The 72,089-nt window shown below is 42.8% G+C and overlaps 2 protein-coding genes across 2 annotated transcripts; both read left to right on the top strand.

The window, feature by feature from the left end:
• The first annotated feature begins 33,491 nt into the window (after positions 1-33,491).
• On the top strand, positions 33,492-36,311 carry LOC147432366 (pentatricopeptide repeat-containing protein At3g28660-like). Its single transcript, XM_086492342.1, has one exon. The coding sequence runs from the start codon at positions 33,500-33,502 to the stop codon at positions 34,292-34,294; it is 795 nt and encodes a 264-aa protein (XP_086348468.1). The 5' UTR covers positions 33,492-33,499; the 3' UTR covers positions 34,295-36,311.
• A 24,190-nt stretch (positions 36,312-60,501) lies between these two features.
• On the top strand, positions 60,502-61,733 carry LOC147432367 (uncharacterized). The gene is made up of 3 exons (XM_086491915.1): positions 60,502-60,753; positions 60,838-60,921; positions 61,698-61,733. Exons 1-3 carry the CDS (start codon positions 60,502-60,504, stop codon positions 61,731-61,733), a joined length of 372 nt encoding a protein of 123 aa, XP_086348041.1.
• Positions 61,734-72,089: the final 10,356 nt, after the last annotated feature.

A 72,089-nucleotide genomic window follows, 5' to 3' on the forward strand; every position in this document is an offset into this window, starting at 1 on the left:
AAAGCGAGCGATTGGAAAAACATGTGGCTGGAGAGGGAAGATTTCATGCCACCTGGAATGAAAAGACTTTCTATTTTCCATGAACTCCCGTACTAGAGTGACCTGCTGATTAATCATCTGCTCGACCCAATGCACATCTTCAAGAATGTGGGGGAGATCATATGGAAAACCATCACTAGAAAAAGGGAGAGCAAGGCCCAAAGAGATGACCTGCAGGCTGTGGGTCGAATGCCAGAGATGTGTCCTCGACTTAAACCCAATGGAAATTTTGCTATACCAAAAGGACCATGGGTTTTGAGTCATGTAGAAGAGCAAGAAGTGAAGAAGATTATATCTTCATTCAAGACTCCCGGCTGGGTGCATGCGATGTTCGCAAATGGCTTTTACGAAAGATGACAACCTTACTGGTCTTAAGTCCCACGCAATTGGAACAAATCCTTACAGTTCATCTTACCAATTGCCATAAAGGATTGTTTGACAGATGAAATTAGAAGAACAATCTAAAAAATCAGTGAGTTGGTTCGCTGGATCAGATCAAAAGAGATAAGAGAAGACAACATCAATGCAGCACGCTTGAATGCTATTGAAGCAGTGTGCATGGTGGAGAAGTACTTTCCAACAAACATTCTTACCATCCAAATGCATGTACTTGTGCATCTGGTCAATGATGTTGCAATTGTTGCTGGGGTAGTCCATAGCAGGTGGATGTTCTTCTTGGAGAGATTTATGAAGACTTTAAAGGGGTTCGTTTGTCAAAGGATTTTTGGTCTCAATTGATCCAGAGATGCCCCAAATGTGGGCTACCGAGGTCAATGCAAAGGTGATAGGGGAGGAACCGCAGGAACAAGGCATCGTTAGGAATATGGACATCACAATGCGAGAAAAGGTTATGAGATTTTGCCTTCTCAACTCAGACATCATGCAAAAGTGGCTAGAGAGGTACGAAGGGGAAAAGCAACAAATCTTGACAAATTGCCTGCAATTCAAGCGCAACCGTGCCACTAGAAAACTTTCTTTTCCAGAAAATTGTGTGACTTTCCAACTTGGTGGTGGTTGGATGCAACAATCTTAGAGGCAAAGAGGAATGGAGTGTTGATATTGAGGAGGAAGAGGAGATCTCAAGGGGTTGCGATTGGCATGTATATTTTCACAACTTCCTTTTTGAGCTCCACATGATAACATTACTTTAATAACTTTAAGTCTGTTTCAATTTTGTGGCTGCAGTATCACAAATATGGAGCTTTGTGGTCGCATGGGAAACACTTCAGACTGCAACGGATCGACAAACAAAGGGTCATTTTTGACAGTGGTGTTAGGGCAAGCTTCATCCAAGAAAGTAGGAGTAGTGCTAGGGATGAGAACACAGAGACTAGCCAACTTGAATACTTTGGCTACATCCAAGACATCTTGAAGATTAGCTTTAGAAAGTTTGATATTTTATCTTTGATAACAAGTGGTTCAAAATTATTACCAGAGGCCCTAATGCAATTGTGTGCAAAGACAAGAGTGGATTGATTCAAGTGAACTCTAGGCGGATGTGGACAGATGCACGAGATACATTTGTACTTCCGGAGCATTGTGAATAAGTTGTGTTCACACTAGATCCACTATGGAGAGAAAACTGGAGGTCAGTGGTGAGCCCCTGAACCTAGAGATGAAGTGTCAAATACTGAAGTTGATGCGGAAAACGACGAAGAAGTAGGGTTCGATGACAAAGATGTAGGAGTACAAATTGAGATAAACATATTTGGTGCATCAGATCTCATAGAAGATGAGAGATTAACTGATAATTTTTGCTAGGAACTCTTTTGTAAAACTCTCTTTATTAGTCTACAATACACTTTAGATTCATTCATTTGTGTTGATTAAGCGTTTCTTCTATAAACTAACGTATTTTGTGGGTGTTATTTGTGTATCTGTAGCCATGGCCGATGACAATGAGCCATACTCTCCTAGTTTTAGTTTTCTTGTTACTCTGGCCGGCATGTCACCCGAGCAGATGGGTCTCTTTTTGACACAGTTCACACCAGAGCAGATCGCTATGGCACAGAACCTTTGGAAAGCAGGTTCCTCTAGGCCTACTATGACCAACCCTACGCCTAGAACTAGTGTGGTCCCGACCGGCCCCACACCTTAGTCGAGTGTGCCCCCTACACCTAGGACTAGTGTGCCCCCTACAGCGACGGGTGGTTCATCCTCAAGACGAGGTAGGCATCGTTCTAGAGGTGGTGGTTGCTATGGCAGTGGTTCTACCGATGCGTCCACACCAACGAGAGAGCGTACCCCACTCTCTTCAGTAGATAGTTCTGCAATTGGCACACTACATGCACCTTGGGGATCACACGAGCATGATCCTAACAAGGTGTACAAGAGCAGGGATGGAACTGTTGTGGCGGATAGGGTCGGAAAGGCCATGCGACAAAGGATTTGATAGCTCTATACAGTTTAGTTTGGTCTCTATGATGGAGATTTAGGATAATCTCGATGATGAAAGAAAGAGTTACATCGTCGAGGCCATTCACAGAGAGTACATGCCAATAGAGGGGTACGCTCAAGTCTTGAATGGTTGGATGTTGGGTGTGGCGAAGGCCACAATGTCACACCGTCGTTCAGAGGCAAGAGATAAGTATAATGTCGACAGTCCAAAGCCGGCATGGTTGGACGCAAAGGAGTGGACGGGGATTGCACGAGAGACACAAGACAATCTAGACAGATTTCAACAGCAGAGAGATGTAGCCAGAGCACGTTTGGAGTCTGTTGGAGCATCACATCTTGGGAGTGGAGGCTACGACACACTTCGACATGAGTTTGTAATTATTATATGTATGCTTTGCATTGTTGAAATTATATATGTTATTTGGAGATTTATCTCATGATTATACTATAATTTTGCAGGAAGTTGTCGTGAAGCACCTTCGGACACGCCAAGAGAAGAAGTATGGGTACAAGCATGGACTTGCGGCCCCTTTGACCTAGCTGTAGGAGGAGGGAGAGCACGTCAACTAGGAGGCATTACCATGAGGGTCTTTGCAAGCTATTCTTTGCATGTACAGTTTTGTAGTGCTTATGTTTATGGTTTTGCAATGATGGTATGGCAATCATCGTATGGTTAGGGTTTGGCAATCAAGTTATGGTTATGGTTTTCAGTGATGGTATGGCAATCATGTGATGGTTATGGTTTGGCAATTAGATTATGGTTATGGTTTTGCAATGATGGTATGGTTGTTTTGGTTATGGTATGAGAACCAAGTTATGGTAATGGTTATGGTATGGAAAGTGGGTTATGTTTATGTTTTGCAGTTTTTGAATCATGTTTTAATTATGGCTATAAAATCTTTATGCGGTTGTGCCTATGGTTTGGGAGTCGACGTTATGGTTATGCTTTTGAGAACTTGTCAAGATTAAGCTTTTGATTTTGTGGTTTTGTTCTTTTTACACTTTTCCTAATGTGTATACACTCTCTTTAGCGCCAGCTTGTAGGTGGAGTGCGGTTGCTTCTATACTCTTCCTTTGGAGAGAGAGAGAGAGAGAGAGAGAGAGAGGGTTGTTTTTTGTTGTTGTATTACATGCAGCATCAGTTCCCAGCCCTCTTTGCCCTTTTTTTTTGCAGGTTTGGTCATTGGAACAGAGTTCGGTACATGCACCGGTATGGATCTTGAAACACGCGTCGGTATAAGAAAATATTTTTGGCGCAGATAACTGCACTTATTTTGGTGTAAAACACAGCGTGTATTCTGGTGTATTTAACAACATACATTCCAACGGTCATTCAGTGCATATATCGATGCTACGATATCGGCGTTTATTACGATGCTTATTCCATGGCATTTTACTTTTAAAAGAAGCTTTGTCCCATCGATACCTGCGCCGATTTTTGCGTGACGTGTTATAGTGTATACTCTAAACTTAAAATTGTGTATTTTGGTTGCCTAGCTCTGGCAAGTGTATTGAGTTTGGCAAAAATTAAACTCTGGGCAATTTGACTCCTAGCCATATTTGTTATGGAAGAGATGTCATTGCATGCACCATACACAGTCTCTTGTGACACAAAAACTTGCTATTAACATATTCTAAACCTGTGGAAACCATTATCTCAAATGTTGTAAAAGAAGTCGTGCTTCACGTCAATGCTCATGGGGTGCTTGTGCTCATAGATAATATATGCTCCCGTTGACACACACATGTCCAAGTGGAGAGGAGTCGTTGACTGTGTCGAAATTGCTTAAAGAAAGAAAGCATTTTGTATTATATCTTGGTTGAATATGCTATACTAAGCAAGGTATTGTATCATATACAACTAACCAAAAGGGTTATCTGAAAGGGAAGATAACCACTAAAGAGCATGCAAGAAATTTATTGACTACTTAGCCTCAAAATCCATCAAAAAACCTAAGAATCCAATACTTGGGGACAATGTTTCCGTTGATGATGTCCCATACAATTGAAACATAACTTCTGTAATTTGGCTTTCTAAAAGTATAATGTGGAAAGTCTCCTCTTTGCTCATAGATAATATATGCTCCCGTTGACACACACATGTCCAAGTGGAGAGGAGTCGTTGACCGTGTCGAAATTGCTTAAAGAAAGAAAGCATTTTGTATTATATCTTAGTTGAATATGCTATACTAAGCAAGGTATTGTATCATATACAACTAACCAAAAGGGTTATTTGAAAGGGAAGATAACCACTAAAGAGCATGCAAGAAATTTATTGACTACTTAGCCTCAAAATCCATCAAAAAACCTAAGAATCCGGTACTTGGGGACAATGTTTCCGTTGATGATGTCCCATACAATTCAAACATAACTTCTGTAATTTGGCTTTCTAAAAGTATAATGTGGAAAGTCTCCTCTTTGCCACCTTGGCGGAGAACGGTTTGACGATTGCCACAGGTGTAGATACGGTGGCTTATGAGATGCAGGATATGACCAGCTCCGTAAGGTGATCCACCTGTGTAGCAAGCAATTGGATTCGAACCGCCAATTTACAAAACCGTCCTTCAAATGTTTGAAAGTCACATCGTGTAACGTACTCTTTTTCATTGATGAGATTTCTAGTATCCTCCAAAATTTCAAGCACACTTTGAGGAGGACTAGATGCGGTTGAAGGAAGTTCAAAGTCAAAAAGATGATTCTCAAAAAGTTTCGTATCCAAAAAATCGAACATGGTATCCATGACGATTGTGTGTGTTGCAAGAAAATAAGAATAAATCTCATAGCCATATGATGTATCGACGTCACCAATAACTAGCAGTGCTAATTAGGTTCGTTATCGTAAATGAAAAAGTAGAAAATTGCCTTCAAAGTCAAGTCATGCTTGAATTGGGAAAATTTTGAACCCGAATCCCTTGGATCCGTGGTTGTCCCGCTAGTAGGTCGTTATAATCGGGATGTGTTCTGACAAGATTCTCATATAACCCTTGCCAAGTAGCAATGTTTGAAGACTTTGAAAAGGTGAACCCAAATTTTGGTAATTGCAAAAAAACCCGGCTTGCTGACGATGTTCCCAAGGAGTAGCCAACAGCTTGTTTGCGGCACCTTGCCAAACCCCCCGAATCAACTCCGTCGAGTATGCAGTTCCAAAAACTTGTGGGCACTTGCCCTTAATGAAATTAAGTCTTAAGGCCAAGGGCCTTAGGCGTTTTGATGTGAACCCATAGCTTCAAAAGAAGCCATGGCGACAGCACAGGTAGCACGCAAGGAAGAAAGGGCGAGGCCGATCAGTGTGTTGCATGCCGGGCTCTGAGCCTGAGTCGAAAAACACTCCCACGGCCCCTGCGATCTTGTTGAGCCCGCCCTCCATGGCTTTCCTTCACCTCAACCCTACGAGCTTCTCCTTCTCAAGCCTCCCTACACACGAGTTACCCCTTTCTTCGTCTTCATCCCTGCCTAAGCGGTCATGCCTACCTCACGACCCCCTAGGTTGCTCTGATACCAGTATAATTCCCTTGGTGGGACTGCCTGGAATGAACCTCCCATTAGATAGCCCCCTTGGGCCTCATTCCCTATCCACACTTGTAGCCGGCCCCTTGGGCCTGATCTTTGACCACCGGGCATTGCCATTGGCATGAAAGGTAATAGCACCGGGAATAGCACGGTAATGGTTTTACGGTAATGTAAGCAATAATAGAAGAGAAAATATACCTATGACTATTACCCCGCCTATTACCACATCTACTATTGTTATTATTACCGCTAAACGGATTTTCAAAAATAAAGATGCTCATTTGGGCCTTCATAAAAGAAATTAATGATAGAATTTCAAATTACAACTCATACATTACCTTCATAAATCTAGGCGAAAAAGAGCAATACTTGAACAAATTACAAATAAAGAGCAAATTTTAAATGTGTTTTATATACAAAATATGAGTTTTTTTTTTGTGGTACATCTTCACTTGTAGAAGAGTACATAGAAAATTTTCATCTATCTTAATGCTCCTCGTACTCATCCTAAGCTACATGCCTTGACTCTATACTAAGCAAAATAGAAACATCAAGAATCCAAATTAACTTCTAATATAATATTCATTGTTTACACTTAGCACTTGTAGCATCCCCACTGTTGAGTCAAATTGCTCAGGAGAGATATGATGGTTTTCCAACAACCATTGCAAAGTATTGAACTCTGTGTGTCTCTCTCAATAATTGACCATCTCTCTAGTAGGACAAGTCATAGTGATATTTTTCGAAGTTAACGCCAACCAAAAATGTTTTATAAGCTAAAACACTTTTTTATCCAAACTTGATTTATAAAAAATAACTTACATATTTATCTTTCCAGGCCTCTTTGCCTCTCAAACCATAGTGCGTGGGAGTTTGCATGGCCCAAACTTTGCGTTGTTGACTCTGGGGTGAGCCTGTTGCATCTTGGTCGGCCTTTTCTTGCATTGTCCACTCCCACTCTACATCTGCCATGTTGCCTCCACGATAGATCTTATGTAGATTTGTGACTTGGTTGGCCGCTGCACGCCAAACACTTGATTGCTTATTTTTTTATAAATGTTTTGATATACCCCTCTAGCCATTGTGTTAAGAAACATTGGTCAGGGGCATTCAAAACTGGAGCATGTAGTGCTTCCTTGACATAACACGCATGATCGGGCACTTGGTATTTGAATCTTATAAAGAAATTCTTTTACGTTGAGTTTATAAGAATCTATAAATAGTGCCAAAATACTCTATCCTATGCATAACAGAGTCCACCTCGCCACCATACTTTATCCTCTAGTAGCATCCATGTGTATCTGACATGGGTGCATTAAGGTCCTCGTCCTCAACGATTTGGAGCAACATGATCCAAAATAAGTGAGCTGAGATGAACATTGTTGTGCATTGCTAGAAGATGCTCATCGACCACTTGTGGACTATCGACGAGGCCCGGACAAAGCAAGAGTCGAATGGACTAGTGTGGGGGCCATGTGATGCGAGGGGGATGGGACCCTATGACAAAAGGGGGGTGGGTTGGTAAGAAGGGAGGATAGAAGGAGGTGCTATCAGTAGGATGCTCTAGACATATAGAGTCCCTCTTTGGCTACCCCACAATGTGATCTCCTGAGAAAGACAATTGGCTATAAGCTGTTATGGAGTTTAGCAGCCAAACATTTCCTGCATCGAATGGGGGATTTAACATTTGCGAGTTTTTCATTTCAAGTTTTTTTGACAATTTTAGCAATCTTTAGAGTTTTTTTAACCAAATATGTGTCATAGCATAAAGTATCTATTTAATGTAATTTTCAATCGTCATAAGACTCCATATATGTGTGGTTGACAGAGAGAGAAAGTATAAATTCTAGAGAGATAGTATTTATGCGAGTTACCATTGGAAGAAGAGATCATAAATCCTTGAGAGAGAGAGAGTGACTTCTCTTCTAGAGAGAGAAAGTAAAATCATAGAGTTGTATATCACTACGCAGAGAAAGAGAGAGAGAGAGAGACCGAGAGGGCATAACGACGAAAAAAATGTAAACAAATAAAATCACCATTTCACAACTCATGCCATTAGAGTCAAATATGCTTGCAACGCATGTGATCAGAGTCAAATAATCCACAGCATATAAACATGCGATAAAGTAAAAAATCATGCAGAATAGAGACAACACTAATTTCAAAGTTAAATATAATCCACAGCATATATAAATGTGATGAAGTAAAAAATAATGCCAAATAGAGACAATACTATTTTTCCCAAGCAATTGCTTTTTGAAACAACATAAGTTTGAGGATGTAAGTACATTCGCAAAACTACCACAGGATAAGATCAAAATTAGAGTACAAAAAAGGATAGTCGCCATAAATGTAATGGTCACTCTAAAAGGCAAGTAATTTGCTCCCAAATAGCTTGCAAGATGCTTCATATCTTTTGCTTGAAATTTGAAATCCTTTGCTGCATAAACAATGTTTTTTCAAGATAAATAATCACAAGTATAATAAACCAAAATAAATACAGAAAAACACTTTCATATCATAGATCAATATTCTAGTTGAGTGAAAGAAGCATACCAAACCAGTTGTAATTAAATGGAGGGAGAAATCATCCTTGGTTGTCCAAGAATAAAAGCGATGTCCATTGGTGAGAGGGTTGGCTGATGAATAATAATGTGCTCCTTAGGTTCAAATCCGAGCACTTTTGTGTAGACATAGTACATACGTTTGCATGCCAAAAAGGATTTGTTGGTATTCTCTCGCTTCTGAAAATCCGGACACGTGCATGCTGGACTCTGTTTTATATGAATCTCATAACTATTTTCGGTGAGAACTCGGAAAATTACATGCTCTTGAGACCTTTTCACTTCATCCAAAAATATAATTGTCATACTATTACATGCTTCCAATTTCTTCATGGCCTCTTTAGAGATTCCATGCCTCCACTTTTTCTTCCTCGAGCTGCCACCACCTTCTTTGCAGTCGCCAGCAAGAGGTTGTGGATTTACCATTGAATTCTCTGTCCGAAATCCACTCTGATGCAGCGCGGCAAGTTCCTGTGTGGAGATATCTGTCCCTCTTGCTACTGGCCAAACATTTGGAGCAGGAGGTAAATCTTTGACTTGTCTTTTGATTGATTGGGTATGCAAAATATCATGATTACAAAACCATAACCATTGCTCGATTGTTTTACCCTTGAACATTCTTTCGGACCATATACATGGAGCAACAAGACCAATTGAGCGACTATGCAAGATATTGTCACAATTTTTTCTCCCTACTGTTCCAAAACATTTTCTTTGACTTTGAATGGGCATTCTCCTGAGGGCCCACTGAGCGCGTGGCACATCACTCTCAAACACATTGTTTGTTTTAGATGACAAAGGTGTGGTTGTTTCTTTTTGAGATCCAATATCATCATCACTGTCACTAATTTGCAGCGGAATGTTAGAAATACCTGGTCCTTGGGTATCAAACTTGATTTTTTTTGGTCGACCGCGATGGTTTCGTTGCTTAGATTCCATGACATATTCCGGCCGATGGGAGCTACTTGTTCCTGTTCTGCCCCTCTTTTTGCGTTGTACTGTTTCTTTGTCTCCATGCAAAATTGGTTGCGCATACATGGGAGTCCCTGCAACAGCCTCGTGTAATAGATGGGCCACGTTGGTTGGAGTTGGAGTTTGCTGAGATTCAACTCGAGAAAGCAAGGTCTCCATTGTGGGACCCGTTCCTATATAACGCCCAGTAGTATATCCCAAACGCTTTGCACATTGAATATATGAGTTTATAACATCTTTTACACATGCATCATACAAGGATATTTTTCCCTTTCCACCTTCACCTCCTAACCAACTGGCATGTACACTTTCTGATAAATTAACATTGGGAATTTGTGCCCGCTCCCACGGACTTAGACCACCCTATGAAATGCAAAAAAACATGAATTAAAAATTATAAATTTCATGTATGAAAAGAATTTTTTCTAAAAATATAGATTGTCATAAAGGTACTTACATCTGTTCCAATTCCTCCCCAGTGTGAAATTTGTTGCTCCCACCATTTAAACCATATGCTCACTCTTGTGATGCTCTCTGTAGATAGATGTTGTCTCCACCACTTTTGAATTGAAAGTGCCTTTTGAGATGCAAGCACAATGGTCTTACAAGCTCTCCAGTCCTCACACATATCAATGTGTTGATTTGTTAGATGTTGAGGTATCCACTTTTTAGCATATTTGTGGAGACTCTGCTCCCAATGAAATAGGCATGATCGTTCACGTCCCTCCATGATATTATCTGGCCCGCCATTGAAGACTGTTCGAATAGCATTCCAATTTGCACCAGCTTCATCAGACATAAAACCTGCAAAGTCAGCTGCACCATGTCCGTACTTTTCCATTGTTGAATTAAGGCTCTCCCAAAAAATAACTTGAGTCTTTGCATCCTCCTCTTTAGTTTCACATATAGCAATTATTTGTAGTGATCGTATGCTGCAAGATATTCAACATAAACATTTTCACACATCTTCTTTTATTTAATGATAAAAAAATACGAGATATTTAAATACTTAAAGATTACCTTGGATCATAAACTGAGCATGACATTGTTGCCCATCCATCTATTCTATGGGTAAAATTAAAATGTACCCACGCATTTCTCAAGTCACCAGTTTCAGTTCTTTTCATCCGATTTACTAGATCAATCCCAGAACCTGGTCCTTTAGTGGACATTTTAAATAGGAAGCACTTGTCATCCTCTTCACCCTGTCCAGGAAATCTACTCCCATGAAAAAAAGGAAACATGCACTTTTTTTGAAGCAATAAAATATTATCATATCCATCCCCAATAACAGCACCTTGACTCTTTCTCTCCTTTGAAACAATTGAAGAAAACCTACACGATGCATCACAAGAAGGCTAAATTTATAATAGTTAAAAAATTAACAAATTCAAGGAACCAAATTGAGTTTTCTTACCCTTTGGTTTGAACCAGTGGCATCATTTCTTCCAAAAAATCATTGAATTGTACATCGGATGTAGCTTCAGCTTCCTCACCAATCAAGGAGTGAAGAACAAGTTGTTGAGCCACCAACATTTGAATTTTTCTTGGGCCACCCTTTTCTATTTTTAGTACTGTACCTACCAGTTTCCGCACTCTTGAAATAGCAGCCCTAGAGGTACCTGCCTTAACATTATGACAATGTTTACCAACATGTATTGCCAATCGCGACATTGTACCATCTCTAGGCAAAACATAATAGATTTTGCAGGGACAAGCAGCAACACAAGTAACAACCTTCTGACAATAATGACAAGGTATTGTTGTATTCTCTTCCATTGCAAGGTAGTCCTTTTTCACCTGTCTGTCCAAATATCCATGAAAATATCTACTATTGAATTCTTGTTCCTTAATATAATGAGGACACGTTGAATAATTACACTGCATGAATCCCAAACAGTGGCTAAGACAAATTGTGCATGCTATTGCCATGGTTGTCACAGATGGGCGAGTCCACAAGTGACCATCAAAGCTTTGTTCCATCCCTGTCATTCGTTTTGTTTTATCCTAAGTCGCAGGTAACTCAAAACACAAATTTCCATCATAATGTTGTGGAAGTTCAGCAACTTGCAAAGGAGCTCCACATAATGTTAACAGATCATTTAACTTTTTTGCCCCTGGATTTTGTTGAATCCAAATGACGATTGAATGAGTTTTGAGCTGTCCTATATCGTCACCACTACTTTCAAGATGCATAATGCTTAAAACATCTTCAGATATCTCTTTGTCATTTCCTTTCTCATTGTCAGATACCTGTATAAATGTGTCTGAATGAAGCATCTCAAACAAGCTCGAAAAAGAACCATCTATTAAGAAATGCTGATGACCTTCTATATCCCACTGTGGTTGCAGCAAGACTTTTGTTAGGCCACAATCACTTTCAATAAGAGCAGATAGTGACTGAAAATGGCAAGATGGAGGCAGCAAACTCTGCAAATAGTAAGCACTAAGCAACAATGAGTTACCCTTCAATTGAATGTCGCGGTTGACTATTTGACCACCAACCTTCCAAGTTATTGTTACTTTCATGTTGGACATATTCTCTCAAGCAACAGATTACAGGGTGGAGATGCAAGAAAACTGTGGTGGATTAAGTGAAGGTGGTGAAGGTTAATGAAAGTTAAAGATAAAGTTAACGTTAATGAAACTGGTGAAAGTTAATGAAAGATGTGAAGGTTAATGAAAGTGAAAGATTGGTAGGTAGACGAAAAGACAGTTACGTAAGATCTTGTGACGACTCAAAGAATAATGAAAATCATAATTGAAGAAGTGCATTTAATATATGACGGTTCTGAATGTATGTGCAGTGGAATATGTCATCAAATTTGAGGGGCCATTTAATTTCTAAATGGTGGTTCAAGGACTGCATTTAATGCAGTCTAATAGTGTCTTCATCTTTTGTGTATGTGTGTGTGTGTGTGTGTGTATATATATATATATATATATATATGATTGTGGGAGTGTGTGTATAAAAAACGTAACATTCTATATGACTGACTTTGTATAAAAAACGTAGGAATTTTTTTAGTTAAGTTATATATATGATTCCATCTTGCCATTTTATATATATGTGTGTGTGTTTTTGGTAGTGTGTATATATAATTATTTTAGTTAAGTTATATACATTACTGTGCGTGTGTATAAATGATTTTGTGGGTGTGTGTAAACAACGTAGCATTTTATTAAGTTAAGATATTTAAGTTAAGTGTATGTGCACATAGTTTAAGTTAAGATATTTTTAAGTTGAGTGTATGTGCATTTTTTTAAGTTAAGATATTTAAGTTGAGTGTATGTGCACATAAGATATTTAACTGTGCACATAGTTTTTACATTTTGTGTGTGTGTGTGTGTGTGTGTGTGTGTGTGTGCATGACTTAACTTTAAGAATGCTACGTTTTTTATACACACAAACACATACAATCATTTTTTTAAATATATGGTTGTGTGTGTGTGTGTGTAAAAAACATAGTATTTTTTTAGTAAAACTATATATATGAATCCATTTTGTGTATATCTTTGTGTGTGTGTATACATATATATATATATATATATATATAAAAATGAATGTGTGTGTGTGAGTGTTTATACCACAATATCATTTTTGTAATATATTTCTCTCTATCTCTGTGTGTGTGCGTGCATTTTAAGAAATGTATGTCTATGTGTGTGCATTCTAAGCTATATGTGTATATGTGTGTGCGTATTTCAAACATGGGGGGTGGGGGGGGTCTGTTTGATTTTAAAAAAAACCTGATTCACTCCTTGTGGTTGAGCCTGCTCCCTCGTCCTCCCACCATTGTGCTTTGGCTCCAATGAATGGCCATCAAATGCTCCCTCTCCAAAGTAGGGTTTGTGTGTATGTGTGTGTGTGTGTGTGTGTGTGTGTGTGTGTGTGTGTGTGTGTGTGTGTGTGTGTGTGAGTGAGAGAGAGAGAGAGAGAGAGAGAGAGAGAGAGAATATGTGTTTGTGTGTGTGTGAGAGAGAGAGAGACAGAGAGAAGATGGGGGGGGGGGGGGGGGGGGGGGGGAGGGAGGAGCAAGGGGGAAGGTGCTACTATAGGTGAAATGGCAAGTAAACATAGAGCAAGATATGCCCAAAAATGCAGCATACCTTACTCTGTTTTTTTTTAACATCAATCTTGTAATTGGACAGTTAAGTGTCTGAGACACTAAAGTGTCCTGTTTTCCTACCAAGTTTTGGCAATTTATGTTTCAATTTAAAAAGAAGTTTTTCACCTTTCTTCCACCATAGTTTGGGTATGAGGGAAAGAAAACACTACATTTTTCTCCATGTCAAAATACAATCCTATAGAGAGAATATTGGTAAGTTCTAAATCATAACTTTTAGTAGAATTTCAAGTTGTTTTGCCAAAAAAAAAAATCATAAAATTCTTATATCTTTTTGTAGAGATGGCCTTTTTTATGTTTATAAAAGCCAAGAGGTAGTACTTAGTGTTAAAACAATGGAATTCCCTTTAAAGACTAGTTTCCAAATCACATACAAGTTATAGACATAATTTCATACTTAAGTATGTGCTAAATAAGAGCATAATTTTGGTCTTCCAAAGCTCCCCTCATGAAATTGAGACTATTCTAGTGCAATTTGAAACCAAAAAACTACGTATTTCTCACGTATTTTTTTTGACTCCCTAACTCTGTTAAATCTTGTTGCTTGAACTCTATCTTGAATTTTTTTATTGTGCTTCGTTAGCCGCATTTGTATTGAATTGAAGTGAGTTTGAGGGTAAGATAAAACCAAACGTTTGAATATTGCTATATACTAACAAAGTTATAAGAACCTAGAAGGGAAAAGTTGTGTGTGTGTGTGTGTGTGTGTGTGTGTGTGTGTGAGAGAGAGAGAGAGAGAGAGAGAGAGAGAGAGAGAGAGATTGAATTATCATCCATGGAGGTCAAATATGACCCATGGGACCAAAAACAAAACATTACAACCACTTCTTCCAAGTGAGGGCAATCAATACATATCAGTTACGGACTGAGGGTCCATCAAAAGAAAAAGAAAAGCCTAAGGGGAGTCCTATGGGGCAGGGGATGGTCTAGGAGTTCGAAACTCTTGAATGATGGCCTTCCCTCTGCGGTATACTACCCACTTGCCTTTGGCTCGTGCTTCACACACTTTTTTCAGCTCTTCACCTTTGTGCTTGACTTGTGTCGGGGTGAGTTTTTCGGCGATCCAAAACCCGGTGTCTCTAAGGATACACGATTGTTGGAGTAATCGAAGCCGTTCCTCCTTGTCTTTGAATTCAAGTATGGCATGTCCACTAGGTGTGCGCTTGATGTTGAACCTATTGATACTACATTCTACCACATTGTAGTCAACATGGACCGATTTAAGAGTTTCATTGAGGAGGTCGATTAATTTGCAGAAGTCTTGTTGTCACTCATCCCATGCTTGGAGCAACCCTCCAATGCGAAGCTTGAGGGCATTCTCTTCTTGAAGCTGACGCTCCCGCAGTTCTGTCTTCACACAAGTTTCCACTTTGGCGAGTGCGATCGTGTGAACTTGAGTGACCTTCCTTCACCTTGTCTGTTGTGAGGCCGATCATGGAGTCAAATCGTGCCTCGAGCATGCTAAGGCGCGCTTTGAGGTCGCGGTTTTCTTCCATGACCATGTTGAGGGCAGCACAATTCTCCGATGCAATCTATTTTGCTCGAAGCTGCAAGGACAGCGGCAAAGCTACGTGCTCTCCCCGATGTTTTGGGGCTGTTGGTCGCCATCTTCTCGCTTGCTGGAGGCTTTGGTGAGAACATGCTCTTCAAAAGCCCTAAAAAACTTCAAATGCTAAAAGAATGCTTGAGGTCGCCGAACGAATTTGATGCAGGTCTGCAGGAGCCAAACCGACACCAGGGTGCGCTTGGTCTTGGGTTGGGTGGGTATGACAGAAAGAATGCAAGCCAAGTGCTTCGCAAGGCCAAACCAGGGCCGTACAAAGCTTTGTAGCCAAACCGGTGCCCAAGAGAGCTACGCAGGGCCATACAGGGATTTGCAGGGCCAAGAATCGGGGCTGCACAGAGCTTTGCAAGGCCAAATCAGGGCCATACAGAACTTTGCAGGGCCGAAACCAAATCGTACAGAACTTTGTGAAGCTGAACCAGGTTGCGCTTGGACTGTGGGGCGTGTACAGAAGGAGATCTCGATGTTGAGGGGGACTAAGTCGAGGCTTAACGCCTCCCCCAAGGGCAGTCGCTCGCCCGGGGGGGCTGAGGAGGACGTTGGGGCTAGGGTTACGAGAGAGAGAGAGAGAGAGAGAGAGAGAGAGAGAGAGAGAGAGAGAGAGAGAGAGAGAGAGAGAGATTTTATTATCGTCCTCGGAGGTCAAATATGACCTATGGAAACAAAGTTACATGTGATGTAGTATGTGTATGGCTAATGAGTGACTCTCAATGCTCCAAAATTATGGTGAGATGAGAGTCACAATGGAGAGCCGACACTATGGTTGGGAGAGAAAAGTGTGTAGGTCTAAGTCATGGCTGAATTAAATGTGAGAGAAGCAAGTTCGGATGTGACCAAAAGCTAAGTACTCTAGTAGTGTGTGGTACTCAGACTCTCAAACTTGTAGTGAGCATAATGTGCACATTCAATTTGACTCTTCTCCATTGCCCCAACGCCTTGTCTCGAATCGAAGAAAATGGGAGCTAAGCCGAATGGCTGCGATAGTGTGTATTGTCAACAAGGGGATAGGCTCAAGCATGTAAGTGTGAGTACGATTTCCTCTTTCACTGAAGAACATGGTTTTGTAGCTCGGGGCAATATGGGTGGTGTAATGTAGGAAGCATGACCCACCGTATTTCTCCCAAGCTGTAATACATTGTCGTTGTAGAAAAGCTTCATTCACTTGGGAGTCAATTGAAGCATCATGCAACAAGTGTAATGCATCCCATCTCCCAAACGACTTCATTATGTCTTGCATCCATCCCGTTGATCAAGATCTTGCTTTTATGCTGACGGTGGGCTTTCAAAACCGCGTCCACAAGAACCAACCCCAATCAGGGAGAAGCACATTATCGAAAAAAATGATAAAAAGTTTTTTTTTTAATAATCACCCCCCCCCCCCCCCCCCCCCCCCCCCTTCTATGCTTGGCCACAGCGGGCCACCACCAGTTTGGCCACACTTCCCTCCATTATCACCAGAGGACAGAGCTCTCTCTCTCCCCCCTTCTCGGCTCCACCAACCCACCATCTCTCTCTTATCTCTGCCCATGTGTCAGCTAGCCCAAAGGGCGCATAAAAGTAACTACCTCTGGTTTTTCTTCCACCGGCGGGCTGCCATGCTTTTACAAGGGTCTTCCTCTCTCTCTTCCATTATTCATATTAGAGCCTTATCTCTCTCTCTTACCCTTCCTTTCTCTCCTGCCTGGTGGGTCTCCATAAAACCTCCCCCCCCCCCTCACACACTCTCTCGCCACCTCACCAACCCCCCCATGTTTACCTATGGTGGGTTACCTATGGTGGGGCCGACCTCTCTCACACACTCACACTACTCCCTCCCCTCACACTCACTCCTTCCCTCTCTCCCTACTCTCTCTCACCCTTTTTTTTCCTAACTCCCTCTCTCGCCCTCGGTGGGAACGGCCCCGTGATCTCTCTCTCTCTCTCTCTCTCTCTCTCTCTCTCTCTCTCTCTCTCTCTCTCTCTCTCTCTCTCTCTCTCTCTCTCTCTCTCTCTCTCTCTCTCTCTCTCTCTCTCTCTCTCTCTCTCTCTCTCTCTCTATCTACCCAACACACCACCCCCATCCCCCTTCCCTCGCTGCTACCCCCTTACCCCACCCCGTTGACAACAAGACCCCCCCCTTTCCTCATCTCGGTCAGCGACGCTGGGCCCAAGCCTGCCATCTCTCTCCCTTTTTCTCTTGTGCTCCTCCCGTTCAGGCCCGTAGGCACAGCCAGTATCTCTCTCTCTCTCTCTCTCTCTCTCTCTCTCTCTCTCTCTCTCTCTCTCTCTCTCTCTCTCTCTCTCTCTCTCTCTATACACATACACGCACACACCCACACACCCTCTCTCTCTAAATCCCTCACCTTCTCAGTCCCTCCCTCACCATTCCCTCTCCCCATCTCACTCCTGCCTTATCTCTCCCTCGCTCTCTCTGTCAGGCCGCCAGATAGGGCCCACTGCGCAAGCACAAAAGCACTCTCTCTCTCTCTCTCTCTCTCTCTCTCTCTCTCTCTCTCTCTCTCTCTCTCTCTCTCTCTACACATACACACACATACCCTCCCCAGCCCTCGCCATCCCCCCTCTCACTCACGCCATCTCTTCCCCCCTCGTTCTCTCTAAGAGCTTGCACATAAATATAAATAAATATATATACATACATACATACATATATATATATATATATATATATATATAATCACTCTCTCTCTCGTTCACACACACACACACACACACACATACAAGCAACAGCGACACGCATAAAACGCGCTCACATATATAAACACACGTTTACCCACACTCACCTATGCACACAGTACATGCATGCATATACGCACACACAAGAAAAATAAAAAACAAAGGAATCAACATTATCAACAAAGAAGAAGAAGGCCAAGTCGAGCGATGTCGACACCGAAACAAGAAAAGACGCCGAAGGCATGCCCTGGTTGGCCCCAAAAATGATGAACGCGCTACACCAAGGCATCTGCAAGGCCAGTCGTTCGCCGGTATCTCGTCCATGATGCACCTTTGCAGTAATATCTGTAGGTTATCACTACTTTTCTAGTTTAAAGCCAAGTCTTGTAAAAACCCCAATTGTAAATTATCACCTCTCTCTAGGTGATGGCCATAAAGGCCCACCTAGGAGTTTTCATTTTTTGAAATCCTCCTAAGACAAAGCAAGGGTCAACCATCCGAGACCCACCGCCTTGCTTTGTCTCCCCTCATTAAGGCCCTAACCAAATCAGACGGCCCTAAACCTAAAGCAGCCAGCACTTATAAAAAGGCACTTAGAGGTCACTATCGGGGGGGTCAGCACTTGGTAGCATTTTGGTGGGAGGGGTTGGAAACACTTGCATGGAGAGAGAGGGATTTAGTGTAGAATTTTGGAAATTTGCACTACGTGAAGAAGCCATGTCTACACCTTGACTGGACAATGGTCCCCACACACTCACGCTAGTAGAAATCTCTGGGTCTACGAGTCACCTCTAGAGAACGCACTATTAGGCTCACCATCCCTCTCTCTATTTCTCTGTCACCATGGTTGCCACCTCGCCAAAGATAAGTTTGTTGTAAATATTGCATTAAATCAGTTTCCCCTCACACCCCCGAGGGGTTTTCATCACCTGCGTCATTCTGTGTGTGTGTGTGTGTGTGTGTGTGTGTGTGTGTGTGTGTAAAGTTTGTGTTATTTCAAATCACCATTGTCCGCGTCCTAGCCACTCAAAGCTAGGTGGTGCCCCCTGTTTATTTCACTGTGGCCGGCTCAGTGTGCATCGGCTCCTAGCGTTTGAGGTCGTCGGGGTTCGTGTCGTGCTTTGTACCCGTCATTTAGTGCCCCCACTGAGGAGGGCTTCACGAAAACCTCCGGTTTACAATGCTGAAGACAACGCACATCGTCGACCATGGACGAATGGTTGCAAGAATTCTCCAACTGGAGAACGGAGGAGGAGGAGACTAAAGAAGCATTGACCGCTTTCATTGAAGTACTACTGCCAGGCTATAGTGTCCTCAGTATTCAAGAGGTAAGCTTCCCATGTCGTATTGCTCGTGCTAACTGCAAATTAAGAGCATCAGGTGGGAAGGCTATGAAATGCCATCAATGTTGTCGACCAAAGCACACGATCAATGAGTGCCATCAACGAAGGTAACAAAGAGGTTGAAATCATCTACATCGACGTTCACCACAAAGAGGTCATCCATATCAAGGGAGGAAAAAGATCGGTAAGGCCTCTTTCCTAAGGGAACTGCAAGCAAAGGTATAGCCTCTACTCCTAAGTGGCCAAAAGGAGCTGCTCGAGCCAAAGAAAAGGAAGGGCTAGGCTAGTCCGAAAACACATGGCACCAAAGGAAGAATCACCTGGCTACACGAGTACTTCAAGTTCGGGAAGTAGATTCATGCGTAGTTTGCCAAAAAGAAGGTCATCTGAAGCAAAGCGGCGGAAGGTCACCTATCGATTCGCGCGCGCATACGAGTGCTGCCAGTCCATTTCGACAACCCCGAAGCAGAAGTGGTAAGAAGGTTCCCATGTCCTAAGGAGCAGTGGTTCGTCTACTGCCCTCGCTGTTTTGGAGGACGGGTAGAGGGTCTTTCTCCTCTCCCCGTACAGCTCATCCTAAAGAAAGTCTTCACCACAGGTGAAACCCAGTGGGCTGGAGACGAGTTACAACTGAATGGAGTGGAGTTCATGCAACGCGTTGTCAGGAGTTTTTTAGAGCAAGGGATTGCGCATATGTACATATACATGCATGGTGCATCAAATAAAGAATTGCCCATTTTTCAGAGCCAGGTGGTTACGTGGGACCCACATGTGTACAGGTAGGACAGGGTGTACATAGTGCATCGATTTTCACTATTACCAGTACCACTGTATTTTTTCTACAATAAGGAGGAGTCGGTAGTGCGTAAAACTTCTCGAGGAAGCTATCCACGGGCCGAGGAAATGAGGTAAGCAAGTGCGTCAGATGGCATCGAGTGGCGTCAGGAGGTCGAACGGGGTCAATACTTGCACGCGGAGAAGTATGGACACGACGTGGGTGTTTTCTTGTGATAACTTTTTGGGTCCACTTCACGTGGTTGCGGGATGCATTATTTGGAAAAACTGAGTGCCAGGTGTGCGGATGATGCAAAAAGGTGACAACTATGCAATGCGAGGTCAGTTTTTGGCCTGTTTGGGGTCCGGGGTCCGTTTGAGGTCATCTAAAAGGCCACGGGTGCCCAAATAATAAAGCTAAGTGTGGGAACTGAAAAAACAGAGAGAAGACCAGAAAAAAACGTGGAGAAGAGAGGAGAAACAACCGCAAGTGTGTTTTTGTTGTTTTTGGAGCAATTTTTGGCCCTAAACTGCTCATTCGAGGTCGGATTTGAGCACTTTGACATTGTAGACTAGGATTTTGGGCCGTTCCGGACGCAATGGCGCTGTCCATTTTTCCAAATTCCTCACATATTTTCTGCTATTTTTCTGTGTAATCTTCTCCAGTGAGTGAAGCCTCTGCTTAACTTTGTGGTTGTATCTTGTGTATTTCCTCAATACTGTGTAAATTATTTGCCCCATTGGTGTTGGGATGAGCTTCATTGAGTCTAAACAATAGCAATTTTCCTCCTTTGAGCTGAATTGAGTGTGTGTGTGTGTGTGTGTGTGAGTGTGTATGTGTGAGTGTTGAGTGGGCAAGTGGGAAATCTCTCTCTTCTCACTCCGTCTGTGTGTTTCCTGTCTCGGCTAGGCTGGTTGTGTAAGCCGAGTGGTGCCCCATAATGTGTGTGTGTATCATCCCAAGAGTGTGTGTCAGGTCATTATAGAGGCGTTGTGTGTGTTTCCATCCCGCTCACATTCTTTTGGCGCCCCCACGGAGGATCTTCTTCGAGTACCTTCTGCTTCGAGCTTCAAGCTTCCAGATTTGGGATTACAGGTTGTATGTTGCAGATTACAGTTTATAGGTTACAGGTTACAGGGACAGGTACAGGTACAGGTACAGGTGATTCACACAGGTACAGGTAGCTGGAGTACAGTGATATACTAGCATTGGTGTCACTTGCAATTGTTGTGGGTATGCATCACTTGGCGCATGTTTGAGCGCATTTTCTATTGGATTGTACATTACTTGTGGAAACTACCATGGTACGCCTTTGTGGAGCCATATATGGTTTTATTTGGCAGTCCCAGCCATTTCTGAGACTTGGTCTGGAAGATAGTCATTTCTGGGACTTGACTATACGCGATTTGCATTAGCCTTCGTGTGAGGGTCGATAGCGTGAGGTTTTTATTGAGCTGGGGGATTCTCAAATGTAGAGATCCTTTCAGTGATACAGGTAGCTAGAGCACCCTTTTTGTGACCTCGCCATAGGCTATATACTAGTGAGTCCTACTTGATGCTCGGGTTCTATTGTTGACAGTTTATGCATACATATACAGTCTATATTTTGGGTTCCTATTGCTCTATTTCTGGGGAAACTTTGCCAAAATTTTTCCAAGTTATGATGGCTGGTTTTTTGGTCTTTTGAGCCATTTATGCTGTTATGCTGCTAAAATTTTGGCAAAATCAGAGGTTAAGTCAGGTGTGCCTTCTTGGGAGCTTCATGGTTGGCTTTAATGGATTATCAAAATGGCCCTCAGTTCACTCCTTTTCATTTAACTCAAAGAATCTAGATTAATGTTCATGTGTCCAGGAAGATCTTTTTCCAGTAGCGCATAGTCTTTATGTTTGGGCCAAGAAGATTGAGAGAGATCCTGGAATGTCCTTTGCCTGTTGTCATTCCGATGATTAACTATGAAAACTCATTTGATGTGCATGTGTTTGTCCTTATCTAAAGCTGAGCTCCATTGAAGTTTCTGGGGATTGGTTAGTGAAAAGTTTTGGGTTCTTGCACGTGTGTTCGAAGGGGTTCTCAAAGCATTATAACTTGGGTAGCCATGGCTTTCTCTTATCCGGAGTTTCATGGAAGAAGTGATGAAGATGTGGAAGAATTTTTGGAAAAGATGGAGGTTGTCTGCATTAGCAACCAGATTCATGACCCTACGCAGATGTTACGCCTTCTCCAAATTTGTTTGAAGAGTGATGCACGAGTTTGGTCTAAAGCATTTGAAGAGGAGTTGCGTGTGGCTGATCCACCTGTAAGGTTGAGTTGGGACAATCTACGACATGGGTTGGAAGTGGAGTTTATGAAGATAGAAGATCCTGACAAAGTGTGGCAAGAAGTGCAGGCTTTGGTGCAAAAGGAAGGTGAGCCAGTAGATGCGTACATACGTAAGTTTTCATTGGCATGGGAGCGAATGTGCAAGGCCTTAGCACCATAGGTACCCCCGCCTGACATGATGAAGAAGGACAGGTTCTTGGCTGGTCTTTGGGAGAATATGCATTGGAGAGTGGAGCTAAAGAAGCCTAGGACATATGAAGATGCACTAGAGGTAGCAAGGAACAAAGAGTGGAAGCTGAAGAAAATGAGCCAATTAGGGGTGGAGTCTTTGCCAATGAGGTCTGAATTTCAGCCTATGGACTCTGTACAAGGTCGCATGCCAGGGGTTCATCACGAACCAGTGGTTCCTGTTACTACTCAGGTTATGCCAGCAGTGGTCACTACAGCAGTGCAAGATGATGGGCTAATGCAAGACATGAGTAAAATGGTAGATTTAATGAAGAATCTCAGCCTAAACATGCTAGGTCAAGTGGGAAATAATCGAGGTCGAGGGAGGTTTGCAAATCAGCCACGAGGTGAAGAAAGGCCTAGGAACAGTGTTGGACAAAGCAATGGTAGGTTTTGGAGGCAGATGCCCACATGTTACAATTGTGGAGAGTTGGGTCACATCAGCCCGCAATGTGATAAGCCACCAAGGATGGGGGGGAGACATGTATCCATTGCCAAAACAGGTGCTAACTAGGTCGCATGATTATGGCATCGAAATTAAGGGAGATGAAGGAACTAGTGGATTAACCCAGGAGGAAAAGGGAAAGACAAAAGTGTTAAGTGTGGTTACCTTAGAGAAGGCATCAAAGCTAGAGGATACATAAGTGATGCCTATTGGGAAGAGGACGACAGAGGACAAGGAAGGAAGAAGTGCCCCAGGTCCTAGTAAGAAGAAGGGAAAGAGTCATGAAGGTGAGGATGTCAAGGCCAAGAGGAAAAGGAGAGCTCGTCGAAAGTTTCATGTTTCAGATTTTCCACTAGGGGATGGGCAATTAAGCTATGACTTGAAGGAGGATCTGACAAGCAAGAAGGCAGATGTTACTTTTGCGCAACTTATAGTGATGGTGCCTAAGCTAAAGTGACAGTGGAAGAGGATGGTTAACCCAATGGAGAAAGAGCCAGAGAGAGGCTCAATGAAGGTGTTGGCAATGGATGAGTTACCAGACATTTTCCCAATAGTAGATGTGTGTCATAAAAGGAAAAATTTGGGACAAGGTTATGTGGATGGTGGAGCCCAAATATGTGTCATTACACACTCATGCGTTGAGAAGATGGGTCTTATAGTGTCTGGGGTGTCAGGTTTCCGGATCAGATTGGAAAACCATCAGAAAGTAAAATGTTTGGGTGTTGTAAAGAGCTTAGAAGTGGAAGCATATGATGCAAAGGCAGTGGTTGATTTTCATGTGATACCAGCAGGGTTGGGAGCATATCCTATTATACTGGGTAGACCATGGTTACGTGCAGTGGGAGCTGTTCAACATTGGGGACATGGTACGATTAGCCTCTATGGAAAGACAGGTACCAAGAAGCTTTATAATATGGACACAAGGAAACGATTAGAGGAGCTTTATGAAGATGAGGATGAGTCTAGTGATGAAGACTCTTCCACGGTGATAGATGAGGACAGTGATAGCACTACCAGCAGTGATGAGGATGCTGATGTTGCATTTCTTTTGATGGACAAAGAAATCCAGGACTTTGGTTTAGTTGCATTTGCGAATGAGGTTGAAGATGAAAGTGAAGGGCCTTATGAAGTGATTGAAGGGATGATGCAAACCAAGGTTGAGTTGTCAAAGAAGCACGAATTGATGACACAAATGATTAGTGGAGACCTCTCAGCTATGGAGAAGGATATATATTTGCACATGCTGGCTAGTTTTCCTGATTTGTTCATTACTTCATATGAAGAGATCAGAGGGTTCAAGGGCGAAGAGATGCATATAGAGCTGAAAGAAGGTGCTAAGCCAGAACGGCAAAGGCTAAGAAGGATGGGTCAAGAGCAAATAGAAGCTTTGCGGGAAGAGGTGGACAAGTTATTGAAGGCAGGGCTCATAGTCCCTGTGGAGACCACAGAATGGGTGAGTCCAGTTGTAGTCAGTCCAAAGAAGGATGGGAAGTGGAGAATTTGTGTAGATTTTAAACCCTTAAATGCAGCCACTAAGAAGAACCCATATCCTCTTCCATTCATCGATCAGATCTTGGATTCAGTGGCAGGTTATGAGAGGTACAATGTGTGTGATGGTTTTTCAGGCTATTTTCAATTGAAGATTGCTCTTAAAGACCGCACAAAGACAACTTTTATTACGCCATGGGGCTGCTATTTCTACACAGTATTGCCATTTGGGTTGTCAAATGTACCTTCCTTCTATCAAGAGAGAGCAAATTGGGTGTTGGAACCATTCATTGGTAGTTGTGTTAAAGCTTTTATGGATGACTTCTGTGTTTATAGCAGTAGGGCTGAACACCATGAGAAGCTGCAAATGGTATTGGCTCGATATGATGAATGTGGAGGAAAACTAAATCCAAAGAAATGTCATCTAGCATAGCCAAGGGTGAAGTTATTGGGCCATATGGTGTCAAAAAATGGCATTGAGGCTGATCCAGAAAAGGTTAAGTCTATTATTCTTCTTCCATCACCTACGAGTACGAAGCAATTGGCAAATTTTATACAGAAAGTGAAGTACATGGCATGGTTTATTCCATTGTCTTCGTAGCTTCTTTATCCATTACAGCAAGTGTAAATGCATGATCCATTGCAATGGGATGACAAGTGTGAAGAAGTGTTTCAAGAGGTGAAAGAGGTGTTAGGGGGGTTGTCAGCCATGCAGGCTCTTGATTGGGAGAAAGTGTTTTATGTAAATCCATCAGTAGGGGATGATGCCATTGGAGCCATGCTATTGCAAAAGGGGAAGGGCAGCCATTATATGAGGCCAGTGTATTGTGCAAGCCGAGTGAAGTTGGTAGCGGAGAGAAAGTTCTCGGAAGTAGAGCTAGTGATGGCCAGTGTAATATTTGCTTGTCGACGATTTCATCATTACTTGCTACCACGGCCTTTTGTTTTCTTGACGAGTTATGCCTTTTTGCCACAGTTAATTAATGGTACTAACATGTCAAATGTGGTGAAGAAATGGGTAATTGAGCTGCAAGAGTTTGAGTTCTCTTTTCTAGCGGAAGATAGTACAAGGGCTACCCTAGATGATTTGTTGACCTACAAGGAAAATCCCCTTATTGTTAAGGAAGAGGTGGTGAGAAAGGTAGTTGAAGAAGTGCCACAGATCAGCAATGCACATGTGTTGTTCTTTGATGGTTCATACAGAAAGAGCCATGATGCAGCTTCAGGGGGTATAGCACTTTATGATCCAGAGGGGAAGCTAGTATGCAAGAGAGGGTTCAAATTGGATGCTCATAGTAACAATGAGGCTGAATATGCTACTCTGGAAGCCGGATTACACATTTGTTTGAAGCATGGGGTTCGAAGGTTGAGCATAAAAGGTGATGCCTTGTTAGTGGTGAAGCAAGTGCTGGGTGTGTGGAAGAGCAAGAACACCTCATTGAAGGAAATGTGCTTCAGAATTAAAGGCCTGTTAAAAAAGTTCAAAGCATGGATCATCAGACACATTGAACGTGCTCTAAATGGAGAGGCACATGAAGCAGCTCAAGGCATGATTGGGGAGCTATTTGTGTTGATGACCACTTTACCTCTTTATCATGGCCGGTAAAGTTTGGCTCAAGAAGAGGAGTTTTTGCTAACAGGAATCATTCCAAAGGAGATTCAGAAGTCTACGAAGTATGGCTTTGTGAGTAGAGCATACAGGTACAAATTGATTGGTGATGTCTTATACATGAAAGGGGCTGATCTCGTGTTGAGACGTGTACCTTGGCGGGAGGAGCTTTACAGAGTGTTGGAAGAGAATCATGAAGGCGCATGTGGTGGTCATTTTGCTCTAAAGATCACCTTGCATAAGATTTTGCAAGAGGGGTATGTATGGCCTAGTTTGCACAAGGATGTTCACCATTGGTGTAGGTCTTGCAATAGGTGTCAAGCATTTGGGAAGAGAGTGTTGAAGCCAGAGCTACGAAAAACCATTATGGCGTTTGATGTGTTTGAAAAGTGGGGGATTGATGCAATAGGCCCGTTACCTATCACAAGCAGGGGCAAAAGCTATATCTTGACGGCAGTGGACTATCTCTCTAGATGGGCAGAGGCTATAACAGTAAAACAGATCACCGCAAAGAATGTGGCAAAATTTGTGTATGATGAAATATGTTGCAAGTTTGGGGTGCCATTAGAGCTACTTTCAGATAAAGGGCCAGGATTTAGAGCTAAACTGCTAGACTTCTTATGCACAAAGATGAAGATTAGGCACCAGCATACCACTCCTTATTACCCGCAGTGTAATGGCTTAAATGAAAGATACAATGGTGAGTTGGTACAAATTCTTTCTAAAGTGACACAGCACCAAGGAAAGAATTGGGATTTGGAATTGCCTAGTGCATTATGGGCTTACCGTACTTCGGTGAAGACAGGTACAAGGTTTACTCCATTTCATTTGGTGTATGGAAAGGAAGCACTATTGCCTGTGGAGGTAGAGTTGCATGCGGTCAAGATGTTAGAGAAGTTGCTTGGGCCGCCTAGTGATGCATTCAAAGAGAGGCTCTTGCAGTTACAAGAGGTCCAGTTGGATAGGATGAGCGCATTGGAGCATTATGGGCAGATGCAGGATAAGGCTTTGGCAAAGATAAATGAAAAGGTCAAAAGTAAGGGTATCAAGAAACATGACTTGGTTTTGCGCTACAACAGGAAGCTGGACAACACCTTCCAAAAGAAGTTTCAAATTAAGTGGGAAGGCCCTTTCAAGGTAGTGGAGTGTTTTCCAAATGGCACATATCAGCTGGCTAACCTGGATGGTGTTCTACATAAGTCAAGGGTAAATGGATTGCGTCTTAAATTGTATCATGCTAGATTGATGATGGTGGAGCAAGATGAGTTGTCTGTGGATCAAGTAGTGTTGGTGAGGGATGAGGAGACCTGTGATGCGGCGAGTCTCATATCTCTCTTTGCTGCTGCTGATCATGAATGATCTAGCAGGCTAGGGGATGGGCAAATTATGTTAGGAGTTTTTTGGAGCAAGGGATTGTGCATATGTATATATACATGCATGATGCATCAAATAAAGAATTGCCCATTTTTCAGATCCAGGTGGTTACGTGGGGCCCACATGTGTACAGGTAGGACAGGGTGTACATAGTGCATCGATTTTCACTATTACCAGTACCACTGTGTCTTCTCTACAATAAGGAGTTGGTAGAGCGTAAAACTTCTCGAGGAAGCTATCCGCGGGCCGACGACATGAGGTAAGCAGGTGCGTCAGATGGCAACGAGTGGCGTCAGGAGGTCGAACGAGGTCAATACTTGCACGCGGAGAAGTATGGACACGACGTGGGTGTTTTCTTGTGATACTTATGCAGAAAGGTCATCATGAGGACCACTTTTTGGGGCCACTTCACGTGGTTGTGGGATGCATTATTTGGAAAAACTGAGTGCCAGGTGTGCGGATGATGCAAAAAGGTGACAACTATGCACTGCGAGGTCAGTTTTTGGCCTGTTCGAGGTCCGTTTGAGGTCATCTAAAAGGCCACGAGTGCCCAACTAATAAAGCTAAGTGTGGGAACTGAAAAAATAGAGAGAAGACCAGAAAAAAACGTGGAGAAGAGAGGAGGAACAGCCGCAAGTGTGTTTTTATTGTTTTTGGAGCATTTTTTGGCCCTAAACTGCTCATCCGAGGTCGGATTTGAGCACTTTGAAATTGTAGACTGGGGTTTTGGGCCGTTCCGGACACAATGGCGCTGTCCATTTTGCCAAATTCCTCATAGATTTTTTGTTTTTTTTCTATGTAATCTTCTCCGATGAGTGAAGCCTCTGCTTAACTTTGTGGTTGTATCTGGTGTATTTCCTCAATACTGTGTAAACTATTTGCCCCATTGGTGTTGGGCTGAGCTTCATTAAGTCTAAAAAAGAGCAATTGGCCTCCTTTGAGCTGAATTAAGAGTGTGTGTGTGAGTGTGTATGTGTGAGTGTTGAGTGGGCAAGTGGGAAATCTCTCTCTTCTCACTCCGTTTGTGTGTTTCCTGTCTCGACCAAGCTGGTTGTGTAAGCCGAGTGGTGCCCCATAATGTGTGTGTGTATCATCCCAAGAGTGTGTGTCGGGTCATTATAGAGGCGTTGTGTGTGTTTCCATCCCGCTCACAGCGTCGACTACGGTAATTACCTACAACTACTCCTAGCTAAAAGGCTAGGAGTAGTCAAACGCGTCGCCATCACCCCATAGGTGCTGAGCGACGAAGAAAAAGTAGAGCCTATGAAAGGCGATGACCTCATGTGGATGTGCCGACTCATCAACACCAGCACGGTAAGACTGTAAGTAAGTGCTCTCCCTCAGTGCATCAACATGGAAAACGGACCAATAACCTTCCTGTTTAGGTTTCTGCAACAGATACATGTGAATATTTATGTAGATAGGAAAATATTCTACCAACAAAAGGTTGTGTATCTGTTTGGTGTCGCGGTGCTAGGAGAAATCCTTAGTTCCCCAAATCCTATCATTCTCCCCGTACTGGATTATCACCACTCTTTCAATGTTTCCATTTTATCCTGTTTTAAATCCATCCACCCAACCCTGTAAAAAGTCGTTATGCACCACTAAGTCATTTGTGATTTTTTTATTGTTTTCTTTTTAAAGTTTGTAATTTCCTGTTCATTGAGTTACTACCATGTTAAGTGTCTCTTTCCCCACATTCAGTGAAGATAAGGGAGAAGACATCACCACCGATTTTCTTGATGACTTTGACATCGCTTGTGTGGTTTCCAACAGGAAAATAGAGCCATGATTAGGTATGCTCAACCTTGTGAAGCATCACCATGAGCAAATAGTACACTTCAAGTTTCTTATTATGAGGAACCGAATGAGCCTTATGTAACAGAACTTGAATTACAAATGTACGCAGATGAAGCCTATCAACCGTGGGGAAATAGCGAGGGTATGGCACCACCAACGTATGTAGCACAACCTTCGAGAGATCAATATTTGGTGGACGAAAGAACGCTAATGTTCATTGCGAACCATAACTACAAACCAAGAGGATATCCTAATAGGGCAGTACAACCTATGGGACCACCTCCTCAAAATCAACCACCAATTGGACAGTGCTATAACTGTGGAAGTACATATCATTGGGAGCGTAGCTACCCTTTCAAAGGCGAAAGAGTGAAAATTTTTGGGTTTTGTGACAAATGTGGTGTGAATCACATATTGCCAGATTGCCCAAGGAATCCGAACAACAAGGGAAAAGAAATTATAAATATTGTGGGGGTGTTACCAAGTGCAAGCAGTGGATCAGAAACCGATCCCATGATTCAAATCAATGCGATAACCAGAGCCCAAGCCAAGGACTTAGAGAAAAACAAGCCATTGGAAGAAAAGGTCGAGTTGCCAATATCCACAGAAAATGAGAGTTTATCTGTGAGAACCCAGCAAAAATCCTGGAAGGAAAAACGCAACAGAATGAAAACAAGAAGGTTGAAAACCCAAATTGCCATGCAAAAAGAATTACATGAAACGAAAGAGCAACTGAAACAAGAGAGAGATAGTAAAATTGCTGAGGATAACAACAAGCCGAGGAAAGCATCCTCAAAAGGATCAGTCTTGGTTGAAAAAGTGCTAGAGCCTTTAGATGCTCGATTACAAGCATACGAAGCAAGGCTAAAAACAAACCAAACCTTAGAGCAGAGATGGTTGACTTATCCTCAACCAGAAGTGGAAACGAAGCATGTGGAAATGTATAAACACCTCATTGAAACAGCCCAGGCAGTGATGGAACCTAAGGCGGTTAGAATCCCAGAACAAGAAGTGCTAATTCAAAAAGAGAAAGAAAAATTAAAAATCGATGAACCAGAACAAGTGAACGGACCTAGGCCTGAAACTATATTGTCATTGGATCACCGAGTGGTGCCGAACACCATTGATGACGCTAAGTCAATGACTATAATGCTAATTCCAGAAGTTGAAGAACCATGGCCACAACACTTGTGGGAAACCATTAGAAATAGAAAGAACAGAAGTGCGACGTTACAGTCTGCTCCAATTCCTGAGATTAACTTGGACAACGGATTTTATCCAGGAGATATACAATCGCTGTATGGAGATGCGGGAATGGAGGTTTTGATGGAAAGCAAAGCTCAATCCTTGAAAACCCTGCCTTCATTTATAGGTGAACACGAGGCACAATCGGAGATAAGGTTAGTTCCACCCCAGATGAGAACTATTCCACAAATGATTGACTCAAAAATTATTCAAGAGATGCTGTCGACACCTATAACATGCACAATCACACTGTCAGAACTCTTGAGAGTCAGACCACACTTATGGGAAGACATGGGGAAACATTTGGAAAACAAAGGAGTAAAGATTCCTCTTCAGACAAATCCTACGGGAGAAGAAAACAAATGGGAAGGTCAACCCAAAGCCCAACCAGTTCCCATAAACAAGGTTGGAGATTACTGTGAAGGTGAGGAAGGTAATACAGCCTTACCTGTTGAATATCAGGATATAAAAACGATAGCTATCCTAGACAGTGGAGCGGGAGTTGCGATTGCTACAAAGCAAATCTGGGAGAAATGGGGCCGTCCACCTCTAAGAAAGATGAGCATGAAACTCTAACTCGCAGATGGGTATGAAGAGAGACCATTGGGAATCATGGACCAAATAGTTGTAACTTCGTGTGGAATTAACTATGAGCACACCTTTGATGTGGTGGATTTCGGAAAAACGAACAACTTCGACATTATTTTGGGGCGACCTTTTATGCGTCAACTCAAAATGATACAAGATTGGGGGTACTACCAAATTTACCTAAGGCACGAAGAGCTAATAACGAAAATCAACATGAAGGATCACAACTATAGAGACGTTGTCATGCTGTGGCACGTCTATGCCAAGAAAGCATGCTCAATGACTAACTCAAACGGTTTTAGATACATGGGCAACTGCCAGTGTCATGGGTTTGGATGCATGTCCTTACATATGCAATAACATTTGCTTATGTGCTTAATGTAGGCAGTTACCAAGGTCTACCAGAAGTGGGCCAAACACTTTTTGTGGATATGGGCACACTGACTATGGTGTGGCTCCGAGACTAGAGTGCTACACTTAAAAAGTTAATCAGTCTTAGCGTATGAAAAGATTATTGTAAGGCAGTAAGATTGATCTAGGATATGCCATCTTTTGAATATTCCACAATTGGGTATATCCACTTTGGTGCTTATCATAAAAAGAGCAGATGTCAATGTGGGAAGATGGGACCTTTGAACGGGCAATATAGCCAGATAAAAGCAATTGAAATCTTATGTTTAGATGGCAAATATTATGCAAAGACTGGCATAGCAGAGAAGGCAGTAAACATCAAAGCCATGAGAACATACAAAGGAGGCATGCCAATAATGAGCAAGGTGGGAACAAGCCGCAATATTGAGCAAACTAACTAATAGAAATTTAAACAAATGAAAGGAGGAGGCCTGCTGAAGCTGGATTGGGTGGTGGGAATGGAAACCCACGTGAACAGAAGGGGGCGAGTTCGGAAAGAAAGCCAGAGGATAGGGGCGGCCTTGCGGTGATTTTGGATGGAGGGGGGGGTGTGTGGAAAATTCGGGGATGGACTACTTGCATCTGGGAGGGCAGCAATGGGGGAGGTTTTGATCCTTCCTGTGCACCATCTTGTCGTGCTTCTTCTCCTTGCAGACTGCTTCTGCTGATCTTGTGAAGCCTCTACACAAATGCCAACATCCACCGTGATAGTGGCCCTTTCATTGGCCTCCACTTCTACAAGTCTGCATCTGTCAAGAATAGAGGGGAAATGGCAGCTGCTCCTTTTGGGAGGCACTTGCTTGTCTGGCGAGTACTTGTGAGAAGCATGAGGAGCTGAACATAAAAGGCCAGATATTTAAGCTATGGAAACCAAGCAAGAGTGAAGTTTCATTCAGAGAGCTTAGTACACCCAATCTAGTACATTCCGCATGTTCAAGGATCAATGGGCCTCCATCAAGATTTGTATATTTTAGCTGTTGTATATATCTGCTACTCTCTTTATTCTGAGCTACGAACTCCCATAGCCAAGGACCTCATGTCTTCTCGGCTAGCGTGCCCAACTTATCGACATTTCTAATGAACCCGACGCGGAAGAGCTGGGGTGGGAGCGATGCCGACTACAGTAGGAGATAGTGTTTTGGATCAGATTGAAGCAATTTTGGCATATGGGGTGGACAGTGACTCAATAGCCAAAGGGAAGATTATACAGATGCTTCAACAAGTTTTGAGTCGAATGCATGAGCAGGTAGCACGACTTGAAGAGGAGCAGATTGAGGAAGCAATGAATATAGCTATGCAGCTTGTGTATGATGAGAGGAACTTGTTCAATGGGTATGACGTATTTGGATATCTCAAGGTCTATGTGCAAGAGATGGGATGTCACAATGTTTTAGAAAGTAAGATGATTGAAGTGTTTGAGAAATTGGTGGTGCCAGAAATGAGTGTCTATGTTCGAGAGATTCAGGTAAAACATGGGCAAAGCTGGGATGACTTTCAAGCAGCTCTCAAACATGAGAATTTGCATGAGATTTTGGAGCAAGATCTCCAGTTTCAATAACATGATTCAAGGAGATTTTTTGATGTCTTGGAGAAGATTCACGGTGCCATCCCAGATGCTCGACTTAATGAGCTGATTGTTGAAAGTTTACAGGTCTCACTAGAGCATACAAATCATAAACCTTTTCTGCAAACAGTTGACACTACAATAGATAAGTGTGAACGACAACAGAATAAGCAGGTGCAATCACTAGATGAGGGCATACCTGATGACATATATGGGAAGCCATATAATGTAGACATGGTTGACATCAACCAGGGTATCTATGAGTACAGGAACATGCAAGTTGCCGAGGATGTTGGAAAGCCTGTGTTCAAAGTTCCTGAGCTATGCCAAGGTAGCTTGCAAAACCAAGCTAAAGAGGGTTTGAATCATCAGGGTATACCAAATGCAGTATATGAGTTGGATATACAATTTATAAGCTTTCTGGCCAAATGAATGCAAGTTAATAGATGCCAGGTTACTGTGTATGCCTTTTGATGCAATAGGAACCAGTGAGGGTTATGAGGTAAAGAAGATACTTCTGATACCTTTTGATCCAGGTGGAATCCAAAGCCAAGATAAGAGCCCTAAAAGATACGACAATTGGTCAATTACTGGGCTGATTTTGGGGATGTTGAAAGTTTATGCAGGGTTGTTTGAGGTGGATGCCTTTATTGGCAGCTCCCTTGTTGATATGTTTGTTAAGTGTGGTCCACTTTTGCATGCATGGAAAGTGTTTTTCAGTATTCAGATTCAAAATGTGGCTCAACGGAATGCACTCATAGTTGTATTTGTGAAGTGTGGTCATGGTGGGAACGCATTTCAGATTTTCAAGAAAATGCCTATGAGGGGCATCTCTTCAAATGTTGTAACCTTCACTTATGTTCTGAAAGCTTCTGGCAGCATCAAAATGCTAGAACAGGGACATGAAGTTCATGATTATGTATTGAAATTTGATTTACTCGATCATGATATGATTGTGGGCACTACTCTGGTGGATATGTACACCAACTCACTTGAAGAAGCACAAAAAGTCTTTAACAGGATTGGAGATCAAAATGTGGTATCATGGACTGATTTGATTGGAGGATATGCAAAGCTTGGGCAGTGTAAGGAGGCTTGCCTGGGAGGCCTTACTTGTGGTCTCGTGAAGGTGGAGATCTTCTCAGTCCCATTGCGAGAGCTCCCTACCTGCCTCCACATTATCTCATGGAGTCGTGGACACTTGGACTCCCCTCACATCCACGCTGATGGAGAGCAAACAAATGAGTTCAAAATGTGATGCCGTATAAACTCAAATGTGTAGCGTACAATGGACCAAAATAATGGATGCAAAACTGGAAAAAAAAAAGGCACTCTTTCCAACTTCAGGTTTTTCTGTTGCCAACAGAGCCTATTTGTGATGAGCATCCTTTGCTCCAAAGAGGGTAACAAGGCAGGATGGTGACTGCAGATGATGGGAAAGATGACTACAAAGCATCTCTGTGCAGTAGTAATCACTTGAATATAGATGCTTCTGCTTTCATAACCTCATTAAGGGCTTGCGCCAACAAGAAAGATCTATACATGGGCATCAGGCTACATGCGGACGTCATAAAAAGAGGCTTGCTTGAAGCAAGCTCCTCCGTAGCTAACTCCCTTGTCAGTATGTATGCAAAATGTGCTGCTCTAGTATAAGCTCAACATATTCTTCAGGAACTTCCCGTTCGGACTACCGTTTCCTGGTCTGCGTTAATTGAGGGGATATGCACACCATGGCCAAGGTGAGGAAGCATTGAATTTTCTTGATCTCATGCAATGTGGGGCTCTCTTCCCAAATGCTGTAACTTTTGCTTGCATCTTGAGAGCATGTGGTAGTGTAGGAGCCTCAGTGAAGGGTCGAGCAATCCACGCTTAGATTGTGGAAAGCGGTTTTAGCAGACAGTATTCTTGTCACTGCATTGTTAGATATGCACAGTAAATGTGGCATGCTCGGAAGAGCACTAGAAGTGTTTGAGGAAATGCTAGTTCAAGATATAGTAGCCTGGGATGGGCTGATTGCAGGGTACGCTCAACTTGGAAATGATGAGTAAGCCATTAAGTTACTTTCAACAGAGGGCATTCCACTGATGCATTGACACTTGCTTGCTGTTTGAAAGCTTGTGTCAATATTTGAGCTGCTTGTAAGTACAGGAATAGAAGAAGGTTTCTCGTCGTCTCCTTTGGGAACCCGCCTGAATGTATATGCAATTGGAATGTGCTCAGTCTTGATGAAAAGAGAAATAGATCAAACGGTCGACAATTTTCTGAGATGCAATTCAAATCTATGGCAAATTTCACAGAGTTAATGATCCTGTTTGTGGAATCATATGATACTCATAAATGCATGGTTGTAAAAGGGTAGAACTGCCATTTTTGCTTTGGGTAGCTTTTGGTGCAATGAGGCTATCTTTGGGTGCCTGAATGGTGCTCTCAGAACTAATACTGGATACACCAGTGGCTCTTAAGCCAATCCAGAGTAACGTAACATTTTGTGACCAGGCAAAAGCTGTAGAGATTAAATTCAGGCCCGATCTGATTACATATGAGCAACTACTAGATGTATTTTGGTCAAGTCATGATCCTACGCAAATAGGGATTTTTGGGTAAAAGCCTCGTGTTAAGTAGCATTATTAATATGTATGCTACTTGTGGTATGCTTGACAAAGGATATCGAGTGTTTGAGCAACTTCCTTTTTTGAGATGTCCTTTCATGGAACATTTTGATTTTGAAGTATGCTGACCTTGGATATGGTGAAGAGGATCTGAAATTTGATGAGCAGATGCAAGACCATGGTGTTTTTCTAGATGTTTTGAGTTCATGAACCTTTGCACAGGCATCAAAGAAACAAAGGCTGAGGATAGTGAGAATGCTTGATCCGACGCGGTTGGCACATACCGGAGGATGTGCAGGTTCAGAGGGGGTGGATGTCATGCTGTGGCACGTCTATGCCGAGAAAGCATGCTCAGTGACTAACTCAAACGGTTTTAGATACATGGGCAACTGCCAGTGTCATGGGTTTGGATGCATGTCCTTACATATGCAATAACATTTGCTTATGTGCTTAATTTAGGCAGTTACCAAGGTCTACCAGAAGTGGGCCAAACACTTTTTGTGGATATCGGCACTGCTGACTATGGTGTGGCTCCGAGAATAGAGTGCTACACTTAAAATGTTAATCAGTCTTAGCGTATGAAAAGATTATTGTAAGGCAGTAAGATTGATCTAGGATATGCCATCTTTTGAATATTCCACAATTGGGTATATCCACTTTGGTGCTTATCATAAAAAGAGCAGATGTCAATGTGGGAAGATGGGACCTTTGAACGGGCAATATAGCCTAATCACCACCTCCTCCCTCGCCTAAATCACCTCCTCCACCATCGCCGAAATCTCCTCCTCCTCCTCCTTCGCCATCAAACAAAAAACCGCCACCTCCTCCTCCTTCAACCTCACAAAAGGAGTTTATACCTCCTACGAAAGCAATCGGATACCACAAATTCTGCCAGGCTGTTGTTGGTTTTGATTACAGGCAAACTTTAAAGGAATTAGAAAGACAGTTCCAGTGCCAGCACGTTGTGCTGAGAGAAAAGGAAAAGTAGGTACAGGAGGCCCAACAAAAGCAAGCATCTGGGCAAGAGGAGTTAGAGAGCCTGAGGGCACAACTGGAGCTCACGACGAGGGAAAGAGACATTGAGCGACAACAGGCTTAGTCTCTGATCAGAGATTTGGTGGACGTCAGGACAGATTTGACCACCAAAGAAAAAGAATGCCAAGAATTGACGGCAAGAGTACAGAAAGCAACGGAGCAGCTTGCTTACAAAAGCGCAAGGTTTCAGAGAGTTAACAATTCATACAACACTGTCAAAAGTACTCTGACAACCTTGATGGCAAACCAGGAACCTACTGGAGCATTGGTCTCCACATCAGACAATGCCACAGCAGTGAAAAAAATAGTGGCACTGAAACCAGAGCTAGAGCAAGAAAAGCTTCAAAGACAGCTGCTCTTATCAGGAATGATGGCCCAGACAGTGGCAAATGAGCAAAAGATAAAAGAATTGGAACAGCAACTCGCACAAGCAAGCACTGAATTAGAGACTCAGAAGCAGATCGGTGACAAACTGCTAAAGGAAAAACAACAAATCAGAGCAGACAAAGCCCAGAGTCAACCGCAATTGCTGCCCAGACAACAAGTGCTTGATTTTCCTGAAACATCACACCAAGGGGAACAAGAGCAAGAATTTGCAGAGCCAAATATGGATACTAGAGATGAGCTCACTGAGAGCATTAAGGACATGCCAAAGGGACTAGCAAAGGATTACATGCTCTATGAAAAGAAGATAATGGAGTCAGTAGCCCTGGCCTACTTACAGCCAGAAGAGCAGGTGGAAGGGTTTGGCCATGAGTACCTACCACTTCCTCTGATATTCCATGAAGCAATTCTGTGGAAGGAAAAGATGCGGCCAACCCTATCACGAAACAAAGATGGGGGTTACGAAGGCATTGCACTGACAACGGAATAAGCCAAGATACTTGTCAACGACCACCCAAAGTGGAGGCAGAAGTGGTTGGACAGACGGCCACAGGATGTAACTAACTACCACAATGATCCTCAACATATACAAATAGATCCTACTTTCTGCCCAGTCCCTTGAAGATGCACATGGAGGGATTTTTCCACATGGAAAGGCTCTAGGCAGCAAAAGCTGAACTACCTAGTCTTGACAGCGTAGCAGCCTCCTACAGTAGCCTACCTGGTCAACAAATTGAATTCGACAGTCACCTTGCTGCGGGATGTCCCCGACGTGGCTTGTCAAATGCTAGGAAAGATAGTCTGGATGATCATCACCTGCATCCAGGTGTTTAAAGACACTGAACGCGACGATCATCCGTGGAATCTGTTCTTGGAAGGGCACAGAGGGATCTGCTGGAATCTCCAAGATTTGCCGCCACGACACATTTTGATGGCAATGTACTCCAGGCTAATGTACCTACCTTCACACTACTTGCAAACATTCGAAGAGGCCTTTGTCACAAGGTTCTTTGAAATCGACTCAAGGATCTTCCATCCTATGGCGAAGGAACTCAAGGCACAGTACGTAGCATACCAACACACATTAAGTGAAAATCCTTTCAGACAGCATAAAGAAGCCTTGGAATCTGTCCTTCGAACAAGAAGCTTTTCAGCAACACTTGCTTCATTGGAGCCACATCAACGGCCAAAGCACTGAACATGCACGAGGGCGTGCAAGGATAAGGAAGGGGGGAGTGTTTGGCGGACAAAGCGACAAGCGGCCGTTTACAGAGAAGGGTCATATTTTTATGAGAAACCTTTGTAAAATTATTTTGTAAGAGAGCATCTCTAAGCCGAGAACTTGTCAAAGGATTTATGATTATTCTTCTAGGAGCATTTGTATATTAGAGAGCCAGTTAGAAGTTTAGGAGCTTTTGGCTGGACAAGCCATTTGTAAAGACCTAAACTATAAAGGTCATTTTTTGTAAGTTTAAACATTATCTTTTTGATGAGAAACTGAGAAGACAGCGTACATTTGAGAGCTCCTTCTTACTCCAACTTGTAATCTTTGCCATTGTGGCTACGGTAATCCAAATCCTGATTCGTTTATTGCATTGTGTTCCTCTTACTTTGCTCTTTCATTCAAGCGTAATCATTCAAGATTTGGTGTAGGTTTTTAACTACGAGTTTGAGACCTTAAATCACTGTTTTGAGTGTCTATATGCGTATTTTATGATGTTTTGACCTTAGGAGAGGCTTTAGGGACTCTAAAACGACCCATTAGAATCACCTGTTTGCTGTTTTTGCTGACTTTGGGACGAACAATCACGATCTTCGTACCTCCCCAGAATGCTGTGACAGTGATAGGATACAATCTTGATATTCCCCTGTAGCTTACCTTCAAGTTTTGTGCGATTCCGAATAGATTTGCATGGTAAACGGGCGTGACGACTGTAGAGCTGTGTAGAAGGACATAGTCAGATTACTTGGCGATAGTGCGTTTGATTTGCTTGTAGAGTTAGTAGATGCATCTCATTGAGTTCACTTCAATCCTACGAGTTCACTTCATTAGGATTGACACCCTAGTGAGTTTCCATGCCTCATCCTGTTCGCTTCCCTTGTATTGATAAATATGTTGATGCTTGAGAGCTATGCTATGGACGTCCGTCGCAGCGACCCACAAACATGGTTGATCTCTATGCATGCAAGCATAAAAGGAGGAATCATGATGAGGAATATAGCAATCGGCTTCAAAACTGGGTGCTCTTTTTGGTGTCATAATTTTCAGCCATACATAATGTTTGAGCTTGTCATCTTTCACAATTGATACAAAATCTTCCAATCCTTTCTTAACCATACATGCTAGCCCTCCTTGCCCTCTTGATTGCTTGAGATTATTTGACCACATCAATGAATGTACATTGTAATCCTCCAACCCATTGATCCTTTGTGTATCATACTCCCAAGTTTCAACAAGAAGTACAACATCGGCTTTGCTTGTTATTTCGTCAATGCAAACGCCCGCATTCCATGGATATCCATTAGAATTCCAAACGCATATTTTCAATTGTAACTCGGTCTCATAGGTCACGCATCCCTATTTTCTTGAGGGACTTGCCTCCTCCTTGGGGCACATTTTATTTGTAAGATATCTCCTTGTTTTTCTTATTGTTTTCCTCATATGCCTTGCAACACATATTTTGTTGCTTAATAGTGTGATCTTCACATACAATACATTTTGTATCCCTCAAATAGATCCAACTATTATCAAGGATAATCTTTTTTTTGGTCTCATCCTGCATGGTGCATACAATTGGCCACTCTCCCGAGCGAGGAGCTCCTTGCTTACCCGCTCTATGTGCTCCATAGACCATAACTCCGGACATGTCAAAGTGCGTTTTGAAGAAATATTTGATAACAATGGCAAGAGAAGGAGGTGTCTCTAACTTCTCTTTGAAAATTCCACGAATAAAAATGTTCTTAGAACGTCGCTCCCGTTCCTTCAACTCCTCCGCATCCACATTCTCAACATTCTTTGTTGAAACAATAGCTTGCATGAGTACGGAATTAGGAACCACATTGTTACCACATACATCAGTCGAAGACTTGTTTGTGCATACATTTTTCATGTCGCATATATCCCAACTCATTGTGTGAAATTTCTCCTCTTTCAATACATGGTCATGCTCTACTTTGCTCATGCGCTCCTTCCTTCAAAGTATTCAAGTCCACAAGAGAGCATTTACATTCCTTGACTTCCTCTTCAAGTTGCATCAAACATGGTGTTTGCATCTCAAGTGTCCTCTTGAGATTCTCATTCTCAACCACAAGTACCCTTAGTGTTCCATTGTCCATTGCAAGTGCATGTAAGTCTTCACCTTGTTTGTTTACAATCTCTTGCAACGATACCAAGTATGCCATGACCATGGTTTTCAATGTCGTTGGTTGGGTGGTTATGTTTCTATCTCCACACTTAGGAAATTTTGGATCATTTTCCACAATTTTTGTAGACCTTGTTGAAGAAGAATAACCCTTGCGAGTGCCGAAAGACATTGTATGTAAAATAAGAGATGAAAGTCAACTTGTGTTCGCTTCAAAAATGATGCTACAGAAACACCTTACATAACTTTGATTTTTTTTGTCTTTACATCAAGGCATGGAGTGCGTCGTGATTTCAGTCACTTGAGTGTATCTTGAGTTAGATGCGAGTTTTTTGTTGATTTATAAGAGATTGACAACCTCTTGTAGCCTCTATGCACTAGTCGAGTCAGCTTCGTCCCATGGATTGACAATTGATTCGTGGTTCTTGCTACATCTGCAGATAGGAGTGAGGTTAGACACCCATCCCACACCCCACAAAGTACAGAGTGTTTTAATAATCAACGTTTCATCTGCAAGACTCAAGTAATCGTTGAAGTTTACATTGGTGAATTTTCATAGACACATACATTTTTTGTCACACCACTGCATGGCATAGATATGATTTTGGAGATGCCTTTGTGACATGATTTTAACCCACCAATTAACTAAAAAATATGCACATTGACTCTCACCCATGAAAAAGAAATCTTCTCTATCCAAGAAACCCTTGAACATTCAAAAAAATCTAGTTCTTTCTTACACTCAAGCCAAAAGAGCCATTAGAAAGCAAGAGAAAACATACCTAGTGCTTGTAAATCAACTCTTTTTTAAAGCTAAAACTCCACATCACTCTTCACACGACATCTCTTGCATACTCAGGCACTAACACCTTGTATGGTCTATGAGAAACTAGTTGAGCTCCTAGAATAAGCTCTATTGCATGATCAACTTCACGCTTGGGTGGTAGTTGTGAAAGTTCTTTAGGAAATACATCATCAAATTGTGTTAGCCACTCGGGTTCAGATGTATCTGGATTTTTCTATGTAGGGTTAAGCTTTACTGCATAAATCATCTCATTATTTCTATAACTCTTCATCAGTTTGGTGAAATTCACTAGTTAAAGTTTAGGTTGTCCCCGCTTCCCTGTAATTGTAACCTTGGATTTATGCTCATTTTCAACAGTCAAAGAAGAATTTTTGCAATGTATCTAAGAATTGTTGGACTTAAGCCAATCCATTCCTAGAATTCCATCATATACTCCTATGGGTAAGGCTCTAAAGTGAGTTGAAGTGTTGTGACCATAAAAAATAAATAAATCAAGTTACCCACTGGAGTAGAAGAATTAGCCTTCCTACCCATTTTTCTAATTCCATTGTGAGGTATGTATCACGGTGTTCAGGTAGAACAAGGATTCTAATGCATCTAGGAGAGATGAGAGAATGCGTACTCCCAAAATCAACCAAGAAGGTATAATGCTTACCTTGATATTTTGTTGGGGTTTAAATTACTCAAAATCGTTCAGCTTATCTTGATATTTTATTGGGGTTTAAATTATTGAAAATTATTCATTCACTCCTTGATGTTCGATTACCAACATGAACCTATGCATTAGCTAGAGTCATACTATGAATACTTATTGACTTTTGACAATGAGAATGACTTAAAAAGTCAAAGTGACATGATTTGTGTCAAGGTTACATAATCATTTGAAGACTAGACTTTAGAGTCTACGGCTTATAAACTTTGCAAATGTCCTTGATGCGGGTAAACCCATTGAACTAAAGTTATCTAATAGTGGGAAGCAAAAGCCAGAACCTGATTTTGTCTATGAAATCAAAAGACCTCGTCTTGAAGATGAGCAAAGATCTAGAAACTCAAAGGAAAGGAGGGAGAATTTAATGTATATGAAGGCCAAGAGAGATCATTTATGCTATACTTGTCTTGATCCTGATGATCAGTTTTGAGAGATTTTTCGTTCATAACTCAAGCTTTGTAGGGTTTCTAGATAATTACCAACCCAAAAACCTCCATCCAAACCAGAATTTTAGAAATTTTAGACCTAGACCACTTGTAGCTCAACAAAACTTCAACCAATAGAACTTCAATTAAAATCAAAGACCTCTTGAAAACCAGGGGAATTTAAGACCAAGAAACCCACCTTTTGTGAGGAATGGACCACCAAACAACAATAACAAAAACATCAACAATGGGAATAACGTCAACCATCAACCTCGTCTAGGAGGACGAGGGAATCAATCACCTCAAGGGAGAGCTCAAGCCAACATAGCTCAAGGTGCTCCCTTGAGTACAATCAAGAAACTCATTCATACGGTTGGAATGATATACTCTATTCTCAGAATTCTTTTTTAATTGAGTTTTTAGATAATCACAAGTTGTTGCATTAGAGTCAGAATTTTTCTAAGTAAAATGGTCTCTCCACCAACAATTGGCCATCTTTTCCAATTGTAACTTGGCAATAATAGTCTTGCTCTAGAGATGAATGAGCCAAATCAAAGTAATCATCCATACGCTCAATCCAATCTTCAAGAACTTTGCTTACATCTTTTCCTTCTCCGCTAAAGCTCCTAGGTTGAGACTTGCAGAGCATAACATTGATGTCTCTATCAACGATTGTTGATTGTTGTGTAATTGACACATTGGTATTTGCAACGACTGTATTTCCTCTCAGAGGCATGGTGACTTACTACATCACATCAACCAAGATCGCTCTTAGTACATGTATTATATCCTATTCTTCTCTAAGTCTCTTATAGTCAAATAAAGTTGACAAATGAGAATAAGAAAACAGAGTGATCATGAAAGAAGAATAATGAATGAATTGAATCATTTCTACATCGTAAAAATTTCTTGGTTCAAATTTTACACTATGTCTGAAAAGTCTTCAATAATTTCTAATAATCCTAACATAATATACTCTATAATAACCACTGTAACATCCTTCAACTACTAGATCATAGTTATCCCATTCTAAAAGTATGGTTGGTGGGTTATACCAATAGTTCTTCACAATTTTTGGGTTAAACATCTCTTTGGTGGCATACGAGTCATACCACTCCTACATGATTGAACGTTTTCATATGTACTCCCATATTGCTATGAACCATCAGATTCATAAACTTGACGTAGTCATCAAAATAAGTGAAATCCTTTGGAAACTTATATGGTGTCTCCCATCCATCATTGATTTTTATGTTTGCACAATCTACTAATCATTGGGGGTCTATTGTAGGCATTGTACAAGATCTTTACATTCTGTGGGTTGTGAATTGTGGGCTTTCCAAATAGGTCAAAAAAACATTTCCAGGGAACTAGACTAAATGAATGTGTGTCATTGGATAAACACTTTTGATCTTACACATTAAACATGAAAATATTAAAGCATCCCGATGTCATTACTAAGGGAAATATATTCTTAGCTAGCCACATTTCCTTCATTGGTCTTAAGTTAAGTTCATGGGGTATTTATGTACAACAATCGGTTAGTAACAATGATCTCCTTCCCTAACTTAGATTACATCAAAAAATAATTCTCTATCTCGTAGAGGCTCAAAATCAAGTAGAGCATCATCCAACAACTGCATAAGGTCATCGTCAGTTGCATCTAAACAAACTTGCTCATGCATGAATCTAGATTGATTGGTATTCTTAGCATCTGTATTTGAGAATCCTTCCAAATCTTTGTCCAATAAGCACATAAGATCTAGGTCCACCACTTTAGAAGGGTCCTCCATCTTGCACATCTCACGTTGCTGTAAACTAAGATTTCTTCATATGACATGCATAATAAATACATATGATGTAAACTGCTCTTCAAGTCTTTCACCCTCATCCAAATATCTTTGCACTTCTGTAGCACAAAGCTCAGCCTGCACGTTGAATATTTCATCTATTGCCCTGTCTGTATCATCGGCACAATGAAACCAATCATATTCAACACCAAGAGATTGCACTTCACTATGCACCTGCAGAAGGCAAGGACAGTCCCAGCTGGCGAAAACTGCTCCTTAGAAGGCAGACCAGCGAGAACATTGACAATAGGAGTAATTACAGCAGTTACTGTAGTAACTTTGTAAGCCTATAAATAGGAGCCACTACAATGTATCCAGGGTTTTTTGGAGCTTTTTTGACTTTTGGCTTACGCGCTCTTGCTTCTAGACTTTTAGCTTCATAAGATTTTGGCTTTCAACTATGTAATCACTTACTCCTGTAATCAATCCTTAGACTTCATCTTAGCTTAAGCCTGTCGTAGAATGTATTGACTATCTTTCTACTATTGATCTGAATCTATGATACCATTCCTAGCCTTCCAGTTGTGTCTTCCATTTCAGTACATTATTCCAGTTCAGTTCTTTGTTTCAGTTCAGTACTTAATTCTAGTACTCACTAACTCAACCGCCTAGATAATCAGTAGCTCTGAACTCTAACACTGGAATACTGTCTGAAGAGACTAGCTCTCATTTCATTTTGGCGATCATGGTGGCTAGAGTTGATTGCCCTTAGACCAACGAGCTCTGTCTCCCGGTTAGAATTCTTATCTACAAACATACTTCCCAGAGTCAGTCGTGGTAAAAAATAGTCAACCCGATTTTTCATTGGTTCAACACGAGTCGACCCTATTCCAAAAGTGTCAGAAAGAGAGTCTGATATTGAGAGGGACTCCGAGAGTGAGGTTGAGGCTCAGGAGGAGCAGAGTAATGTTGAAGAGTCCAGAGGCTCTCAGCATTCCAGTCACTCAAGGAGGAGGAGGAGGGTTGAGCGTGAGGAACGCAAAACCACGACAAGGTTTTCGGTCCACACACAAGACAACTGAGGCCAAGGGTAGAAAAGGCAGTCATCATAGTACAATCAGAAAGGCCAAGGTAGATACTAATACTGAAACTGAAAAGGAAGGTCACTGGGATGCCGACACTGATCATTACAAGAAGTCATCTAGACGCAATCAGGCTACCAAGACCAGAGGAATTAGAGATGATACAGACATGCATGGTTATATTACTTTCTTAAATATCTCTTTTTCGGTTTTCAAAGGTGGAAAAAAAGACAATCCTAATGTCCACATTCAAGCCTTTGAGCAATATGTTGAATTAAAGCATATTGATGAAGATGACTGGGGAGAGTATTTTTCTCAAACACTAAAGGATGCAGCAAGATAATGGTATTACCACTATCCGGCTTGCCAGATCAGATCTTACAATAAATTGATCAAGGCTTTCAAGCTTGAGTACTCAGAAAACAGAGGTGATGATGACATTTTCTATGAATTAGACAAGATCACGTAAGGAAAATTGTATGTAAGAAGCTATGTGGAACAGATCAAAGAGTTGACCTGGCAGCTACAAGAACCACCTTCGAAAAAAAGACTGCGTGCATGGTTTCTAATGGGTTTCTCAGCAAGAAGCTGAGAGATCAAGAGGTACGTGTACCCACGAAGAAGTTTAATGAGAGCTCTAAAGCTTGAGCAACAAGCCAAGAAGGAGCGAAGCCATAAGAAGCGGACATCTAACAATAGCAACTCTTCTATGAAGAATTACAACTCCAGTGAGACTTCCAATAGTTCTGATAGTAGTCTAGACAAAAAGAGCAAGGACAAGGCTAAGAAAGGGTCTTGGTCTCGAAAATTTGACAAAATGGCTAAGCAGATTGCTGAAATCAGCCAAACCAGATCACTAATCAGGAAGATGAAAACCTGGTGCTCCAAATGCAAATCCAGAGATCATGTTTCCAATGAATTCCCATAGTGCACATACTGCAAAGCGTATGGCCATCTGTGGAATAACTATGGCATTCAAATCCATCATTTCAAGAAAGGTAAGGATCCATCTCTATTTGCATTTACAAATGGCGAATCGGCTAAGGTAGAGACAACCAGTGGACCTAAAGAGGAAAATTCAGGTACCAGTGGGATTGGTACTGGGCGCGACAGATACCAAGGGGAAACTGGCCAAAGCCAATGTCGTGGCAATTTCCAAAAGCAAAGTCTTAGCTGCTATAGTTGTGGGAAATATGGGCACTTTGCAGCTCAGTGTCCAGAGGCAAAATTGAGACTACTGAGGCAAAATCACCAAAATGAGTTCCAGTACGGGCAGTCACTCATAGTAAAGGGGTGATTATTGAAAAACTTCCAAACGAGCCTGTGAAACCAGTAAATGAACTCAACAGAGAGCAGTCTTGAGGGCTAAGGGCAAGGAGAAGGTAGTTGATGAATGGCAAGAGCAACGATAATTGGAAGCTAAGATCACAAAGGATCTTAAGAAGCTACCAGAACAGCCACAGAGTTCTGATGCTTATGTTATTCAGAAGATACCAACGTGGTCTTCTAAGAAAAGGCAGCTAGATCAGTCAAGATCTGGAATCTTTGAGACCATGCTTGCTACAGTGCAAGGATTGGTGGATGATCTAGGGCATGTCAAATCCAATTTGACTGCAATAAAAAACACTGAACTAGGGAAAGCACAATGTCTTTCTCAGTGTCAGTCAAGGCCCAGTACAGATACAAGAACAAAGGATTGGCAATGTGAAGAAAGTTCTGGTTCCTTGAGTTCTGATAAAAATTTTGACCAGGAGAGAGAAGAGATCTATGTCAAAATCTGTGGACAAATTCAAAAATTGACGATCGAATTAGAAGATATCAGGAAGACTTTGCCTGAAGCAGCAAAGTTTATCAGACAGCGGAGAAAAGTTGAAGCTGATGCCAGAGTAGTTGATTTTTTGGCTGTCACAGATGATGAGGTGCCAATAATCTAGGTGGATTACAAGGTCAAGAAACAATGGGTGCCACTATTTGGTGTTATACTGGATGGAGGGGCAGGTGTGAATATTTAGGGGGCACATCTTCAACAAAGGCTTGGTATCACTGATTTAAAGCTAGCACCCTTTAAGGTTAGAATGGATAATCATAGAGTTATTCAGGCAACTGGTATGATCAAGAATATGCAGATTAGGGTGGGTAAAGAGAAATTCAAAACCATTTTTTTGATACTGGATGTCCACGGAGCATATGGTATGCTACTAGGACAACCATGGCTTCTGACGGTGCAGGTAGTTCATGATTATGCAAATCAAACCATAACCATTCAGGGAACCAATAGGAGAATCTAGCTCCAGACAAATAACACCAGAAGCTGGAAGAAAGCACTTCGACCTGAGGAACATTGCAAAAAATATGGGGTTAAGAAGATTGAACGGATGCTTGCAGTCATGAACATTTTTCTGTTAGCTCAAATCAACTTGAATGCATTGTTATTCGACAAGGTTCAAGATGAGAAATAGAGAAAGCACTTTTCATATCAGTTCATTGAACTGTATCCTTGAGAGATATCGGTTCAGTTGACTCGTCGACTAGAGGACCATTTGACTCCAAAAAGGGATATTGAGATTCCAATACACTAGTGCAGAGGTCACTGGAGTTCAGAATGAGAATCCAGAACTAACAAATCCATCCAAGGATTATGTATACGCCCATCACTCTAGGGCTATCCTCCTTGAAGGTTAACAAATCAGCTAGGGTAGCCCTTGTACTATCTTCCACTAGAAAAGAGAACTCAAATTCTTGCAGCTCAATTACCCATTTCTTGACCACATTTGAAATGTTAGTGCCATTAATTAACTGTGGCAAAAAGTCATAACTCGTCAAGAAAACAAAAGGTCGTGGTAGCAAGTAATGACGAAATTGCCGACAAGAAAATATTACACTAGCCATCACTACATCTACTTCCGAGAACCTTCTCTCCGCTACCAAGTTCACTCGGCTTGCACAATACACTGGCCTCATATAATGGCTGCCCTTCCCCTTTTGCAATAGCATGGCTCCAATGGCATCATCCCCTACTGATGGATTTACATAAAACACTTGCTCCCAATCAGGAGCCTGCATGGCTGACAACCCCCCTAACACCTCTTGAAACACTTCTTCACACTTGTCATCCCATTGCAATGGATCATTCTTTGCCACTTGCTGTAATGGATAAAGAAGCTGCGAAGACAATGGAATAAACCGTGCCATGTACTTCACTTTGTGTATAAAAGTTGCCAATTGCTTCGTACTCGTAGGTGATGGAAGAAGAATAATAGACTTAACCTTATCTGGATCAGCCTCAATGCCATTTTCTGACGCCATATGGCCCAATAACTTCACCCTTGGCTGTGCTAGATGAAATTTCTTTGGATTAAGTTGTCCTCCACATTCATCATATCGAGCCAATACCATCTGCAACTTCTCATGGTGTTCAACCCTACTGCTGTAGACACAGAAGTCATCCATGAAAGCTTTAACACAACTACCGATGAATGGTTCCAATACCCAATTTTCTCTCTCTTGATAGAAAGATGGTCCATTTGACAACCCAAACGGCAATACTTTGTAGCAATAGCAGCCCCATGGTGTAATAAAAGTGGTCTTTGTGCGGTCTTTAAGAGCAATCTTCAATTGAAAATAGCCTGAAAAACCATCACACACACTGTACCTCTCATAACCTGCCACTGAATCCAAGATCTAATCGATGAATGGAAGAGGATATGGGTTCTTCTTAGTGGCTGCGTTTAAGGGTTTAAAATCTACACAAATTCTCCACTTCCCATCCTTCTTTGGACTGACTACAACTGGACTCACCCATTCTGTGGTCTCCACAGGGACTATGAACCTTGCCTTCAATAACTTGTCTACCTCTTCTCGCAAGGAATCCATTTGCTCTTGACCCATCCTTCTTAGCCTTTGCCGCACTGGCTTAGCACCTTCTTTCAGCTCTATATGCATCTCTTCGCCCTTGAACCCTTTGATCTCTTCATATGAAGTAATGAACAAATCAGGAAAACTAGCAAGCATGTGCAAATATATATCCTTCTCCATAGCTGAGAGGTCTCCAGTGATCATTTGTGTCATCAATTCGTGCTTCTTTGACAACTCAACCTTGGTATGCATCAACCCTTCAATCACTTCATAAGGCCCTTCACTTTCATCTTCAACCACATTTGCAAATGCAACTAAACCAAACTCCTGGATTTCTTTGTCCATCAAAAGAAATGCAACATCAGCATCCTCATCACTACCGGTAGTGCTATCACTGTCCTCATCTGTCACCGTGGAAGAGTCTTCATCACTAGACTCATCCTCATCTTCATAAAGCTCCTCTAATCGTTTCCTTGTGTCCATATTATAAAGGTTCTTGGTACATGTCTTTCCATAGAGGCTAATCGTACCATGTCTCCAATCTTGAACAGCTCCCACTACACGTAACCATGGTCTGCCCAATATAATAGGATATGCTCCCAACCCTGCTGGCATCACATGAAAATCAACCACTGCCTTTGCATCATATGCCTCCACTTCTAAGCTCTTTACAACACCCAAGAATTTTACTTTTTGATGGTTTGCCAATCTAATCCGGAAACCTGACACCCCAACCACTGTGAGACCCATCTTCTCAACGCATGAGTATGTTATGACGCATATTTGGGCTCCGCCATCCACATAACCTTGTCCCAAATTTTTCCTTTTATGCCACACATCTACTATTAAAAAAATGTCTGGTAGCTCATCCATTGCCAACACCTTTACTGAACCTCTCTCTGGCTCTTTCTCCATTGGATTAACCATCCTCTTCCACTGTCGCTTTAGCTTAGGCACCATCTCTATAAGCTGCCCAAAAGTAACATCTGCCTTCCTGCTTGTCAGATCCTCCTTCAAGTCATAGCTTAATTGCCCATCCTCTAGTGGAAAATCTGAAACATAAAACTTTCGACGAGCTCTCCTTTTCCTCTTGGCCTTAACATCCTCGCCTTCATGGCTCTTTCCTTTCTTCTTACTAGGACCTGGGGCACTTCTTCCTTCTTTATCCTCTGTGGTCCTCTTCCCAATAGGCATCACTAATGTATCCTCTAGCTTTGATGCCTTTTCCAAGGTGACTACACTTAGCACTTTTGTCTTTCCCTTTTCCTCCTGGGTTAATCCACTGGTTCCTTCATCTCCCTTAATTTCGATGCCATAATCATTTGACCTAGTTAATACCTGTTTTGGCAATGGATACATGTCTCCCCCCATCCTTGGTGGCTTATCACATTGTGGGCTGATGTGACCCAACTCTCCACAATTGTAACATGTAGGCGTCTGCCTCCAAAACCTACCATTGCTTTGTCCAACACCGTTCCTAGGCCTTTCTTCACCTCCTGGCTGATTTGCAAAACTCCCTCGACCTCGATTATTTCCCACTTGACCTAGCATGTTTAGGCTGAGATTCTTCATTAAATCTACCACTTGCCTCATGTCTTGCCTTAGCCCATCATCTTGTACTACTGTAGTGACCACTGCTGGCATAACTTGAGGAGTAACAAAAACCACTGGTTCATGATGAACCCCTGGCATGCGACCTTGCGAAGAATCCATAGGCTGAAATTCAGACCTCATGGGCAAAGACTCCACCCCTAACTGGCTCATTTTCCTCAGCTTCCACTCTTTGTTCCTTGCTACCTCTAGTGCATCTTCATATGTCCTACGCTTCTTTAGCTCCACTCTCCAACGTATATTCTCCCAAAGACAATCCAAGAACCTGTCCTTCTTCATCATGTCAGGCGGGGATACCTGTGGTGCTAAGGGCTTGCACATCCTCTCCCATGCCAATGAGAACTTACGTATGTACGCATCTACTGGCTCACATTCCTTTTGCACTAAACCCTGTACTCCTTGTCACACTTTGTCAGGATCTTCTATCTTTACAAACTCCACTTCCAATCCATGTCTTAGATTGTCCCAACTCAATCTTACGGGTGGATCCGCTGCACGCAACTCCTCTTCAAATGCTTTGGACCAAACTCGTGCATCACTCTCCAAACAAATTTGAAGAAGACATAACATCTGTGTTGGGTCATGGATCTGGTTGCTAATGCATGCAACCTCCATCTTTTCCAAAAACTCTTCCACATCTTCATCACTTCTTCCATGAAACTCCGAATAAGAGAAAGCCATGGCTACCCAAGCTACGATGCTTTGAGAACCCCTTCGAACACACGTTGTCAAGAGTTTTTTGGAGCAAGGGATTGCGCATATGTACATATACATGCATGGTGCATCAAATAAAGAATTGCCCATTTTTCAGATCCAGGTGGTTACGTGGGGCCCACATGTGTACAGGTAGGACAGGGTGTACATAGTGCATCGATTTTCACTATTACCAGTACCACTGTGTTTTTTCTACAATAAGGAGGAGTTGGTAGCGCATAAAACTTCTCGAGGAAGCCATCCGCTGGCCGACGACATGAGGTAAGCAGGTGCGTCATATGGCATCTAGTGGCGTCAGGAGGGCGAACGAGGTCAATATTTGCATGCGGATGAGGACGGACACAACGTGGGTGTTTTCTTGTGAGAGTTTTGCAGAAAGGTCATCATTAGGATCAATTTTTGGGGCCACTTCACATGGTTGCGAGACGCATTATTGAAAAGAAATGAGTGCCAAGTGTGCGGATGATGCAAAAAGGTGACAACTATGCACTGCGAGGTCAATTTTTGACCTGTTCGGGGTCCGTTTGAGGTCATCTAAAAGGCCAAGGGTGCCCAACTAAAAAAACTAAGTGTGGGAACTGAAAAAACTAAGAGAAGACCAGAAAAAACATGGAGAAGAGAGGAGGAACAGCCGCAGCTGTGTTTTTGCTCATTTTGGAGCCGGTTTTGGCCGTAAACTACTCATCCGAGGTCGGATTTGAGCACTTTGACATTGTAGACTGGGGTTTTGGGCCGTTCCGGACACGATGGCTCTGTCCATTTTGCCAATTCCTCCCTCTTTTTCTATTGTTTTGGCTGTGTAAGTTTCTCCTATGAGCAAAGTTTCTGCTCCAGTTTGTGATTGTATCTGGTATCTTTTACCCATATTGTGTGAGCTGTTTGCCCCATTGGTGTTGGCCCAAGCTCATTTGTATCTAAACATCATAAATTCTCCTCTTTTGAGCTGAGTTTTTTGGGGGTGTGTGTGTGTGTGTCTGTGTGGAGTAGGCAAGTGGATAGTCTCTCTCCTCTCACTCCAGAGGTGTGTTCCCTGTCTCGGCTAGGTGTGTTGTGTAAGCCGAGTGGTGCCCCATAGTGTGTGTGTGTGTGTGTGTGTGTGTGTGTGTGTGTGTGTGTGTGTGTGTGTGTGTGTGTGTGTGTGTGTGTGTGTGTGTGTGTGTGTGTATCTTTCCAAGAGTGTGTGTCGGGTCATTATAGAGGCGCTATGTGTGTTTTCATCCCGCTCACAACGTGCAAGAACCCAAAACTTCTCACTGCCCAATCCCCAGAAAGTTCAATGGAGCTCAACTTTAGATAAGGACAAACACATGCACATCAAATGAGTTTTCATAGTTAATCATCGGAATGACAACAGGCAAAGGACATTCCAGGATCTCTCGTAATCTTCTTCGCCCGAACATAAAGACTATGCGCTGCTGGAAAAAAATCTTCCTGGACACATGAACATTTACCTGGATTCTTTGAGTTAAATGAAAAGGAGTGAATTGAGGGCCATTTTGATCATCCATTAAAGCCAACCATGAAGCTCCCAAGAAGGCACACCTGACTTAACCTCTGATTTTGCCAAAATTTCAGCAGCATAAATGGCTCAAAAGACCAAGAAACCAGCCATCATAACTTGGAAAAATATTGACAGAGTTTCCCCAGAAGTAGAGTAGTAGGAACCCAAAATATAGACTGTATATATATGCATAAACTGTCAAAAATAGAACCCGAGCATCAAATAGGACTCACTAGTACATAGCCTATGGCGAGGTCACAAAAAGGGTGCTCCAGCTACCTGTCTCACCGAAAGGATCTCCACATTTGAGAATCCCCCAGCTCAATAAAAACCTCGCGCTATCGACCCTCACACGAAGGCTAATGCAAATCGCGTATAGTCATGTCTCAGAAATGACTATCTTCGAGACCAAGTCTCAGAAATGGTTGGGACTGCCAGATACAACCAAGTATGGCTCCACAAATGCGTACAATGGCAGTTTCCACAAGTACGTACAATCCAGCAGACAATGCGCTCAAATAGGTGCCAAGTGATGCATACCTATAACAACTGCAAGTGACATCACTGCTAGTATATCACTGTACTCCAGCTACCTGTACCTGTGTGAATCACCTGTACCTGTACCTGTCCTTGTAACCTGCAACCTGCAACCTGTAATCCTGAATCTCGAAGCTCGAAGCTCGAAGCAGAAGGTACTCTAAGAAGATCCTCCGTGGGGACGCCAAAAGAATGTGAGCGGGATGGAAACACACAGAATGCCTCTATAACAACCCAACACACACTCTTGGGAAGATACACACACACACTATGGGGCACCACTCGGCTTACACAACACACCTAGCCGAGACAGGGAACACACCTATGGAGTGAGAGGAGAGAGACTATCCACTTGCCCACTCCACACAGAGACACACACACACACACAAAAAAACAAAACTCAGTTCAAAAGAGGGAAACTTCTGATAATTAGATACAAATGAGCTTGGGCCAACACCAAGGGGCAAATAGCTCACACAAAATGGGTAAAATATACCAGATACAATCACAAATTGGAGAAGAAGCTTCGCTCATAGGAGAAACTTACACAGACAAAAAAGAAAAAAAAGAGTGAGGAATTTGGCAAAATGGACACTTCCATCACGTCCAGAACGGCCCAAAACCCCAGTCTACAATGTCAAAGTGCTCAAATCCGACCTCGGATGAGCAGTTTACGGCCAAAACAGGCTCCAAAAACTCCAAAAACACAGCTGCGGCTGTTCCTCCTCTCTTCTCCACGTTTTTTCTGGTCTTCTCTCTGTTTTTTCAGTTCCCACACTTAGCTTTATTATTTGGGCATCCTTGGCCTTTTAGATGACCTCAAACGGACCCCGAATAGACCAAAAACTGACCTTGCAGTGGATAGTTGTCACCCTGCTGCATCCATGCGCACACCTGGCACTCATTTATTTTCAATAATGCGTCTCGCAACCATGTGAAGTGGCCCCAAAAAGTGGTCCTCATGATGATCTTTCTGCATAACTCTCCACGTGCAAGTATTGACCCCGTTCGGCCTCCTGACGCCACTAGATGCCATCTGACGCACCTGCTTACCTCATGTCGTCGGCCCGCGGATAGCTTCCTCGAGAACTTTTACGCGCTAACAACTCCTCTTTATTATAGAAAAAACACAGTGGTACTGGTAATAGTGAAAATCGATGCACTATGTACACCCTGTCCTACCTGTACACATGTGGGCCCCACGTAACCACCTGGCTCTGAAAAATGGGCAAATCTTTATTTGATGCACCATGCATGTATATGTACATATGCGCAATCCCTTGCTCCAAAAAAATCCTGAGAGCGTCTAGAATATTGTGCGGGACATTGATGTACGTCTTGGTTCTGAGGATGTAGGTGATGTTGAGGATGTTGCAGGTCTTGCTGCAAGGATTGCTGCTGTTAGAGTTGTTTTGCCTACGGAAGAACAAGCTCGTTGGGATGTTAAGGATGCGCAGGCTCATGCATTGATTGCGTTGTCTGTGAAGTGCACCATTGTTCCTCACATCCGTTGAGCAAAATCTGCAAAACAGGCGCTTGGGATATTTTGGCTAGTCTTTATGCAAGTCGCAATGAGGTTACAATTGCTTTGCTACGTAAAGAGTTGGAGTCAAAGATTATCCATGAGGAAGATGATATGGACACTTTCCTTGCTAGTGTCAAGGATATCAATGAGCAACTTATTTCTGCAGGTGAAGTCATTTCAGACGGTTCCCTTGTGCAGACTATTCTTGATGCCTTACCATATTCTTACCAGACTTTTGCTAGTACTTGGAGACTTATGACCCAAGGAAATCCTGAAGTTGTCAAGTTTGATGCATTATGCGCATTGTTGTTGCAAGAGTCACTTTCTAGAAAAAACAGGACTAGACAGCATGCAGTTGAACAGGCTTTTATTGCTTCTCAAAGAAAGGGTGGTAACAACAATGCAGCCATTCCTTATGGTTCTGCTGCGAGTGGCAAAAATTCTGTTCCTAATGCTTCTGTTGACAGCACTTCGTCTGGCAATTCTGGTGATAAGGGAAAAAAGAAGATGCGTTGCCATTATTGTAAAGCTAATGATCAGTTGATCAAGTCGTGTGCTAAGTTGAAGGCCAAAGAGGCTAAGAAGAAAGAGGGTGGCTCCACTGCAAATGCTGGTTCCACTACAAATGCAGCCATTATTGAGTCTTTTGTGAAAGGAGACTGTGTTGCTGATGTTGATGCATAATGGGCTTTTAGTGCAGAGTGCACTTACAATCCTGCTATCCATGATGCATGCTTGTCAGTTGCTGCAAATTCACATGTGTGGTATTTTGACAGTGGTGCTACAAAGCACATTACCTCACATCGTGAATTGTTTACCTCTCTCGAGTCTGTCCCTCATGGGAATTCAGTCACTTGTGCCAACAATGCCTCTTATCCGGTTCAAGGAGTTGGAAAGATTGTGCTTACTACTGTAAATGGCAGTTCCTTCACACTTATTGATCCACTTTATGTACCTGGGATCAAGAAGAATCTCTTGTCTGTATCCGCACTTGCTAGACTTGGACTTGTAGTCAAATTTGTGGATGACAGATGTACAGTTCATGATCTCAGTTTTGGTGATGAAATTGTTGCATCTGCCCTTTTGTGCCGTGGGATGTATAAGCTCACTTTGTATGACAAGTGTGGACAAAATTTTTCAAATGATGTTGCAGATTCAAGGGTTATTTCAGATGCAAAGCTTTGGCATGCATGTTTTGGTCATCTGAATTTTGCCAGTTTGCTGCATTTGCAGAAATCTGATATGGTTGCTCCTTTGCCGCCTCTTGAAGCACCTGTCAAACATGTTTGTGAAGGCTGTATTTTGGGTAAGATGCAACGTTCTAAGTTTCCAAAGGATGGTTCACCTCGGGCCACATGCAGGTTGCAGCTTGTGCATAGTGATGTTTGTGGGCCGATGCAAACTCCGTCCTTGGGCAATTACCGTTCATGACTTTCATTGATGATTACTCCAGGCATGCATGGGTATTTTCGCTTAGAGCGAAGTCCGAAGTTTTTATGTGCTTCAAACAATTTCTGGCTATGGCTGAAAATGTCTTGAAATATACTATGGGCACCCTCCATTCTGATCGAGGGGGAGATTATATGTCTCATGAATTTAATGCATTTCTACCTAATCGTGGGATAAAACAACAATGTACAATGCCTTATACACCTCAGCAAAATGGTGTTGCTGAGAGGAAAAACAGGTCACTGACGAAAATGGCACGATGTATGGTCAAAAGTCAAGCTTTGCCGCATTCTTTTTAGCTTGAGGCCATCATGTGTGCCACTTATGTACTTAACAGGTGTCCTACGAAAGCTTTGTAGTCTATTACTTCATATGAAGCATGGCATGATAGAAAGACTTCTATCGAGCACATGCGTGTTTTTGGCAGTTTGGCATATGCTTTGGTGCCACAAACACAGCGTAGAAAATTGGATGATAAGGCTGTCAAATGTATTTTTGTTGGTTATAGTTATGAAAGCAAAGGTTACATGTTATATCATCCGCAAACAAAGCGTATTCTGGTTTCACGAGATGTAGTGTTTGGGGAAAATTCTGTTCAGTCCTTGCTATCATGTACTAGAGACAGTAATGTAAGCTCACAGGACATTTATGACATTTTGTTGCCTCTTTTGAGTGGTGGAAATACGAATGTAATTTCCAATGAGGCAAATGTACAGCCTATGGGGGTTTCTGAAAATGTTACAGATCAGCCTATTATTGATGCAGATGTACTTGATGAAGAAAGGGCTGAAAATGACCAGGCTAGAGGTATGCCAAAATAGCTGGTGCACACTTTGCGTGACAGTAAATTGGATGCATCTTTGTCTAGTTGTACTCGTTCAGGCTCTCGCCATGCATCGGATTTTTATGCTTTGACTGTGTCTAGCTTACATGATGTTGAGGAGCCTCTGTCTTTTGATGAAGCACAGAATTCAAAAAATTGGATGGCTGCCATGCAATCAGAATATGATGCACTTATAGAAAATGACACATGGACTTTATGTGATTTGCCTCCTGGCAAAAAGTCCATTGGTACGAAGTGGGTTTACAAGTTGAAATGCAAGCCGGATGGTTAGATCAATCGCCACCCATAAGGCTCGACTTGTTGCAAAGGGTTATGCACAACAAAAAGGCATAGATTATAAAGAGACTTTTGCTCCCACTTGTCGTATGACTACTGTACATTTTCTATGTGCATTGGCAGCTCATTTTGATTGGGATGTACATCAATCAGACATTGTTACTGCTTTCTTGAATGGTGACATATTTGAGGAAGTTTATGTAATGCAGCCTCGCGGTTTTGTCATAAAAGGACAAGCGGACAAAGTGTGCAGATGTAAGAAGGCTTTGTATGGGTTGAATCAATCTCCTTGTGCTTGGTATGAGAAAGCTGACACTTGTTTGGTTAAACGAGGCTTTCGTAACAACACATTGTATGTAAAGCATGAGGGTGATGTACTTCTCATTGTGGTTCTTTATGTCGATGATTTGCTGATCACTGGACCAAATGCGAGACATATTGTTGAATTTAAGGCTGATTTGAATGCTACTTTCAAGATGAAAGATTTGGGGCTGTTGCATCATTACTTGGGTATACAGTTTAAGCAGTGTGATGGTGGTATTGCCTTGTGTTAGAAAAGTTACATAGAGACATTTCTATGTAAGTATGGACTTGAGGATTGCAAACCTATTGCCACTCCCATGGAAACAAGTTTGAAGTTGAGTCTACATGATGATGGCGATCCTGCTGATGTAACTCTTTACCAAACTGCTATTGGCTGCCTCATTTATGTATGCAACACGAGGCCAGATATTCAATTTGCAGTCTCACAGGTCAGCAAATTTATGCATAGCCCAGGGTCTAAGCATTGGCAGGCTGTCAAGAGGATTTTCCGCTACCTTAGTGGCACTTTACATCTTGGCTTGTTATATCCCAAGGGGGGATCATTGTCGCCAGACTTACATGCTTTTTTGGACTCAGATTGGGCTGGTTGTTTTGACACGCGAGTGTCCACAAGTGGTTTTTGTTTCATGCTTGGTAGCTCATGTATATCATGGTTGAGCAAGAAGCAACCTACTATGGCCACTTCAAGTTGTGAGGCTGAGTACAGGGCAATCTTTACAGCTACGGTTGAGTGTGTATGGCTCAGACGCCTTATGGCTGATTTGGGTGTTGGACAGGACACTGCCAACACTATCTATACTGATAGTCAGAGCGCATTGCCAATTGCGAGGAACCCAGTTTTTCATGCTCGCACAAAGCATATTGAGTTGCATTACTACTATGTCAGGGAGAGGCTCTCAGCAGGAGAGATCAGCTTGGCCTACGTGCCAACACAGGACAGCCTTGCACATCTTTTCACAAAGGCATTCTCTCGTGAGAATCTTGAAACTTTCCGCAAAGCTTTGGGCTTACTCCCCTTTGTGGACTGATCATGTCCTCAGGGCATGGAACTTCCCTTTACTCATGTGCCAGCTCTCGTTCACCGCATCACTCCAAGGGGGATTTGTTACTATATACATGTGGTAGTGATGTGTGTGAACACACTAGGACCGCCGGGGCATTTTTTCCCTCTTTAGGAGGTCTTTTTCCCCGAGCATTGTATAAACGCCCATCACTCTAGAGCTATCTATCTTTCCATTGCACACTAAGTAATACACTCTCTATTGTGTGCCTTGAGCTTCCTTTGTCTTATCCAAGCTGTGTGCGATTCTCTGCAACCCTAATTCCAACATCCAGCAAGCCAAGGCACCCCGCACAGCATCTGAATTGAGTTCATTCTTGGGGTATATAAACTTTTATAGAAGATTTTTTCACATGTTTGCTACAAAAGCATTACCTCTATATGAGCTTACCAAGAAAACCAGTAAGTTTATCTGGACTTCTGAATGTGAAGAAAGCTTTCAGTGTCTTAAAAAGGCTATTATCAGTAAGCCAGTACGCCGACAACCAAACTGTAATGTTATATTCCATGTGCATGTCGATGCTTCGGGGCTGGCAATGGGGGCAATACTGGCTCAACCAGATGGAAGGACAGATTATCCAATTTATTTTGCTAGTGGAAGATTCAATCTAGATGAACAAGGATATACTACCATGGAGAGAGAAGCATTGGGTATGGTTTTCAGCGCCACCAAATTTCGGCATTACTTAGTGGGAAAATTATTTCATTTCTATGTGGATCATCAGGTACTACTATTTTTTTTCAACAAAGTTATTATCCAAGGAAGATTAATCAGATGGATGATGTTCCTGATGGAGTTTGAGTTCCGCATATTCCACAAGCCTTGTAAATATCATTGTGGTTTTGATTTTCTTTGCAGAAGTACTAAAGGCTACTCTAAAATATCCTTGAGGGATGAGCCAGTAGATGCAAAGCTGTTTTAGGTGACAATTGAGTAAAATTCAAACCTTGAATGGCATGATGTATATCAGTTCCTTTCAAGAAGAGGATTCCCAGACAATTGGACTCAAAATCAGAGGAAAGCTTTGATCAGTAAGAGTCTGAAGCTCACCATAATAGGAGGATTTCTCTATAGATTGGGCATAGATGGTGTTCTTTGCAGGTGTGTGTTAATGGAAGGGAGGATGCAATTCATCTCTGAAGCACACGATGGGGATTCTAGAGGACACTTCTCCATTGATATCACTTATAAGAAGATTCTGCAGGCTGGATTATGGTGGAAAACCCTGATAGCAAATGCCTAAAGTTTTTGCAAAACTTGTGATACATGTTAGAGAACAGGCGGACCCACAACGACTGATATGACTCCACTCACTCCAGTACAACCATTGGGAGTATTCATGAAATGGGGTTTGGACTTCATGGGACCATTCAAGAAGGTCACTCCAAGGAAGAACCAATACATCTTGATGGCTACCTGTCATGTCACTAAATGGATAGAGGCCAAGGCTCTTTGAGATAATATTGCCAAGTCCACTACTATTTTTCTATTTGAAAACATTATCTGTCGCTATGGATGCCCCATTGAAGTTGTGTTTGATCAAGGGACATATTTCATTAATAACACAATGGAAATTCTGATGGAGATGCTCTTAGTTCAGCGCAGGAAATCGAGTCCGTATTATCCTAGGTGCAATGGTCAAGCAAAGAGTAGTAATAAAACCATCAAGAATATTTTGACCAAGATTGTTCAGAAGGAGCCACACGAGTGGGATATCAAGCTCCAGACTGCTCTATGGGCCTATAGAACATCTTATAAAGTCACCATTGGAATGACACCTATCAGAATGGTGTATGGTACTGAAGTTGTAGTGCCTATTGTAATTCCCAGTCTCAGAATGGCAGTTGAATAAGGATTAGATTTTAATCATAATCTCAAACAAAGACTGGAGGAATTATTGCAGCTGGATGAGTTACGAAAAAGAGCCATGCTAGAACAGCAGATTGTTCAGCAACGCAGAAAGCACTGGCATGATAGAAGGATAAAGGTTAGGGAGTTTCAGAAGGGTGACTTAGTTTTGTTATATCAATCCAAATTGGACCCTAAGAAACAAAATTTGAAGATAGCTTAGGCTGGTCCATTTAAAGTCCCTCAGAGGAAGTTCTTTATGGCCTTTACGCCCGATGCATGTTTCTACCCTCGCACAATATGCTAGCTTTTGAGGAGGCCTTCTACACTGGCTTTTTCACTTGGCAAACGAAGATATTTGCGCCGGTGAAAAGCAACCTCACAGCCAGATTTGTAGGCTACTCGGCAATAGAACTCAAAAACAAAGTCACCATCCAGTTTTTGCAAGTTCCAGAAAAAGAACGCAAACTCAGATATAAAAAAGCACTGAAGGACCGCCTCGCCCGCCGTCAATCCGAAGATTACTTCAGCCCATAAATCTGTGTCAAGGGACGACACAGGAGAGGAGGGGGTTCCTGATTATGTTGACCACCGCATCTCACTAAGGAAGATTAGGTTTAATAGATTCCTTGTCTCTGTCTGCTGACCACCGTGTCATGCTGCAGGAGGGGTTTAGGGTTTTTAAATCCTTCGTTCTTGGTTGTTGCTGACCATCACGTTGCATTGCAGGAAGATTAGATTTAATATATTCTTTGTCTTTGGTTGTTGTTGACCATCGTGTTGCACTGCAGGGAGAGGTTATGTATTTTAAATCCTTTGTGCTTGGATGTTGCTAACCAAAAAGGTGAGCTGGAACTCCTGAAGTTCAATAACCCATTTCATCATTGTTTTTGGTATATTTGAATTATTGAACAGCTGGGCAATTCAATTTTAGAGATATCTCTTTCATGAGGTGTTTTCACTCTGCTAGCATAATGAACAAGCTTCATATACTTAGATTCCTTCCCATTTTGCAACAACATGTCCCCAACAGCATCATCTCCCACTGATGGGTTAACATAAAACTCCTTTTCCCAGTTAGGAGCTTGCATAATGGGTAGTGTACTCAAAACCTCTTTGACTTTGTCAAAAACATCATCACAATCACGAGACCATTCCAAGGGATCATTCTTAATTGTTCCCTCGATGGATCCAATAGCTGCGATGCCAAAGGTATTGATAGCCGACTTTTGAAAATCAAATTAAAAAAAAGAAACAAGCTTACTACCCCCCCCCCCCCCCCCCCCGCTCGACGCGCATTGGATAAATAACACCTCTCTCTCTCTCTCTCTCTCTCTCTCTCTCTCTCTCTCTCTCTCTCTCTCTCTCTCTCTCTCTCTCTCTCTCTCTCTCTCTCTCTCTCTCTCTCTCTCTCTCTCTCTCTCTCTCTCTCTCTCTCTACATACCCCCCCCCCCCCCAAGGCGGAAAACTTTGAGCAAAAACCCCCCCGACCCCTCTCTTGTGCTCCCTCGGTGTGAGCCGCATGGAACCCCCCCCCCCCCCCCCCCCCCCCCTCCGCTCTCCGTATTCTTACACTCACCCTTTACATTTCCCCCTTACATTTTCCCTCCCCACTCTCATTACCCCCCCCCCCCCCCCCCCTTGGCCCGCTAATATTCCCTCCCTGACCCCTCCTCCCTCTTCCCCACCCGCTCGCCTCACCCTCCTCTCGGCCTCATTCCCCTCCCCTCGGCCTCATTCCCTCCCTCTTGGCCCGCTGATATATTCCCTCACTCCCACCCATTGACTTGTTTCCCTCCCCTCGTCCTCAAGATCCCATGCAAGACAGTAGAACCCCCCCCCCCCCCCCCCCCCCCCCCCCCCCCCCCTCCTCCTTCACCCTCTTGTCCTGCGGCCCACAAGGTGCGGCCCTCCTCCCTCTATTCCCTCACTCTCTCTCTCTCTCTCTCTCTCTCTCTCTCTCTCTCTCTCTCTCTCTCTCTCTCTCTCTCTCTCTCTCTCTCTCTCTCTCTCTCTCTCTCTCTCCCACACACCTCACCCCTCCCTCTCCCTCACAATCACTCTCTCTCAGCTCAGCGCAGACACCACCTCCCTCTCCTACTCGGGCGCTCAGGCCACGCACGCAGAAATTCTCTCTCTCTCTCTCTCTCTCTCCTTCTCACGGACAGCGACAGTAAAGCCTCCCTTTCTCTCTCCCACCATACACACACACACACCACACCCTCACACCCCCCCCCTCTCCCCTTTGGCGCCCACAAAGCCGCTCTCTCCCTCTCCTACCCGGGCGCTTAGGCCGCAGCAGACCGCTTCAATACACACACACACACACACCATATGCACACACACACACACACACCACACATACACTCACGCTCACTCTCTAACCCCACCCTCACCCCCCCCCCCCCCCCCCCTTCGCCTCGTGCAGTAGAAAGCAGCAGTCGGCCGTCCGCCATCAACAAACAAAGAAAAAACTATATATATATATATATATATATATTATATATAGATCCCCCTTCCCACGGACATTTTTGCACACACACATACATACACACACACACACACGCGTGCACGCGCGCGCATATACGCACCGCACCACAAATACAAAGGAGGAAAAAAAACAACTATGACATCGACGAAAAAAGAAGAAGGATCCAAAGTGGGCGCTGACAACAACAAAAAGAGAAAATGTGCCAAAGGCGACTCCGAAAAGAAGTACGCTCGACACCGACGCACTAGCAGCACATCATTTGCCGGCAACACGCAACCATGACGCCATCCTAGTAATTTATAGATTATTTTCATCATTATCTTCAGTTTTCACCCGAGCCATTGTAAATTTCCATTTTTTGTAAATATCCTCTCTCTAGGTGATGGTCACAAAGGCCCACCTAGAGATTCCCATCTTTTAATAACCTCCCAAAACAAAGCAAGGGTCAACCACACCGGGCCCACCACTTGCTTTGTCTCCCCGATTAAGCTTACCCTAACCACATTGGGATTACCATAATCCAAGCAGCCAACACCTATAAATTGGCATTGAGAGGTCACTATTAGGGGGGGGCGCGGGGGGGCAATTCATGAGGAGCCAAGCATTTGGTAGAATGTAGTGGGAAGGATTGACACTATCACCATCACGGGGAGGGGGCTTGTGTGTTGGGTTTGCCTTGGGAATTGCACCATGCAAAGGGAACCACATCCATCTCTCGACTCCAATGGTCGATGCACACACGTATGCACGCTCTTGGTAGTAAGTATTCACAATCATTGAGTCGTCTTAGAGAACGCACCAAGTAGGTTGCACCACCTCCTCTCCCTACCTCTCTACCACCACGGCATGCCACTTTGTAAATATTGCAAAAATAATTAACCCTCACACCCCCGAGGGTTTTCATCATTTGCAAATCTCTCTCTCTCTCTCTCTCTCTCTCTCTCTCTCTCTCTCTCTCTCTCTCTCTCTCTCTCTCTCTCTCTCTCTCTCTCTCTCTCTCTCTCTCTCTCTCGGTGTGTAGGTTTGCGGTGTTCATATCATCATGGTTTTGCATCCTAGCCGCTCAAAGCTAGCTGGTGCCCCCTGTTCACTTTATCGTGGCAAACTCGAAGCGCACCATTCGGCCCCCGGAATTTTAGTGGTCGTCGGGGTTCGGGGTCCGCTTTGCGATTGTCATTTGGTGCCCCCATTGAGGAGGGTTTTTCCAAGATCCTTCAGTTTACAATGCTGAAAGTGACACCCACTATCAATCATGGACGAGTGGCTGAAGGAATTTTCTAGCTAGAGGACGGAAGAAGAGGAGACGAAGGAGGCACTAGCCGCATTCATTAAGGTGTTACTGCTAGGCTGCAGTGTCATCAGCATTCAAGAGGTAAATTCTCCATCTCGTGTCGCTCGTTCTAACTATAAATCAAAAGCATCAGGTGGGAGATTGGTGAAGTGCCATCACTATTGTCAACCAAGGCACACTGTCAATGAGTGCTAGCAACTAAGGCAGCAAAAGGGCTGAAGTCATCTACAACGACATTCATCGCGAAGAAATCATTCACGTCAAGGAAGGAAGCAAACGGTGAGACCTCTTTTCCCTAATGAAGCTGCAGTCAAAGATATAACTCCAAAGTGGCATAAAGGGGCTGCTCGAGCCAAAGGTAAGGAGAAGATAAGCCAGTTTGGAAACACATGACCCCGAAGGGAGAAGCATCTGGCCAAGCAAGTGCTTCAAGCTCAGAAATTCGAGTTGTACCTACTTTGTCAAAGAAGAAGTCATCCGAAGCTAAGCTGCGGAAGGTCGCCTATCGATTTGCACGATGCATGCGAGTGCTACCAATCCACTTCGACAATCTAGAAGAAGAAGTGGTAAGAAGATTCCCATGTCCTAGAGAAGAGTGGTTCGGCTACTGCTCTCGCTGTTTTGGGAAGTGAGTGGAGGACCTTCCTCCTCTCCCTGTACAACTTATCCTGAAGAAGCTCTCTACCATGGGAGAAACCCAGTGGGCTGGAGACGAGCTGCAACTGAATGCAGTAGAATTCATGCAACATGCCAATTATGGAAATTACTTGCAATTACTGTTAGCCAAAAGGCTGGGAGTGGTCAGACGCGTCGCCATCACCCCGTACGTGCTGAGCAACAAAGGAAAGGTAGAGCCCATGAAAGGCGATGACCTCTTGTGGATGTGCCAATTCATCAACACTGGCACGGTAAGAGTATAAGTAAGTATCCCATCCTCTGTGCATGATGGAAAAAGGGCCAACGGCATTCCCGTTCAGATTCCTGCAACATATGCACGTGAACATCTATGTAGATAGGAAAGTCTTCTACCAACAGAAGATCGTATACCTATTCGGTGCGGCGGTACTAGGAGAAATCCTCAATTTCCTGAACCCTATTATTCTCCCCATATTAGATTACCATCATTCCTTTAATGTCTCTATTTTTATCATGTTTTAACCTATCCATCCACCCCTGTAAAAAGCCACTATGAGCCGCTACTATTGATGTAAAAGAAAAGAAAAAAAAAAGAAAAAGGTTTGTAATTTCCTGAGTCACCACCATGGCAAGTGTTTCTTTTCCCACGTTCAGTGGAAAGAAGGGAGAGGATCTCACCACCGACTTTTTGGATGATTTTGACATTGCTTGTGTCGTCTCCAACAAAGATGACTACGTTTCACGACTTAGAATTTTTCCTCTACTGATGAAAGTAGAGGCCAAGTCCTGGTATAATGCATTGCCCCTGGCTACCAAGAATGCATGGGATGTGTTAAGGGCTGCTTTTGTAAAGAGTTTTGGTGGAGGTACAACCTCGGAGAAGCTATGGCAGCTACTGACAGAATTAAAGCAGGGAGGCCTGCTGGAGTATGCCACCTACGAGTCAAAGTTTGTGGACTTATGGGGGAGATGGGTTGCCACACTGGAGGAAGGCAAAGGAGCGCCTAATTTCCTAAAGAAGGACTATTTCATTGCTAGTCTATGGTCGCCGCTTAGAGAGAAGGTGAAGGGAAGATTTCCTGCAACATATGAGTTGGCAGTCAAAATAGCCCGCCTTAAAGATAAGAAGCTGTGAATGCAAGCAAGAGTAAACTAGCCAGAGGAAACAAGCTTGGCCCGACCAACCCTAGTGGATGCAACAGCCAATCATAGAGTCCAACCACAGGAGGCATCAGAAGAACAGCAAGACCTGTTGAGTCGCATCACCACCCAACTAGAGAGTTTATCTGTGCATCTGGTGCAGCAAGGGCATGCATCTGGCAGAAACCCAGAACAAGGAAGGGGACAACGACGGCAGAACCCAGAGTACCACTGTTACAACTGCGGGGAAGATGGCCATGGAATGTACTACTGCCCACACTCGAGGAGGTAGAATTTCAATAGAGGGGGGAGACAAAATCAGATCTCTCCGCCAAGAGGAAGACCACCACCACCTAGGTAGCCAGGACCAATCCCACCGGTCCAAATCCTTCGACCACCTGTACAACAACAACCACCACCCCAACCTCTCATTCTGCCACTACCTCCACCACCTGCTGTGAACCAAGCGGTGAGTGTTATTAGCTTAGAGGCTAAAGGGAAGGCGAAGGTAGAAGAATTAGCTCGAGAGAAGCACAAAGGAAAAGCGAAGATAGAAGAAGTGGATTCTATGGGAGTGAAGCGTGCAAGGCACGAGGAGGCACCTAAAAGAGAGGAGAAGATGAAAGGGAAGGCCGAGTCTAGCAAGCAAGCAACTAAACCGCGGCGGAAGATAGACATCATGGAATTCTCACTAGGTGAGTATGCACAACCCTATGACTTAGTTCAGGATGTGTTAATGCAGGGCCCGAAGATAAATTGGCCCCAATTACTCCACCTTGCACCCAGAATGAGGAGACAATGGACGAAAATGGTAAGTACCAGGAAATCAAGACCCAGGATAGCTGGAGCTATCTCTGGGAGGGATCTCGATGACATCCTGCCAACCATGGATGCTCACATCAAGGGGCAATAGATTTCAAACGTCTACATAGATGGTGGCACACAAATATGCGTCATGCGTGAAAAAATGATGCACCACCTAGGTCTAGAGGTAAGTAGGCCGACACCCTACTGAGCCAAGATGGCAAACAATGTAAGAATGAAATGCGTAGGCATTGTAAATGTGGTCAAAGTAAAAGCATTGAATACAGAAGTGGAGGTAGACATCTTCGTCATGCCACACAAAGGGGAGGGCTACCCCATCATTCTTGGAAGGCCTTGGCTTATGGCTATGGAAGATAAACAAGACTGAGCATCGGGATGATCCAGATGAAGGATGCTATATTCTACGACATGAGGACTGGAAAGTAGTGCAACATGATCTTGGAGGCTTCAGAAGACGAGTCCACTAGCGACTACTCGTCTACCTCAGGACAAGAGACGACCACCACCGATGGAAGCGACAGTAGCATCGAAGTAATGGGAGTCATTCTTAAATACCCAAACAAATTAACACAATCTGAAGCAACCTCGGCAAACCAAGAGGGATCATCAGGTATGCAGTCCTTGGAGGATGCAGGTAAGCTACAAAAAATGCTCTCAAATGAGTTAACCAATGAAGAAAGGAAGGAGTACGTCTCCATGTTAGGTAACTTCACTACTTTGTTCGTTGATGGCTATGATAAGATCACAGGAATTATAGTAGTACAACACCACATAAAGCTCAAGGAAGGCAGTAAACCCGTAGTACAAAAGCTCAGAAGACTTTGAGTAATCCAACAAGAGGCATTGCTTAAAGAACTGAGAAGTTTGCTACAAGCAGGTTTCATCTATCCTGTCAAAGACTCAGAATGGGTCTCCGTAGTAGTAGTCACACCAAAAAAAAATTGGTAAGTGGAGAGTCTGTGTGGATTATAAACCTGTCAATGCAGACACGAAGAGGGACCACTTCCCCCTCCCATTCCAGGATGAAATACTCAATGAAGTGACAACGCTACACAGTATGCGATGGCTACTCATGATACTTCCAGATTAGCATTGCGAAGGAGGATCAGAAGAAGACAACCTTCATCACACCTTGGGGATGTTTTTCCTACAGAGTGATGTCGTTTGGCCTCACTAACACCCCGGACATGTTTCAACGCTATGTAACTTCTGTTTTCCAACGGTACTTTGGAACATCAATACGGGTTTTCATAGATGATTTTTGCATTTATAGCTCACGAGCCCTTCATTTAAGCAAAGTCTATGATGGCTTAACCAGGATGCAAACCTTGGGTGGCCAACTCAATGTGGACAAGTGTCACATTGGTGAGAGCAAAGTCACTCTCCTTGGTCATGTAATTTCAGCAAAAGGAATCGAGGCTGACCCTAGCAAGATTCAGGCTCTGGTATCTTTATCATCACCCACCACCGCCAAGCAGCTAGTTTCTTTCCTCAGAAGGTAAGATACTTAAGCCGGTTCATTCACCTGCTATCTCAAGTGGTCCTTCCCCTACAACAACTCACCCAGAGGTATGTCTTCTCATGGAGTGAGGAGAACGAGCAGCAGTTTAGTGAGGTGAAGCAAATCCTAGCTAAGCTTCCCACTATTTCACCTCCTAAGTGGGACGAGCCATTTTATGTGAACCCTAGTGTGGGAAATGATACACTAGGAGCAGTACTAATGCAAAAGGACCCCAAAACTTCTTTCATGATCCCTATTTACTTCTCTAGTCGGGTCATGACTCCATCAGAAAAAGGATTTACCGAAGTAGAACACATGGTTCTGGCACTAATGTTTGCTACCACAAAGTTCCGCTCCTATCTCCTGCCCATACCATTTGTAATCCTGAAAATGGAGGAGGTTTTCCCATATGTAATTCGACACATGGATGTCTCATCTAAGATCTCAAAGTGGTTAATTAGACTACAAGAGTTTGACTACACCATGCAAGTAGAAAACTCCACCAGGGCTAGTTTAGCGGGAATTCTCACTCATCGCCATTATGAGAAGAAGCTGAAGGTCAACACGGAAGCAAAGGAAGGAACACCAACGATAGAGAGTCCTAAGCTAGAGAAAGCTCACTCTTTTTTCTTTGACGAAGCATACAAGAGAACAATGGATCAGTCTGCAGCAGGCATGGTCATTTTTAATGAATAGCAAGAAAGAGTATTCTCCATGGGGCAATTATTACACTCCCACTCCAACAATGAAGCAGAATATGCAGCCCTAATCCTTGGGTTGGAACAATGTATTTCACAAATAATTCAGCGCCTAAATGTGTTTGGCGACGCCTTGCTTTTGATAAGGCAGATAGATGGCACCTGGGATTGCAAAAATCAGGTTTTACTTGGTCAACTTCGCCAAGTTAAGGACCTTCTGAAGAAGTTTGAAGCAGTGAAACTTTTCCATGTCCCCAGAGCAAAAAATCAAGAGGCAGATGCGCTAGCTAAAGAAAGAATACAAGACGTTCACGTAGGAGCAATCAAGTTAAAACTACCCCTCTTCCAAGGTAGTGATGCTATGCCTGATATCATCAGTTTTCTAGATACAGGAGAATGTCCAGCAGGACACACCAAAGGCCAAAAGCAATGGCTGGTAAGGAAGGCTACTAGGTACCGCCTTATAGATGACCACTTGTATTGTAAGGGCAAAGATCAAATTCTCAGGCGGGTGCCAACCTCCAGTGAAATCACAGAGGTAATTTCAAGTTACCATGACAGCGTCTGCGGTGGTCATTTTGCTCTAGATATCACCAGTAGGAAGATTCTACAGGCAGGATACTTTTGGCCTAGTTTGAACAAGGATGTACACCATTGGTGTAAAACATGTAAGGCTTGTCAAGTGGCCAGTGATCGCACGTTAACCTACAAGCCACAAACCCCTATCATTTCATATGGTCCTTTTGAGAAATGGGGAATAGATGCAATCGGTCCTTTACCAAGGGCCCAATCAAGTAAATTGTACATCATAGTGGGTGTAGCATTAGGAAATTTTGGAGGTCATTTGGAGGGTCATATGAAGAGAGAGAAAAATAGAGCGCGTCCAATGAGCAGGAGGGCTATGTTACGTAGAAAAGTACGTGGAAAAACTCAAAAAATAGGAAAATATCCTAAAAACTTTCACGAATGTAGGATTGTGGCATCGTAACTTCCTTGCTTTTACCGAGCTGTTAGGTGCTTGCCAATGGTCCCACTGCTGATATTCTCTTATGGTCATTAACGTACTGGAGGGTGACCATTAAGCCCGCACAAGATATTGGAATTCTAAAACACTTTCCCTCCATTAGAATGCTTTCAAAGTGAATCTCCCTCCACTAAAGCTTTTCTCTAAGAGCTATGGCTTCCACGTCTTCTCGCCCAAGAAGCTCTAGGTGTTTACTGTCTCTCACACCAACAACCAACAGCTGCACTTTGCCTAGAAGGCCAAGTAGTAACATATCCTCAATTACAATATCAACTTCAATAAGTGCTGAGAACCAATGGGTTGGACAAAGGATAAACAAAGGTTCATGGGTCCTCATGCAACCAAGAAGACCCAAGAGGTCTAGTGGTATCAATGTTTACCGCTCAACATGGAAGGCCAGAGTGTTGGATTTCAAAGTTGAAATCGGCAAAAGATCAGTAAAGGAAGTTCTTGTTCAGCATGTGTTTACCCATACAGACGTGATAGCAAATGGTGGAAATGTATCAGATATACATCAACCACGTTGCAATTGTAAGTACTCTTGACATCTGAACTTCATTTGATTTGTCATTTCACTTATTGATACTCTCATTATAACTTTTCTTATATATTTTGCAATGTTTATCCCTCTTCTTATGAGCAATGTCTCCATTCTTCACAGCTCAACTACATTAGATTTGTCATTTTTACTTATTGATACTCTTAGTTTAACTCTTGTTATATATTTTGCAGATGTTTATCCCTCTTCTTATGAGAAATGGGAGCCTGTGGAGTGCATAATAGGCCTCTTCCTTGTTGTTCATGCCCACATTGGTTCTCTACAGTATTTTGGGAGGAGCAGCAAAAGCCTGGCTAATGAAGGAATATTTTTCTATGACCACTTCTACCAACTCAGCTCAGGGAATAAGAATGGCATGTTGGTGAAACTGCCTCTACCAACCGATTGGAACACTATGGACTGGCCAGTTCCCGAGGAAACAATGGTGGAGGCAATGCGAAGTAATCTCTACAAGGATATACAGAGGTCTCTACGTAGCTCTATTCCCACCAAACTGGTTAGAATTTCAAACTTTTGTCTTGCTGCACTCTTCATAGAGTTGTTTCATAGCTACAATATCCGTGTTACGAAAACTATGTTCATGTGCAAGTCATTTCAGCAGTCATCCTGTGACAAACTTCTTGACAGAGGATGGTATGTAAAGGAAGAGATTGGCATACGGTGTGAGGTCGCGCTTGACACTCTAGTTGTCAAGTACATGATTGCAAGCCAATCATTGTTAGTCTCCTTTTGGTATATGCGATCACAAATGCTCAAAGGTAAGTACATTCCTATGGACCAGGTTTTTGCAGGTTTGGAAGATAATCCTGTTGTGGATGTGGAAGTGATTGATAAAGAGCATCGCCTAATGTTGGTGGTTACAATAAGGGAGCTATGCAGTCTTCTGCAGTTGCGGCATGACATAATTGAAGAGTCAATGGACAGGGACCTTTCAGATTTTTCCTTTTTCCTAGCTGGCTGTAAGCTGATGCGGCGAAGGGAAAGATATTTTGTGCAAAGAGCTGGATGGTCGGGTTGAAATAGTTTCAATGTAACAGAGATTCAATGTGAACCCAAGTGTATACGAATGACTTTCAATACATGAAGTTTTTTGAGCTCATTTGTCAATTGTGCCCTGTGAATATAAGTGTTCTTGAAATAC

Source organism: Adiantum capillus-veneris, chromosome 20 (assembly GCF_014529385.1).
Source record: "Adiantum capillus-veneris isolate H3 chromosome 20, ASM1452938v2, whole genome shotgun sequence".
Lineage (NCBI taxonomy): Eukaryota > Viridiplantae > Streptophyta > Polypodiopsida > Polypodiales > Pteridaceae > Adiantum > Adiantum capillus-veneris.

What these genes read in the sequence shown, in the direction of transcription:
- LOC147432366 (XM_086492342.1), top strand. Translation starts at nt 33,500, where the DNA reads ATGCCTTTTGATGCAATAGGAACCAGTGAGGGTTATGAGGTAAAGAAG.
- LOC147432367 (XM_086491915.1), top strand. Translation starts at nt 60,502, where the DNA reads ATGGAAATTCTGATGGAGATGCTCTTAGTTCAGCGCAGGAAATCGAGT. An exon ending in CTGAAGTTGTAGTGCCTATT is followed by an intron (nt 60,754 to 60,837) that starts GTAATTCCCAGT and finishes GAATTATTGCAG; the next exon opens with CTGGATGAGTTACGAAAAAG. An exon ending in GGCATGATAGAAGGATAAAG is followed by an intron (nt 60,922 to 61,697) that starts GTTAGGGAGTTT and finishes ATTATTGAACAG; the next exon opens with CTGGGCAATTCAATTTTAGA.